Source organism: Dermacentor andersoni, chromosome 5, assembly GCF_023375885.2.
Source record: "Dermacentor andersoni chromosome 5, qqDerAnde1_hic_scaffold, whole genome shotgun sequence".
NCBI lineage: Eukaryota > Metazoa > Arthropoda > Arachnida > Ixodida > Ixodidae > Dermacentor > Dermacentor andersoni.
Window position 1 is genome coordinate 50,976,016 of NC_092818.1, and position 72,089 is coordinate 51,048,104.

The 72,089-nt window shown below is 45.9% G+C and overlaps 1 long non-coding RNA gene across 2 annotated transcripts; it reads right to left on the bottom strand.

Moving 5' to 3' along the window:
- Window positions 1-20,548: 20,548 nt before the first annotated feature.
- Window positions 20,549-52,090, bottom strand: LOC140218464 (uncharacterized). 2 transcript variants are annotated; one of them, XR_011894731.1, is made up of 5 exons: window positions 51,966-52,090; window positions 40,957-41,071; window positions 36,367-36,500; window positions 36,145-36,290; window positions 20,549-20,678 (listed from the first exon to the last, which is right to left on the bottom strand). It is a non-coding gene; the product is annotated as an uncharacterized lncRNA (long non-coding RNA). The 2 variants fall into 2 exon arrangements; XR_011894730.1 differs by lacking the exon at window positions 36,145-36,290 and having other exon boundaries at window positions 51,966-52,084.
- Window positions 52,091-72,089: the final 19,999 nt, after the last annotated feature.

The window sequence follows — 72,089 nt, forward strand, 5'->3', positions numbered from 1 at the left end:
CATTGTGTAAGTTTTTCAGCATTTCGTACATGATTCTGTCAGATCCTATCCGATCCGATCAGATTCTGTCAGATTCTGTCAATCTTGCATGCGCTCAAGGCAGCTCTCAACTCTGCAATACTAAAGGGGCGGTTGTACGGTTCATTCTGCCGATACTTTCTTATGAGTGGCTTGCGTTCTTCTATTTGTTTATATTTGAGAAAGGGTTTTGAATAATTGTTGGAACTTGACACGCTCTGAAAGTGCTCCCCAAGTCAGTCTGCTTGTTCAAGCAGGGTATCGCCTTGAGTGTTTACCAGGGGGAGTGAATAAGTTTGTCGTCCTTTTATCCTGTTAACCCTGTTCCAGACTTTCCCCTCCTCTGTATAAGAGTTGATACCCGATAAAAACTTCTGCCAACTCTCTCTTCTGGCCTGTCGGCGCGTTCTCCTTCCTTCGGATTTTGCTTTTTTAAAATTAATAAGATTCTCCGCAGTGGGAGAGGCGCGTAGCAACCCCCACGCTTTGTTTTGTTTCTTACGGGCGGTCCTACATTGGTCGTTCCACCACGGGACGCGCCGTTTGCATGAGAAACCGCTTACTTCAGATATGCATTTAGATGCGGCATCTATAATGAAGGCTGTAAGATACTGAACGGCAGCACCAATTTCTAAAGAGGACATGTCATTCCATGAGATCCTGGTGAGAGTTCGGAATTTCTCCCAGTCGGCTGTATCGATTTTCCACCTGGTAGCCTGCCGTAGACATTCGTTTTCTTTATATGTTCTTAGTAGTATAGGGAAGTGGTCGCTCCCGTAAGGATTGTCGTTAACTTCCCATTCAACTTCAGACAGTAGTGACGGGGAGATGAGGCTAAGATCTATTGAAGAAAATGTTCTGTTTGCAAGAGAATAGTATGTCGCTTCCTTCTTATTCAGAAGACAAGCACCAGAAGAGAAAAGGAACTGTTCGATAAGACGTCCTCGCGCATCTATACGAGGGTCGCCCCACAGGTAGTTGTGTGCATTGAAGTCGCCAAGAGCAACATAGGGTTCTGGCAATTCATCTATAAAGGACTGAAATTCATGTTTAGTTAACTTGTAATGTGGGGGTATATAAAGCGAGCAAACAGTGATGAGTTTGTTTAGCAGAACAACTCGCACCGCCACTGCTTCAAGGGGCGTTCGAAGCTGTAAAGGTTGACATGCTATACTTTTATGAGTGAGAATCGCAACACCGCCCGACGATGCGACGGCATCATCGCGATCTTTGCGAAACGTAACATACGTACGGAGAAAGTTTGTGTGTCTGGATTTTAAATGTGTTTCCTGTAAACACAGCACTTTTGGATTATGTTTGTGGATGAGTTCTTGCAAATCATCAAGGTTTGTAAGGAGACCTCTAATGTTCCATTTAATAATTTGTGTATCCATATTTAATGTAAATAAGTGCTGTGTGTACGGAAAGGGAGGTGATGCCTTAGGTTACAGGGCTCTTTCGAGGCCCTGTAACGGGGGTTCTGCCCTTTCTGGAGCGTTCGAGGGAGCCTCGCCGCTCCTTAGGCGCTTGGTGCGCCTTGAGAATAGGTGTAGTGTCCATTGCCTCTTGTGAGGCGCCGGACACGTGCTCTTGCGAGCGAGATGTTTCCCGAGAGAGTCCCGCCTTGGAGGGCAAGACCCCTGCGCCCACCAGCCCGGAGGTCGATGGGGCTCCCTGAGGGATTTGGCTGCGCCGGCTGTTGCCAGCGCTGGAAGGGGCCGGGGAGCTTGAGGCAGCCTCGGCTGCGCCCACCTTCGGGGTCGATGGCCCCGTCTGCTGTGTTGGCGTAGCAGCGTCAGCTGCAGCCGCCGGGGGTGCGGATGGCGTCACTGGCGCCTCACTGGATGTGGGTCGGACAGCCGCCAGAGACCGTTGTGGCGCTGCCCCCTGACGCGCCACATCGGCAAAGGTGTGCTTTGGCAGGAAGAATACCCGCCTGCGTGCTTCTTTGAAACTTATGTTTTCTTTTACTTTGATCGTTACAATCTCTTTCTCTTTTTTCCAAGATGGGCACGACCGCGAGTACGCGGCGTGCTCCCCATCACAGTTCACACAGTGCAGAGTGTTTTCACACGATTCAGCGGAGTGCTCATGAGCGCTGCATTTTGCACAGGTTAGGCGGCCGCGGCAGTTCGATGAGCTGTGGCCAAATCGCTGGCATTTAAAACATCTCAGAGGGTTTGGGACATATGGTCTGACCCGGAGCTTCACATATCCCGTCTCAATACTCTCAGGGAGTACACTTGAACCAAAGGTGAGAATTAGATGTTTTATTTTGATCTCTTTTCCATCGCGCCTTAGCAGAATTCTCTTAACATTGATTACGTTTTCATCGCTCCAGCCTTCTAATAGTTCAGCGTCCGTAAGTTCCATCAGGTCATCATCCGAAACTACACCACGGGTGGTGTTCATCGTGCGGTGCGGGGTAACTGTGACTGGGACATCTCCAAATGATAGAAGGTTAGGCAGTTTCTCGTGTTGTTGTTTTTTTGTCGCGGAGCTCCAAAAGGAGATCACCGCTAGCCATCTTTGATGCTTTATATCCTGGTCCAAATGCCTGAGTTAGAGATTTTGAGACAACAAAAGGTGAGATTGTTCGAGCTTGTTTTCCTTGTTTTTCAGTATGGATTACATGGAATCGCGGGAAAGTTTCTTTTTGGCGTCCTAAAAAATTCAAAGATTTCTTCGGTGCGCCCCCTTTTCAGGGAGCGATCAGATAGTGGAGGGAAAGAACTAGCCATAAGTGGGAGTGTATTTTTCGACAGTAGCGCCAGCCACCCACCATGGAGCCCAACAAGGGGACGCTGCAGGGCCTGTAAAACAGGGCCTACAAGCGCCAGCTGTACGCTACCGCTATAACCAAATATGATATAACCAAGGTTGGCTACTCACACAAGGTTAACCCTTGCTGCCAGGAAGGTCGAAAGTAATAAAGAAATGAGAAGAAGACAGGAAAGGTGGAAAGTAAGGAGAAGACGAAGGTTGTAGGGAGAGAGAGACAGGAAAAGGCAACTACCGATTTCCCCCGGGTGGGTCAGCCCGGGGGTGCCGTCTATGCGAAGCAGAGGCCAAAGGGGTGTGTTGCCTCCGCCGGGGGGCCTTAAAGGTCCAAACACCCAGCATCAGCTCAACCCCCAGGATCCTCCTTTCCCCAGACACGGCTAAGCCGCGCACGGCTACACGCGGGAGGGTCCAACCCTCGTGTGCTCGGGTACGTGGTTGCACCGATGCATCGTTTCGGCGGAGATTAACTACGCCATGGCGAACGCCAGCATGCTCTCCGAAGCCATGGAATCTTCGCCGAGTTTGGAAAGCCTCACACTTTTCGGTATCGCAAGCGATCAGCCAAAGCTATTCGAGGAGTTGGCCCGGTTGGCCGCCAAACCCTGCTCTCTGGAATGCAGGGGCGTATTCGAGTTCCCACAAGGCTACGTGCACTCCTTGGACAGCATGAAGATCCCCGTCCGCTTGCTGGAACAATGGGGTGCCCGACTGACGTCGCTAGACGTAGCGGAGCTGGAAATGAGCCCGCTTACGTCGAGCAAGCTCGTCGAAGCTCTCATTGCGAACCACACCATCACGGACGTCGCCGTCGGAGACTGCGTCTTCGATTCCGGTCCGTTGGACTGGTGGTCGCCGTCGTTCGAGGACTATCTGCTAAAGGAAAACGCAACGCTCAAGAAGCTCACTCTGAGAGGGCGCCACTTCGATGACGAATCCGCCTGGTCGGAGGATCTAGCCGAAGCCATCTCGGATATGACAAGGCTGCAAGAACTAGACGGACCTTTCCGGAGGACGTTGCTGCGACTGCCGGCACCAACCAGTCGTCGTGCCCCGCTTGTGTGTGGGGCGCCTGCCTCCCCGTGTACGCCGCGGGGGCACTGCGCTGCACTCGCCGCCGCAGTACCCGTGTAATGCTCGGCCTGGTCTGCACCACCTCCGGGTTCGGCCCGCCATTCCTTTCCGGAGGTCGCCGCTGTGTACTGTGAACCACGCCGTGCGTACTGCGGCGCACACACCGTGGAAACGACTCGGCAACACCGTGCAGCTATGTGTTTGTGTACTTACGTGTACTGTGTTTTTTTTTTTCTCCTCTATTGTCCCTCTCGTCCCCTCTACGACTTTGTTTTCTCCTGTTCCGGCCCAACGGACGGTTTGCTTTCCTGTTGTTTGTTTCTTTATTTATTTATTCATTTCTTGCTTTGTTTTCATATTTTATTTTATTCTCTCTTTTTTTTATCATCTTCATGGGCGTGCCCATGCCATCACGTCTCCGCCTCATTTATTCATTAAAACATAGCCCTGTGCGAGGGTTTCTGCCCTCCTTGAGACGCCTTCGGACACACATGTGTTACCTACGCCCACACTTTTATTTTTCCAATTGGCTTTTCTTCAAAACATGCGCTTTGGGTCTTACTTCAAAACCCCTATTCATTTATTTTAAATTGGCTTTAAACCTGGTATGCTTTTCTGCAGGTACAGGCTTTCCCCACCTTTTATTTTTGCTTTGCTTTCAGGAATGACGGGGAAGTAGTCGGCCGGGGTCGGGGGTGGTAGGAGGTGGTAAATTTATGCTGTATTGAGCAGGCACACATGATATCGTTGATTACATGGGCCAAAAACGTACGGCCACGGTCTGTTAGCAATTGACGCGGAGCACCATGAATCAAAATGATATCATGCAAGAGGAAGTTCACAACATCAATTGCGCAACTGGTCGGAAGAGCGTGGGTTACGGCGTAGCGGGTCGCGTAATCCGCCGCGACTGCAACCCACTTGTTTCCTGATGTAGATTCTGGAAATGGCCGAGAAGGTCTAAGCCAACACGGTGGAAGGGCTCGGCAGGTATGTCGAGCAGCTGCAGGTAACCAGCGGGGAGCTGGGAAGGCTTCTTGTGTCGTTGGCAAAGTTTACAAGCGGCGACGTAACGTCGTACGAAACGGGCAAGGCCCGGCCAGAAAAAAAGACGACGTACACGGTCATAGGTTCGAGATACACCGAGGTGTCCTGCTGTTGGTGCGCCGTGAAGCTCTTCTAGAACGGTGGAGCGGAGGTGTTTAGGTATTACAATTAGGAACTCAGAGCCGTCCGGATGGAGGTTACGACGGTACAGAGTACCGTCGCGGAGGATGAAGAGGCGTATAGCAGCATTGGCCGGAGAGTGTTAAAAACGGCCGATGAGGGCTTTGATGCAGGCGTCACGGCGTTGCTCGTGGGCGAAATGAAGCAGTTCTGATACAGAGAATACGCAAGAAGCACTGGCAATTTTGGAGTCAGAGTCGTTAACAGGGTAATGCGACAAGCTGTCAGCGTCTTGGTGCAGGCGGCCAGACTTGTACAACACGAAATATGAATATTCTTGCACCCTCAAAGCCCATCGACCAAGCCGGCTTGTAGGATCATTTAGCGATGAGAGCCAGCACAGTGCATGACGGTCAGTGACTACGGAAAAAGGGCGACCGTAAAGGTAAGGACGGAACTTCGCAGCCGCCCACACAACAGCAAGGCATTCTCATTCTGTAATGGAATAGTTGCGTTCTGATACGGTGCTAGGAGGGTGCTCGCATAAGCAATAGAGTGTTTTAGTTGAGCGTCCTTACGGTACGCTCCGCTCCGGGTGGCCCCGCTAAGCCAAAGCCGAGCGGCGGGCGATTTTCACGTTTTAGTCGTTTAGCGTAGCGGAGCGCACGGATGGATGGATGGAAGGTAGCAGCGTCCCCTTTGAAACGGGGCGATGGCAGTTGCCATCATGCTCAGATTTTTATTTTGCCTTTTATTTTTATCTGTGTTGTGTGTTATTGAATTTCTCGATTTTCTTTAAATACGTCTTCCTACCCTTTTAACCTTATGTCACCTCTCTGCCCTTGAGCCACCAATCCTCCAATCGCCTTTTGCTAATTTCCACCGCACATTTATTTACATGACTATCATTATCTCTGAACCCTAGGGCCTCAGGATGGGTGACTGTGGCCGCATCGACATCGGGATTGATACCATCAAATTCTAGTATGGGGTGTTCCATCGTTTCTACATATTTACCACACACAGTACATGTGTCTTCTTCTTCGTTAAATTTCTTTTTGTAGCTCCGCGTTCTAAGACATCCTGATCTAGCTTCAAAGAGTAGGGCACTGCCTCTTGAGTTATCATAAAAACGCTTCCTTCCTGATCTGCTGTTTCCAGTATCGATATAGTTCTACACTATGCTTCTTTTCCATTGAATTTATCCAATTTTTACCTTCCACATTTTCAACCTGTCGTTTAATGCTCTGTCCTTTTTCGTCCTCGTGTCTGGCATACTTACTGGTTAGCTTCCTAGTTCTTTTCCGCCATTGTGAGTCAACGCTCTTTCTGTATAGGTATTTAAATACCTTAGCTGCCCACCTGTTATCATCCAATTTCCTCAGACGTTTTTTGTATAGGATTTTACTCTGAGCTTCCCGTGCTTCGAATGATGCCCAGCCCATATCTCCCTGTAATGCTTCGTTTGTGGTTTTCCCGTGGGCACCTAGTGCTAACCTTCCCACAGCTCTCTGATTTACTTCTAGTCTCGACTGAACCTCTGCCCTTAAACACAGGACCGCATTCCCGAAAGTAAGCCCCGGCACCATTACTCCCTTCCAAATGCCTCTCAGTACCTCATACCTGTTGTAACCCCACAATGCCTTATGTTTCATTATTCCGGCATCTCTTCGCCCTTTTGCTATTAGAGACTGTTCGTACTTTTCCGTGTACATCTGCCCTTTGTTTATCCATAGCCCGAGATACTTGTATTCGGCCACTCGGAGTATTTCGTGGCCTTGTATTGTAAGCTCCTGATCAGTTGTATCGTTGAAAAACATCCCACCGGACTTAGCTGCACTAAAACTGAAACCTAAACTGTCTCCTTCGTCCCCACAGTAAATAACCAGAGTTTGCAAATCTTCCTGGCTATCTGCTAACAGTACAATATCGTCCGCATACATTAAACCCGGTAGTCGTTGCTCAACAACCTTTTCGCCTAATCTGTACGACAGATTATACCCTTAATTGCTTCGTTGTAACCTTCTTTCCATGCTTATCATATAAAGCATGAACAGCAGCGGTGATAGAGGACAACCTTGCCTTAATCCTACCTCGACAGTTGTCGTACTGTTGATTCCTTCCCATGTTATTTCAACATTATTTTCTCGATATAGTTCCTGTAGAAAATCAATTACCTCATTACCGATACCTTCAGCTTTTAATATGTTCCACAGGAGTTCCCTGTTCACATTGTCGTATGCACCACTTATGTCCAGGAAGGCTAAATGCAGAGGTCTATTTTCCGCCTTAGCTATATCTATGCACTGGGTAAGCACGAACAGGCTATCATCTAAGCGCCTACCACTTCTGAACCCGTTTTGAAGTTCTCCAAGTATTCTATTACTTTCTACCCACGACTGATTTTTAATTTCACCGCCTGCATCGCCAGCCTATATATAACTGATGTTATCGTAATTGGTCGGAAAGATTTTATGTTCTTCTTATCACCTTTCCCTTTATAAATCAAATTCATTTTACTCTGTTTCCAGCTGTGCGGAATTTGCTTATTTGTTATGACTGCCTCCAATGCTTTTATCAGCGTTTCCTTGCTTCTTGGGCCAAGTTCATTAATTAACTTGATTGGAATTTCGTCTATCCCCGCGGACGTGCATTTTGGAACATTTGCTTCCGCCTTTTTCCAGTTAAGATTGGTCAATTCTAAGCTCTTTTCTATTATGCTATTCTGTGTTGCTCCCTCACTTGCGGCGATTACCCTATCGTCTTTCCTAAATGACTCTGCTATAACTGAACCAATGTAGTTCACAGCGTCATCTCCCTCTAAACAATTTCCTTCGGCATCGTGAATCTGTTCCTCTTTTCTGTGATTAGCTTTACCCAGCCAGCTTATATGGTTTCAGAATTTTCTTGACCCCCCTTTAGTTGCATCGCGAACTTCAGCCAGCCAGCGATCAGAGGGCTGCTTTATTTTAGCCTGGACGAGGACCTGCACTTGTTGTTTCTTTTGTCGATAATATTCCCATTTTTGGCCTATTTCCTCTTCAGATAACTGCGCCCTCTTTGCTTCTCTGTGTTCCCGAGATACCCACCGTTGTTGTTCGATGGCCTCTCTAATTTCCTTATTCCACCAACTTCGTGGCTTCCCCTTTCCTCTCCAGCGGTTTACTCCTTCTGCCTCTTTTATTTTTGTACTAATGAGTAGTTCTAACTGATTATAATCCCACCTTTCCATGGGATGTTTCTTTATTGCTTCCTCTATGCCAGCTGCTATTTGCGCTATTTGCGCGTCATTTAATTTTGCGTACTCTTTTTGGCTTCCCTGCATTTCTCTTTTGAGTAGGGCTCCCAACTGTAGACTAATACGCTTATGATCACTTCCGAGGCTGTACTTCCCCTCTTCATCTATTTCCATTATTGCGAGCTTGCTATACAACCCCTGCGACATTAAGCAGTAGTCAATGGTCGTTTGTCTGTTACGGGACTCCCACGTGATTTGTCCCTCGCACTTAGTTTCTCTATTTACTATAACTAGGTTGTGTCGCTCACAGAAGTCTAGCATCAACTTCCCATTACAATCTCTGTGTCCATCCAGATCCTCGATGTGGCCATTCATGTCACCCAGCAGACAAATATCGGCACCTTCTCCAAACTGCTTTATATCGTCATCGAGACACTTCACTAGATCTTTGTTCTCTTGCCTGCATTTGTCCCCTGTCCCTAAATAAACTACTCCTAGCCATGCCTTTTTACCGGCAATTGTACCTGATACCCAGACATGTTCTTTGCAAGTTAACTTTATTCTTTGCCAGTTTGTTCTTTGGTGTATGAGCATACCTCCTCCTCCTCCTCCTCCTCCCTTCCTCTCCGTTTTTCTATTGCTCCCTCCCCAGACGTAGCCTTCAATAAATGGTGGGTCTTCTAGATCCCTGAGATGTGTTTCGCATAGCGCGTATACACCTACTTCTTCGTCCTTTAACTGCTGTTCTATTTCTAACCACCTCGCTCTCTTTCTACAGCCTTGCATGTTTATGTACCTGATCCTGCTGCATGGTGTTAAATTTCTTTGTAGTTTTCTTCCTGGACCTCCTAGTGGCCATTTTATTGGCGTCAGCCTCTATTGTTGCACTTTCTACACTGTTTCTACCTACCCCTGCGCCCTGAGGCGCAGTGGACCCCCTAAAAAAGCTACTGCCCGACCTGCCAGGCGCCAGCCGATCGCGGCTCCTAGCCTTCCATTTAAGTGGATGCCATCTCGTGTAAAGCCTCCGCCAAAGCCTGCTCTATGCACTTCTCTGTTTATGTCTGCCACTTCAAATCCTTTCTCCTAGCTTAGCTTTCTTATTTCACAATTAACAGCCACAACGTCCTTTGCAATTGCTCCGTTCCTCCCTTGCACCTCCGGCACTGTGCATACCACAATCTGAACTTGCTGTGCTATCGCCCTTAAATCGTCAACTCCCTCCGCTAATCTTTCCACTACTTTTGCAGCTTCACCATTCAACACATCATTTAGCCCCGCCGCTACCACTACCAAATTGCGTTCTGCAACGTTCTCAGAAAGCTCGCTTTTTTGTTTCTCTCAGTACTGCGTCCATTGCCCTGCCTGGGAACGTCCCGACTGCTATCCGCTTATCACCCTTTGCGCGCTCCATTATAGCTCTTTTGCACCTCCTCATATTTGAATCACCACCGATAAGTACTAGGGCATTCTTTCCCTCCCTCCTAACTTCCAAGTTATGCTTATCATTGGCTATGAGCTCGTTCCTTGGGGTTAGCTTGTTCCCCTCCTCTCCTCGCACTCGCTGGCGCCCCTGTAGCTGCAGCGTCGCCTCCCTCGGGGCGTGTTGCGCTGCTTCGCTATAACTACGCCGATTCACCGGCGGCGAGCCGACTATACCGCTTGCTCTGCCGCCCTGCCCCCCACTTCGCATGTAGTGTCTACCCTACCCTGTGCTTTTGCCACCGGCTTGGTGTCCCGACCCATCATTCTTCGCTGCGCGCATCTCAAGCGCATCGAGCCGCCTATGCAGTTCTGCTCTCCTTTGCCTTTCTTTTCCAAGCTCGGCCACGGTTCTTACTAAGTGCGCGGCCTGCACCGCTTCCACCTTGACCAACTCGGCGACTTTCCCCTGCAAAGCTACCCGCTTATCCCGCTCCTCCCTCAGGTCTGCTTTCAGCTCTTCGAACTTGGCTGTCCAATTTCCTTCCAGTTTTTGGACTGCTTCCCTGACCCCTTCGCACAGCCTGCACGTAAAGCTAGACTCCTCCGCGTCTGCTAAGCTCTGGAAACTGGTCTCGTCGAGGGAGCACCAGCGCCGGGACTCGTCGCACTGCACTTCCTCCGCGTCCCCCGCGCCCTTCCCTTTCTTTGGTTTCATCGCTAGGCCTACGTTCTTAGGCTCCACGAGCACGTCCGCCAAATCACTTCGAAGAGCTAGCTGAGATAGTTAAATAGACCTATCAAATAGGTCCCGCCTAGCACCTAGGCCTAACGAGGGAAACCGCCAGACCTAGACAAAGCCGGTACGTTTACCACGCTTACCACGAATTCAAAATTTGCGCTTCTGCTCCATGCAAAATAAAACACTTCAAAAACATCAGCTAATAAGAAGAAAAAAGAGTACTTAGCTACGAACGAAGTCGCTGAAGCCTCGACACAGGAGCGTCCGCGGCATCCACCCAAACATAGAGTTTCCTACAAAAATTGTAGGAAACTCTATAGACGAGCGCACGCCAAGTTTCATCCTTTATTTTCATCCTAGACGCCAGCGCTCGTTTCTCCCCTGGCGGAACGATTTCATCTCCAACGGGTGTAGGTTTCCGCCGCCGCCAGCGTTCAGTTCGCGCTGCGCGCGAAACGTGTCTTGTTTGCGACGGCGCCTCTTCGGATGACCGGAAATTATTATTGTGCTGTTAACTGTCACGACAGCAATGTAAACAGGAAAGGGTTGATGCCACCAGTGAAATTCTGCCAATTCACAAGAAAATGGTACGAAATAAGCAGACGACACACATGGATTACTGCGGTGCGCCAAGCGAAGTAAACAACTGGAAAACGAAGCGAGCTCGTTCATTGATCACTCCTGAGTGTATGACGGTTTTTATATGTAACCCACATGAATTTAATAATTACTCGGTACATAATCCTTTTATTCAAATAACAACTTTAAGTTGTTAGACGAGCGCTTGTCCTGTCTTCTTTCTCGTGTTTCGTTTATGTGTGCGCTGCCCAAGAATGGAAACCACTTCTGTTCTATGCGCTAGCAGTGGCCGAAGTTCACGCGTGCCGAGAAATTGAATATGTGCACGATGCATTGAACATCACCGGAGTTCATTCCCACTTCACCACTGCACCGATCGATCGAATTGCTGGACGATACACGCCCGCGTCTTGGTCGCGCCGGCATTGCTGAAGCAGGAATGATATTACTAATACTTTCAACTTCCGTCTCTTGAGCACTGTTAAAAAATGGCCAAGCTGTCTACACTGCTGCTTCTATTCCATATTGTAGGGGACGCACTAGTTAAAGTTGTGTTCGCATGTCGTACTTGTGCTATGCAGCGATATATTTTTGAGAGCAGCATTCCGGGCAAGTTGGTAATCCATTACTTAAATGATATTGCGCGACAAAAAACGACACGGACGTGAGAGACGACACACCAAGCGCTTGGTGTGTCGACGACATGCGCTTGGTGTGTCGTCTCTCACGTCCGTGCCGTTTTTTGTCGCGCAATATCATTTAAGTCATCGATATATTTTGTTTATTTCCGCACAGTGTCGATGGAAGACCGTTGTCGCCATCAGAAACAACACGGATTTGTAGCAAACATATTGTGAGAAACTGCAAAAATGACTTTAGCTCGTATGTGCCGTATGTATGTGCCGCATCGTATGTGCTGACGATTTTTCCGGCGATACATACGATGTCGTTTCCAATCACCTGCTCAGCGTCACTTACATGGTTAAGCAGACGCTGCCCTTTCGCCGCATTGCTGCCATAAAAACAATCGTCAAGCGTACCGACCTTCTTAAAGGCAAATAGAAACGTGTACAGTCTGTTTCACACTTAGGGGAAAACTCGGAACGTATTGCATCGCGATGCGGCAAGCAATGGAGTCGTGCGGTGGCAGCAGCTCGAGCAGGCGCAGACGCTCGAGGGGCGGAGTCGTGATCTGCGTCGTCTGCTACGGCGGCGCGCGCTGGCCGCATTGTCGGGAAGCGTTCTACTGTCAGGGGCAGTGCACGTATATTTCTTCACTGTGTGTGCTACCGTAATAAGCAGCGACAAGACGCACTAAGGTGTGCGCGCAACGTGTTCAGTCTTTGTTTGACTCGAAAGGGAAACAAAGCACTCAACAATGATAACTATGGGAGTCGAACACGATGAAACAAACGGATACGATCAAATGAGTGTTTTAGGTTCATACAATGAGCTGGAAATTATTTTTCTCGACAATCATTCGCTACACCAGACAGACTCTGCCCGCCGGCGGGGAATTGGACACGTCACGCTCGGAACTTCAGTTAGTATCTCGTCATGTCCCCAGCGGCAGCGATGACAGCGCTCATCCTGGAAGGCAGTGAAGTGCAGAATGACTTGATCAGGGGTGTGTTCATTCGCAGCACGTCTCAGTCGCTGACGATGGTGGATCGAAGCCTATCCTCGGGCGACTGATAGAGGGGATGGTGCGCCAGCGATACTTTCAACGAGCCCCAGACATTTTAAATGATGTTGGCGCCCGGGGATTGAGGCGGCCACTCCAAGAGAGTGACTGTGCGCTCTTCTAGCAGTTGTTGCACCACACGAGCAGTGTGGATCGGCGACCTATCGCGTTAGAATATATAGTCGCTTTCCAGAAACGGGCTGTCAAGAATGTATGGAATCAGTACGTCGTCTATGACTGCCCTGCAGCGATGAACTTACCTTCGAGGCATATCAGTTGGCGTCGCACAACGCATAGTAAAGAATACCGGCTCATTTCACGCCGTAACGATGAGATCGGCGCCCTGCAACTGATAGTAGAACGTTTAGCGACAATGCGGCCAGCGCGCGCCGCCGTTGCAGACGACGCCGTTCAAAATCCCGCCCCTTGAGCACCTGCGCGAGCTGCTGCCGCCGTCTGACTCAAGCGCTCGCCGCATCGCGATGCAATGCACTCCGAGTTTTCCCCTAAATGTGAAACAGACTGTACACCGCCCTTCACGCGCACACACGTAGGCACACACCGCGCGCGGCGCGAAACGTGCCCAAACACGCGCAGTGAAGGAGGCAATCAAGGCGGCGCGAACGAGAGATGGGAGAGGGGTACCACCCGCTAATAGAATTTTGCTTCGCATGCGGCGCTCTCAACGCCGGCGCAGCAGCGCCGCTCTCGGTGCCATTCTTGTCTATGCACCCAACCACTATCCCACGCGAGAAAGGTGCTAAAAAGCGCCCTCTGTCCTAAAATGGGTCGTACCAAGCTCGGTCGTCTGCTTCGGAAAGCACGTTTACAATATGGACCCGCCACTTTCGGTTGTGTTGTAGCACGTACGTCCTGCTGCGTATATCGGGCGCCGAAGATTTTTTCAGGGGTGGCACGCTGCGTAAAGGCAAGAAATTATGCAGTGCCGCATACGTGTACGCCGTTCAAGAATTAGGCGGCGAAGTTTTAGCACGGTGTCAATCGCAAGTGAAGCGAGTCGCGTACGAAGTGGAACTACAGGTAAGGTTTGCACGCTAGCTGCTAGATTCAGGCGCGCTAACGCGAGGAAATGTGTGCTATAAATGAGTCCACAGCAGCGATAAGCAGACATAATGTGTACGGAACTGCTCGAGCACACGACGGTACGCGCCGCGATGTACGAACTGCTCGAGCGCACGATCGTACGCGCCGCGACGGCAGCGGTCTTTCGACATGCCGCCAAACGGCGGCGGGCCTCCTGCAATCTTTGTTGACTGCATGCCGCTAAACTGATACAATGCATGTGAGCTCGCACGTACGTGCGAATCGCGCTGCAGCGCGAGCTCGTGCGCTGCTCGCTTGATGTAGCTTTTAATGACAGCGCTCGAACATCGATGTGCTGCAATGCTGCGCTGCCTCAACGTGCTGGCTTGAGATCAAGGATGAGCGCATTTAACTCTCTTAACCTGTGCTGCTCGTAGAGTAGTAGTGAATTGTCATCGAATGAGCCCGACCATTTGGGCTCATTTGCACACACTTCACCACTTCGCATCGGTCGAATTGTTAATTGTCGCTGTGGCCGGGTCTTGAATCGTGAATTACCAGCCATGCCTGCTGCTATGTCGGTCTGCTGTCGCCGGGTACTGTAGGTGCAAAAGACCGAAATTTCGAACGCAGATAATCAAGCAAGCTTCAAGACAGGCGAAGCAGTCAGCATGGCACGAAGTTTCGCTTACTCAGCGCGACGAACTGCAGCTATGCAGCGCACCCGACGCTCCACTTCGTGAGGCCTTGAAGGAAAACGGTAGAATCTGATGTTGGGATTCAGACTTTCTTGTTCATGGCAGCCCACGACGCAGAAGTAATGACGGTGACGCCTTTTCGAGGTTGGGCTAGGTCTCTCCGGATCGGCATCACCGATTCCTTCTGCTCCCAGCATTACGTCCCACGGCACACGGAGAGTCCGTTTTCGCTAAACTAGATGCTGCGGCGAGCTCGCAGCGTGGTCGGCGTGGTCTGTGAGAAGTGACGAGCCTTTTCGCACTCGCAACAGGGCATAAAAAAGTGCGAATCGATGCAAAACTCGGCCTAGAAACGCGTATTTTCATCCGCTAGCAGCTACAACGGGGCGTGGCACTATAGGCAAAAGCAGGTCACGTGACTTCCGCTGCTTTGAAAAAAGTCAGCTAAAAGCTAAGTGTACTGTGGCGTATGTATTGTTAAAAGATTTCGTAAATCACAAAAATACTGTACGCGACGCCCCATTGCTGAAATTAACGCCTGTTGTCATGGCAATGGTGGAGACGCTGCGACCTTGCTTATGCGAACTCACTGAACAGCCGCGCATGCTCGTCGGCCTCATTACCGTGCGTCGGACTACACTGGACGAAATGTAAGTACAATTTGCATTATACGTGTGCTGTCTTAGCAAGCATGTTGGCAACGTGGCACTTATGCTTGGCTCTGCAACGATACACCCAGCTCTTCTGAGCGCGGGGCTCTTCGCACCACGAAATAACTACACGCTCCCGTGAAGTTTAACATAATTTTCGCTGGATACTTCTATGGCACAAAGGAGCAGCAAAACAGCGCATCTTTACATTCGACCTGCCCCTGTACTAGCGCCAGGAATAATTGTCCTTTGCTCTATTCATGACCACGCGAGCAGCATCGCTGCACGAAGCATTATTGCTGTACATATTTTTTTCTTTCAAAGCTGCCATAAGGCAAATTTAATATATATATATATATATATATATATATATATATATATATATATATATATATATATATATATATAATCTTCCTTAGAGACATTTAGAATAAAACTTCTGATATTTGGATTCGTGAGATGTTCAAACTTCGTTACGAGATTGACTGGGAAATGCAGTGAATACACACCAGCAGCAAGAAGTATGTTTCAAACTTAAGTTGCCACATTATCTTTAGAAAGACCCCAACATTGTCTCAAATATTCACATTCTTGTAACTGTTTGACAATATGCACCATTTGCAACTTCCAGCAATTTTGCAGAAACAAGTCTACTTGCTATAGCAGTATTATGCAAAAGCTGTTGGTCAGTCCAGTATTAATGAACCTGCATAACTGACAATTTGTCTAATTTGTTCAAAACCACATGTGTAAAGAGAGATGTGCCACAAAGGTGGCGACTTTCTGCTGCTTGATGCTGAATTGGTGAACAACTTAAAAGCCAGGAAGACAGACCATGCCTGACTGCATTATTTAGTACAGTAGAAGAGCATTCAGTGCAACTGAGTTCGTTATCTTGAGTCTCTAATGAAAAGCCCGATGAGCCAACTTTAGAATGTAAAACATACTACTACTACTGCTAAAGCCAAGAAACACTAAAATTTTTCGAAAAATACTAGTTCTTTTATTAGTGAAGACATACAGAAATTATTCTCAAAGAATTACCTGTAGAGACACTTTAAAAAATGCACAAAAAATCAGCATCAGAAATTGGCATCAAAACATTATTTGCATCACTGAAAAACAGAAATGTTCATATTGCTTATTCATGGAATATTCATATAATGAGAGCCAAAATTTCACCTGCCATTTTAGTGGTGGCGCTGCCGCTGGTAGGTCAGAGTCAACGATACATGTTTTTCAACGATACAACTGATGAGGAGCTTACAAGGCCATGAAATACCCCGAGTGGCCAAATAGAAATATCTCGGGGTATTTCAAAGACAGATGTACACGGAAAAGCACGAACAGTCTCGCATAGCAAAAGGGCGAAGAGATGCCGGGATAATGAAACATAGGGCATTGTGGGGGTACAACAGGTATGAGGTACTGAGAGGTATTTGGAAGGGAGTAATGATGCCGGGGCTTATTTTCGGGAATGCGGTCCTGTGTTTAAGGGCAGAGGTTCAGTCAAGAAAAGAAGTAAATCGGAGAGCTGTGGGAAGATTAGCACTAGGTGCCCACGGGAAAACCACAAACGAAGTAGTAAAGGGGGATATGGGCTGGGCATCGTTCGAAGCACGGAAAGCTCAGAGTAAAACCTATACGAAAAACGTCTGAGGAAATTGGACGATAACAAGTGGGCAGCTAAGGTATTTAAATACCGATACAGAAAGAGCGTTGACTCACAATGGCGGAAAAGAACTAGGAAGCTAACCAGTAAGTATGCCAGACACGAGGACGAAGAAAGACAGAGCATTAAATGACAGGTTAAAAACGCTGAAGGTAAAAATTGGATAAATTAAATGGAAAAGAAGCATAGTGTGGAACTATATCGATACTGGAAACATCAGATCAGTAAGGAAGCATTTTATGATAACTCAAGAGACAGTGCCCTACTCTTTAAAGCTAGGTCAGGATGTCTTAGAACGTGGAGCTATAAAAAGAAATTTAACAAAGAAGACACATGTACTGTGTGTGGTAAATATGTATAAACAATGGAACACCTCATACTAAAATGTGATGGTATCAAGCCCGATGTCGATGCGGCCACAGTCACGCTTGCCGAGGCCTAGGGTTCAGAGATAACAATAGTCATGTAAATAAATATGCGGTGGAAATTAGCAAAAGGCGATTGGAGGATTGGTGGCTCAAAAGCAGAGGTGACGTAAGGTTAAAAGGGTAGGAAGACGTATTTAAAGAAAATCACGAATTTAATAACATACAACACAGGTAAACAAAAATAGAAGGCAAAATAAAAACCTGAGCATGGTGGCGACTGCCATCACCCTGTTTCAAAGGGGATTCTCCTACCTTCCGTCCATCCAGAATAGTGTAGTGGGTACAAATAGTAACTCTCTGAAAAAACATCTTGATGACTATATATTTGCATTCTGCTGAAATCAGTTCAGCCATAAGTAGGAAGCAAATGAAAAGTTGTTTATGATTGTCGTATGTACGGCAGTAATTTTACGTGGTCTATGAATCGGACATCTTGCCATAAAATCGTAAGAGTTGGCAGATACACAAAGCCTATCAGGCGGTAGTAGTAACAACCGACTTAAAGGCTCTGTGCTGTCTTCAGTTCCCAAGAGAATATATGCTGTTTACATTCTATTTTGATTATAATTGACTAATCGCGGTAGTGAAAGTTATTTCGCTCCCCTGCATTTTGCAAAATGTGACAAATGTTCCATTACATGAGTGCCTTGTTCTCTCTGGTCTTAAGCTGGACTAATTCTGCACTCGTTACAGATGCTGCTCAAGAATGCACATGGACTTCGGAGGTCTTCTTCAGAATATTGGAGTAAAGCCAGCAATTTTAATGGAGTCAATCCGTCCATATGACCACTTGGTGCAAGCTTCATTTTTGTGTTACACATTGACTCATTACAATAACTGTAATAAAAGATTTGGAAAATACATTTCTCAAGTCCTCCATTGCCCAAGAAAAGAAGCATGTGATTGCAGGGAATTCAGAAAATAAAGCCTATTTGCACCCTTCATAGCATGAAACACAGTTTGAAGCAGGTGTACGTAGCATCTGCAACATAAAAAAACGTGAAATGCAATTAAAACTTGCCACATAATGGCAACTACAGAAATATAGAATGCCACACAAATCTAAAGGAAATTTATTTCAGCATAAATATGAAGTTCAAAGGCATAAAGTTTCCTTATTATATGCTGATGGAGTTCTCAAAATAATTTTTTTAGCATGCTATATATCATCCTTGCCACAGGTAACATTTCAAGACTCAATTTTCACTTCAGCATTCGTTTTTATAGAGCTCGCCGCTCTGGCATACAAGTGACTCGTCAAGAAACCTTTGTACCGCAGACAAATTCCTCCCAAATTGGGTAAGATGAAGTGCCAGTAAAAAAGGCCCTGAAAACAAAAGAGGAATGGCAGACATTTTTTGTTACCACAGCAATCAGTCTGCTGCCGAGCTTAATTCTACCCTCGGATACACAAGAACCTCGCACAGTGCTGTGCTTAGTGATGATCTCAGCACTTTCTATTTCAGTAATATTTAATAATATTTGGGGTTTTACGTGCCAAAACCACTTTCTGATATGAGGCACGCCGTAGTGGAAGACTCCGGAAATTTTGACCCCCTGGGGTTCTTTAACGTGCACCTAAATCTAAGCACACGGGTGTTTTCACATTTCGCATTTCAGTAATATTTGACTTGGTTGTTCCCAGCATACTGTTCAATATTGTATTGCTTTCTGTCTGGGCAGGGACTACACAGGAAATGTAGCATTTTGAAATGCACTCAAGTAAACACTGTCTTGCAAATTAAAGTGAAATTCAGAGGAAAATAGTATCAGCAGCCCCCATGACTTCCTGTCCTATGCTGGTAAAAGGCACCAGGAGAAAGAGTGGACAGGGTACGGGTGAGACTTTTGAAGTCATCCTTTAAGGTTTGTGTGGCTCCTAAAGAAGTACGGTGAACTACCTAAAATATTCCACACACTTGAGGATTGGCCTACTGACCCAAGTCTAGTTACTAAACAGGACTCTTATAGGCTTAATGTCTCGGCTGTATAGATTTTTCTAAACAGTGCTAATTTTTGCCTTTGAGTGTGTTTCTTTTATGGCATCGTTCTTTTTACTGTCACTTTACGAAGTGTGCCATTAACTTAAATGCTATGCAATCCTTTCCCAGAGCAGTCAAGAATTTTACATGGAAACACATGCGGCGGAGAGAATTCGGTTAATTTGCACCACTTGTATCAAAATTTTCATTCTGGCATTTCTTGTGCCAAAACCATGATTTTATTATGAGGCACATCATAGTGAGGGACTCCAGGTTAATTTGGAACATCTAGGGTTCTTTAATGTGCTCCCGATGCATGGTATATGGGCGTTCTTTAATTTCACCCTTATCGAAATGCAGCAAGCGCGGCCGGGATTCATTGAGATGGTGTTGCTGTGGTGGAACGTACAAGCCATGCCTGAATACTTAAGAGTGTTTGGAATACGTTGTTGCAATACTGGAATTGATGACATCGCTAAAGGGCATCAAAGTATAGTGCTGTTTGAGGTTAGCGATCGCCTGCTCACTTATATGCTTGCATTTCTTCTTTATGAAGCAAGCATATAAGTGGGGTGCCAAAGTCTCGAGACACTTATAAGTTGCCACTTCAATTGTACCAGCAACTTTGGCTAACCATTTTAGAATGGATATCAGACATCAGTTCATCAAAACACTGCAGTGGCGCCTTTGCTAGCACGATAGTGGCGAGCACGCCAAAAAGCCATGTTCTTCGCAATGTCACTGAGCCCCCCTACGCCCTAAATATGACATGCACTGTAACTAAAGCAATGGCATGTCAGTAATCCATACTGAACTGATGTGGCAAACAGAGGATGAAGATGGACAAGGCTGATTTCCAAAAAAATTGAAACAAGGTGTGAATATATATACAAACCATTCCAGCTTGTGCATCTGTCCTGGTCAACCATCTCAGAACACATAGCAAATGAAAACATATTCACACCTTATTTCGATAAATTTTTTTTGGAGTTGGCACTTAATTTTGTCTCGTCCACAGTCCTGTCTTTGTGTTGTTCCATTAAAAAAGAAGTCCCTGCATTATTTTACTCTAAGGATTGCTTCAATTAGTACCAATTTTTCTGTCAATCACGACAAAGGTTTCTAGAGGCAGACCACAATGCACACATCAGTGTTTTTGTAGTTCGTAGAGATTTCAAATTATTACTTAGACATGAATCTCCTACTCAGCCAATGCAGCTCAACACATGTCAAGTCATTTCAGCGTAGCACAACATGGCAGTGAACGTTTTCACTGCACAATAACTGTATCTGTCATGATTTTAATTCCATTGCAACAAAGCAGATGAAGTGTGTCCTTGAAGAAAAATAAATAGCACCATAAGCAAAATAAAGATCTTGCTCAAAAGCTATTTATTGCAATATAGATAAAAAAAGCAGGAAGAACATTCTGTCAGCGACACTTGCAGAAGGTCATTTGTTGGCAAAACTTGACGCAGCAGCACCACCATCACATGCGCCTGTAAAAAAAAAAAGCAATCCATATTCATCTGCATTGCTACCACACAAAGAAACCCACGGCTTTGCTGTTGTGCCAACACATTCCACAACTCGGCCCATGCATGTTATGCATTACTGGTAAAAGAATAGGGATCCTAAGCATGCTAAGAAAGTATCAGCAATGGTGCAGAGAGCTATTTCAAGAACAGATTTAAAGTTATAGAAATAGAGTTATAGAGTTATAATAGAGTTATAGAAATAAGTACACCTTTGCAAAATGTGCTCTTTCTGCAACATAATGTAGAAGAACTGCCTGCGACAGATTTGGAGCAGTAGCGAAACATCACACCACATTGTGCAACCTCTGATGCCCTACCACTTATTTTGATGCTTTTTTTGCACTTGCCACTAAATTAACGGCACAAATGGCACATACGTTCACTATACTCCATTCCATACGTAGCAGCCAACACTGTGGAAGGTACGCAAGAAGTTCGGTCAAGAAAAGTTATCACTCCGTGTGTTCCATCTATCCTTCGCTCACACGAGCATGTACGCAAGGCTGCTCGACGGGTTGAAAATAAAAAAATTTGAGAACAAAAAAAAATGATCTAAAACAACGATTAGCCACCGTATACCACAATACGTTTGTTTGTAAGGATTAAAATTTGTTTCGTTCAATACTGAGCCTATATATAAAACAGTTGTGCACAATTGTGGTCAGAAAGCATCAAACTAGCTCGAAGTGCAAATGAAGCCACTGCAAGAAGTCTCTTTAGCCTCCACAATGTTGACTGCTATGTATGGAATTGAGTATATGCAGTTACGAAAGGTAACATCATTTCAATGTTCTAAAAGTTGAAGATAAAACATTCACAGAGCTGAAAAGAAGAGAAGTGTGAGCATGTTCCTGCTCCACTAGGAAGACAATCCTGGCTATGAAGGGTACATACTTGGGCGTGTTGGCAGTTCATGTTTAAAAAAAAGAACTGCACGAGAGACAAGCCCAAACAGGTTGGAAGTCAGCACTGAGTGTGTCCCTGTTTCTCATGTTGTTCTTATTTCGAGCTAATCCACTGGCATTGGTGGCGGTGTAGGCCCACCGACACAACTGAAGTAGGAGTGTTCAAATCAAAATTTATTTGATAAGAGTGGAGGAAACTGCTTTTAAAAATGAAAAGTTTCTACAGGAGCTACATTTCATTTTTTATTTTCTTCATCATTGGCTCAGCCACTGGCACACTACGCTGTTGCTGTTATCAGCTGCCAAACACAATGAATGATAAGAAAATTTAAACATTATACTACCAAGTTTAAATTATCTGCTATTGCCCTGGCAGTCAACAATGATAACCATGCACCAGGATAGCACTTCACTGTCAGCAAAATAATGATTTGTGACTTGCAGATAACTTCAGAAAGTACAAGCTCCATAAAGGGCAAAAAGGTCCTGAACAAGGGTAAAAAGGCAGAATGGCCGGAAATGGGAGCTCATCATTGATCATAGGTTGCAGTGCAATGGGCTGAAGGCAGGGGAATCAACAGTGCAGTTGCATCTGAACACAGGGACATTGGTGAAATATATGAATGCTGATAGTTTTGTCAGTAGACCAGCGTGGTTCATGTCTTCAACATTCACGAGGCACGACTTGGCGATTCGAGTTTGCACAATCATGTGCCAAAAGCTGCCAGGCAACTGAGCAGCAGCTGCAGAACTTCAAGGAATAATTTAAGAACGAATTGACAATCTTAATGTTTGCCCTAGTCACATCATCAAGAAGGACAAAGTCCCTTTGCAGGACCCCACTTCACTACCATCAATGTCTCTGATGTGGACAGAATGAAGCTGCCACTATATTTAAAAAATGATACTGAAACGGCAATTGGCTACTGGCGTTCAAGACACCTAAGCCTACTTCACCATTCATACCCTGAAAAACACAGCAAATAATGCCCATTCTGTGCCAATTATGCCAACGGAACCCCACAATACCTCCTATCCCTCACCAATCCCAATGGGAGGCTGTGCTGCTCAGCTCCAGCCTGAAAGACCAGCGTGAGCTGGTGGCCCGTGCCTGCTTAGCGGTCAAAAGAACCTTTGAATAAGGGCCCCTCCCCTGGTAGAAAGTTGGTTCACTAAAGCTTATTCTCTCTCTCTGTCAATTTTAGAAAATACCTTCTATTGAGGTACAGTATAAGGGCGCGTCACAGCTGCAACTCCGAAATCAAATAAGGCAACAAACTGAACATCCATCGTTATTATCAGTGGAAAGGCAAAAATGCTGTAGCCACTTGATACTGCTGCTACCACACAGCTCTATGTCCGCTTTGAAGCGCCAGTGGGATTTACAAATGACAGATGCTGAGCACAGCTACAGATTCTCTTGGCGCATGAAGGCCACTTCATTTGACAAAGTGGCCAAATCGGTCCACAAAGCCTGGGCCACAGTGCCTGGGCCACTACAGGCTTCAGGAAAGCTGGCCTAATTGCATTTCCACCTGAGTGCAACAATGAAGTGGAACCCAGCCGCAATCCAGAGGCCAATGACTGGGACAGTGGCAGTTGAAATGTTTGACATTGCATCACAGGAGAAGAACATTGAATGAAGTGTAATAAAGTTAAGAGTGCTGCTTCTTGGGCAAGTTGAAATTGAATCCTGTGGTGAGGTACGTTTTTAACTCAGGGACAGAGTAAGGCACATAGCTAAACGTTGTCTGCTCTTGTTTGTTGATCTGTGCCTTACTCTGTCCCTGTCCTAAAAGCACACCTCGTCACAGTTTGCAATAATGTTGCCTTCCTGTACCCAAGAGGAGCATTTGTTGAACATTTTTAAAGTTTTCTTGTCCACCATCCTGTGTTCTGGGGTGGATTGATCAGTTGCTGGCTGGGTTCTCCCTGAGTAGACACTTCCTAAAAAAGTTAAGCACATCCAAGACACATGCTGTGAAGCTTTGGCGATACCTATCTGATGCTGTATAAGGACTGGTTTGGTTTGATGAGAGCTAGCCCCAGTCACATGAGCATGTCAAAGGTCCTTTGAAGTTAAGGAGCATCGAGCTTTCAAAGGCACATTAGTTCAAGGGATATGTCTCGGTGCTACACGGTCTCCAGATGGTCTCCGTTTAAGCTTTTAACAGGAACTGCAACGTATCCTTAGCGCTGCCATCACCTCGATAGTAATAAAAAAATATGGCCCAAATGCGTCTTATAATAAATTTGTCATATTCCTTTTCAGCAATATTTATTTTTCCTAATACATAGAAACATCAAAACAAAATCCACGCATAGTAAAGGCATTACTTTACCAAATACAGATGTATTTATTGCAATGATGTCCACCATGTGTACCGCTTCGTACACCGCATGTTGGCGTCGATTATTCAGTGTTGCCCTTGCTTCAGCCGCTTTGTTTCATTCCCTGTGGCTAGGCAGCGGTAGGTAAGCGTAAACGCGGTAAAATAAAGAACTACAAAACAAAAGTGACAAGGGAAGAAGATGCGCAGAAAAAAGCCAAGGAGACTGGGATGCCTAGCAACTGCTAACCAAAGAACCAAATCGCACATGGCACTATTAACTCTATGCATGGCACACGTGTTGCGTCGATGTTGCTGCTGACGACAGGCCGGGCCGGCGCTGCTGTACCGGCGCGTTCATAATGATTGCGGGTGTCCCGAAAGTGTTTAGTACTTTAGCAATAGTATTCAGTACTTAAAAGCTTGTTCTGAAGAGGTAAAAATTGAACTTTCATATTTTAGATACTTTTTTTCTGCTGTTGGACGCCCTCTAGGCTCGAGAGTATTCCCTTGAGCTTTCCAATGACAAATGCGCACTCCTTTACTAAAAGCTCCCTTCCAGTAGGGCTCCTTTGCTGTGCCTGTGTGACAGTGCGCAGTCTCCCTTGAAGTAAAGGATCTTTGGTTCGAAGGACTTTGAAACTGCCCATATGACTGTGTATAAGCTATGTAAAGAAAATCGGCTAAATTAAAGAATCCATTAAACATACTTCACCATTCCATTAAGGGATCGAGGTTCTTTAGAGATGCCCGTGAGCTGACATTGTATGTTGAAGCTTTACGCAGGAAGTTATTTTTGGGTATGCAGACAATTTTTGTGGGCATGCTTGGTGAACATTCAAGGGCTATATAAGCCACTTTGCAGGTACTTCCCGATAACCGTCGTACTTAAATTCACAAATATATCCGACGAAGTAACAAATAACCCAACAGCTAGGCAGGCACACCAGACCCAGGAAAGCAGGCAAGGGAAGCATCACTTAAAAAGAAATGCATCTGGCTATTAATTTCAAACAAGTAATAGCCTGATCTTCTACCCATTTGGTTACAGCTGTAAGTGCAAAAAGCGCGCATTACATGTAGTGGCAGGCTCACCTGTAGAGCAATAACTCTATGTGTATGGAAGGGTGGCATCACCTAGCAATACAATTATTAGCTTACTGATGATGATTATTATCAGCATCCCCTTTGAAATGGAGCGGTGAGAAATAGCCACCTAGCCTGCTTTATATTAATTAGGTACGCTGTACATGTTTTTCTTTCTAGCATTGTTGCGTACATTTCCTGAAGCTTTCTTCTCCTCCTCAAAACTGCTCTATCTACCTTGTGTGGCTACCTGTGCCTGTAACACATCTGGTTCTATCAATCTCTTCCCTGCTTTTTTTCCACCAATACTTTAAATGTCTTGCTTATCTCTTGCTAAATTCAAGCGCTTCTGGACTATGTACATTACCTATGGGTCCCACTGGGTGAATCCCTCCACATTCCATCAGGATGTGCAAAGTTGTCTCCGGATTTTTTCTGCAGCGCACACATGCCTCATTCTGCTGAGAATACTTGTTTTGGTATGTACACGGTCCTGAATATTTGGCTGTGTGTGGTCAATAAAAAAAAAAAAGACTTTGCACTCACCACTGCATTGTTCTTGCTCAAATTTTGCAGAACGATCGCATTTTGGCATTGACTTCATTTAGTATAACACTTGGCAGGACTAGTCGCCTGTTTTTTAAGGGGGGTATAGTAGCGCGATTCAAAGACGGGACAAAAGAAGACACAAAGGGACACACACAGCGCTAACTTCCAACACTCGAAGATGAAGAAGAAGATGCATTACCAACAAGCCCACATTGCAACCGTCGTGAACTGTTTTTTAAGACAAATTAGAAACTCTTGTCGTCTATGGGAAAAATTGTCTGAAAAGCAGCCCTGGCAGTGTAGCCACCTGTCGTCATCTGCAGAAAGCAGCGTTTCAGGGAGGGCTGCCACGTGTTGCCCGCTCCTGGAGCAGGCCACTGTTTATGCTTTATGCTTGCATCGTCCTGGCAGCAGTTCATATGCCCATAAGCGGAGACAAATTTGCACTTTTTTTCTTGGAAACCAGGCAATTAACTGTGCCCAATATTATACTAAACAAAGTCGACTCCAAAATGCAATCCTTCTGCAAAATTTGAACAAGACCAGTGCACCGATGAGAGCAAGATCTTTTTTTGAACACGCGCAGCCATGTAATCAGGACCCTGAATTTGTACTTGGGCAAACAGCTCTAGCCTCAAATAGCAACGCACTGCCCTTTGTGTTATCGCGCTGATTTTCCCTTCCAATTTTTTTCTTCCCATTTTTGTAAATATCCATGGCTTTTTCTTTTTTGTTTCCATTCTCTGCATCCCATTCGCTGTCTCTGTTTCTCTCACTTTCTTTCTGAGGAGTTCTGGTTGTGTATTTACACTTTCAATCACCGTGTACTTGGTTGCTTTCTTAACCTCTTCCTCTATTCTGTGTCCACGCTTTTCAGGTACAGGTACTTATGCACATTAGCCGCCAATTCATTTTGATCCATGTTCCCAAGTCTTCAAAACTAATTTTGCTCTGCGCTTCTGACTCCAAAATAGGCCCAATCCATGGCCCCCTTCACTGCCTCACTTTCAACCCTGACAAGAACAATTACCTGGGTGGCGTCACCTTGTGGCAGCCGAAAAATAGCAGCACAAAAGGTGCTAGTATACGTGATGGCATCTTGACCCATTCCAAAAACACACGAAAGGGCAGTGCAAGCTGGCAGTGGAGCTGGGTGGGTTCTGCATCACCTGGCTTGAGTCGCCTGGCACTGGACGAAAAATGATCGCATCAACAAGGTCTAAAACCAACTCAAATTCCTTTGTTTAGTGAAGCTTTCAGGTTGATGGTCGGTGAAGGTGATGTGCTTTGTTTCTGCAATTCCGCCATTGTTTCCAAAGATACGAAATGCATTCATCGCCAAAATCCACTGCTCAGTCATTACCAAGATGTGCAGTTATGCCTTAGCACCATATGCTGATTCTTGCAATGCTTGGGATTCACGTTTTTTTTTTCCGCTACCATTTGCAGCTCGTAAAAATTTGTTTATGGAACTGCAACGCACTGAAATAGGAAAGTATGGTATTCCACGATCACACGAATTGAGTTAAAGTGGGTGCATCTTATCACAGACGAGAGGTATATACCATTTTTTTATTATACATATCTACATCACTCACAAAGCATTATTGTTGGGGAGATTCATACAACATTACACTGGCATATTATTAAATTGCAGTACAAAACTAGAGAAAAGCAGGACGTGCAACTTAATACTGGAAAATCACTGTTCCCTTTCAAATTTAACATATGTGAAAGCCTCATGTAAATAAGCGAGACCGACTCCATGGATGCTAAGATTAATATACATTACAATAATTTGTGTGCTGGACATGGCTATTCTTTATTTTCAGTGGAAGCTAAGTTAAGTTATTATCTGCTCATGAAACCAAATGGGTTATGAATTAATTCCGAGCTGCATAGCACAGTAAGACATGTGCAGAACTTCTGTCTTTATTGTTCTAGTTTATTGCCACAGAAAGTTGTCCACAAGCTTTATATGTCTTACTAATACATAATTTGGAACAGAAGCATGCAGATTTTTAGTGTGCCAAATTTCATATAGCACTGTTGAAGAAATTTCGATCATGCAAAGTTAGTACTCAGCATACTTGCCACTTTATTTTGATTTCATTTGTATTGAGACACACATTACTGTCGCGAAAGAAGTATGCAGCGTTTTCTTCAAATCGTGGGTATTCCTCAATGCGGCGCTGTCAGGCAGAGAGCGGTGTCTGAGACGTGTAAACACGACAACGAGCGGCGCGGGTGACTGATGTTCACGCTTCTGCGTGGGAATGACCGCGACAGCGCCTCGGCCACTTGCTATCACCCAGCCGATGCAGTCATACCTGCCGTTCAAAGAACTTCTGCACACAGCCGACCTCGAAGGCATCCCGAAACGTGTCGAGATGAGCCTGTGCACGTGCCGCGGTCGGTTCACGCCTACCCATCAGTCATGACTAGTTTCGTTTCCTGAGCAACTCCTCCTCTAGCCCAGCCGCCAGGAGCGCTGGTATGAAATACGAAGGCGATCTCACCTGTTTGGCGTCTGCGGCCGTCTATATGGGCGTCTTGCACTGGAGTTTGAGGTATTAGCCCCGAGAACGAACTACAGGGGTGCTGCGAGCGCCGCTCGCGTGACGTCAGGGCAAGGACTCGCGCCTGTCTGCTACAGTTCGGGCGTTGTCTGGGCGCTTTCTGCGGTATTTTCGTTTGCCCTCGTTCTCTCTGCTTGCATACTTATGGTGGTCGTCTCAAATATATTTTTACAACGTCTCACTTTGCGAACATTTATTCAAAGAGCTAATTCCTTAGACAACAATGCAGCTCTCAAAGGCAATGCTACAGTGCCAGCCGAAGGAACGCAGACCAGCCCATTGCGGGTTTTTTATTCGGTGATGGACAATCGCAAAAACATAGCATATAAGAATCCAGTTATGATACCATACCTGCTGCGGTACAACATGTCACAAATGCTGGCTATCTATGACTTCTACAAGAGTTACGTTGATTTTAATCCGCTAAAACAGGTTTGCTCACGACGAGTAGTTCATGATATAATATGGAATTTTTGCATTTCTTCACAGAAACGCTCGGCAGTAACACGGGGACTTAACTAATACTGCAGTTTAGATTCTACAAGCACCACTTGCTTCTTTAACTGCTTGTCAACATTAGGCGGTTCTTCGCGTGTTTATTTTAAGCGGTGGAAATTTGAAGTAAAGTTAATGAAGGCTTATAGCTATCTACAGACTGCAAATAGGAATGTACCAATATATATTCCCTCAACTCACTTGAGAAATTTACTGGTGCTTGTTGCTTGAGGAATATACATGAGGAATCTTTTTGGCGAACTGACACAGGCTGTTCGGTCCAAATTTTTTAGTGAAATATGCCTGTTGGACCGCATGGCTGCAGCTAGAAAGAAGTCGAAGCGTCAATCATTAGTAGTATGGGACATATTGAAGATATCAAAATTGTCCAGTGGAGGGTCAGAAATCAAGTGAAAGTATATGCAAGGCTTGTAGTGCTTTCTTTATGAATGTTTGCGATTGGATTGGAGAAAACTATTTCTCCTGCAATTGGACAAGGTTCTCTTTTATGTACCGACGAAGTGAATAGTTATCCGTTTGTATAATTAAACACTGGATCGAGACATGGTGAGACAGAAGGTGCTTGAATTTTCCTTTTCTAGGCAATTTAAACTGCGCTGTAGTAGCTCGAGAATACTATAGCCATTCCAGTTGGCGCTGTAAAAAAAATGCTTTATGGTTTGAATTCGAAGTTGTAGTGAACTGATGGGTTTCGCGAACATAGCATGCCTCGCCATACCAGCAGTCGGTTGCTACCGCTACGTGATCAGGGATGTGCCATATTGTCGATAAAGGCTACTGAGGGCCACTATCAAACATTTTATCACTTGCAATTGATTGGCTCTCAATCTTAATAACGAAACTTTTCTCTCAGGTGATTGCTACTATGGTGCTTGTGAAATAACTATGTAAATAGTCTACATGACGCGCCGTCGTGTTAGCAGCCATGAGCAATTCGTTTTTTAGAGGCCTGTTTCAGAGGGGGATGAATGTAGCAGCAAACATTCTCATAAGAAATGCGCGCCTAACTATCTTTTACGCATTAATGAATGGCCATATTTGAATAGAACAACACACCAAAGTAATAGGAATCATGATGACAGCTTTGCTGGGCAGTGTCTTTCTAGCACGGATAACATGCTGACGCCAATTATGAAGATTTTTCTTCTATGTAAAATGCAGTGTCTCTCATAGCTAAATAATAAGGGAATGTTAAATGTTTAGCCAGGCATCATACACAACTTCGCGTGTTGAATTTGCAGACATTCCTTTTACGCAAAGTTTATGGGCAGGCACGGCTCATATATCCATTGCAATGCCAGTAGACTCCTTCAACGCTACGTATAGCTTGCGATATCCAGGCCGCAAATTTTATTGAATCATGCGCTTTAGGAGAAGGAACTGTGGTTCAGTCATGGCAGCAGAAAGAAGCCGACATATCGTTCAATAAGCACGGCTCGACCCACTCATACCCCAAGCATACACGAAGGGAACGAGCGCGCGCGGCAGCCGAGCGAGACGAGCGAGCGGCGTCCTGGCCGTGCCGTCACTCGCGAGAGGGCGCCACTCCTAATTCTCGCCGCTAATAGTAGCGGCGCCTGGTGGTGGCGAGAAACATTATCTGGGTAGTACAAGCTTGGGTAGTATTGATCCCTGGCTGTGGCGATCACACGTTTCTAGCCCAAGTTTTGCGTCGATTCGCACTTTTTTTCTGCTCTGTTGCGAGTGCGGAAAGACTGGTCACTTCTTACAAACCACGCCGACCACGATGAGAGCTGGCCGCAGCCTATAGTTTAACGAAAACGGACTCTCCGTGCGCCGTGGGACGTAATGCTGAAAGCAGAAGGAATCGGCGACGTCGATCCGGAGAGACCTAGCTCAGCCTCGAAAAAGCGTCACCGTCGTTACTGCTGCGTCGTGGGCTGCCATCACAAGGCCTGAATCCCAAGATCAGATTCTACCGTTTTCCTTCAAGGCCTCACGAAGCCGAGCGTCGGGCACGCTGGATAACTGCAGTTCGTGGCACTGGGTAAGCGAAACTTCGCGCCATGCTGACTGCATCGCCTGTCTTGAAGCTTACTTGATTATCTGCGTTGCTAAAATTCGGTCTTTTTCATCTACAGTCCCGATGGCAAACCGTGGGAACCAGCGCCGAACATCAGAACCGCGCAGCGCACGAGCGCACGAGCTCGCGCTGCAGCGCGATTCGCACGTACGTTACTGCGATCTCATATGCATTGCATCAGTTATTTATCAGTTGCTAAAGGAACAGATGACCGCTACTACAGCGCAGGCATAACTACTTGTCTAGCGGCATGCAGTCAACAGATTGCAGGAGGCCCGTCGTTCCGCGGCATGTCGAAAGACCGCTGCCGTCGCGGTGCGTACGATCGTGCGCTCGAGCAGTTCCTTGCACACGATGTCTGCTCATCGCTGCTGTGAATGCATTTATAGCATGCATTTCCTCGCGTTTGTGCGCCTGAATTTAGCAGCGTGCAAACCTTAACTGAAGTTCAACTTCGTACGCGACTCTCTTCACTTGCGTTTGACACCGCGCTGAAACTTTGCCGCCTATTTCTTGAACGGCGGACACGTATTCGGTGTTGCATAATTTCTTGCCTTTACGCAGCGTGCGACCCCTGAAAAAAATCTTCGGCGCGCGATATTCGCTGGAAGCCGTGGTACAACACAACCGAAAGTGGCGGATCCATATTGTAAACGTGCTTTCCGAAGCAGACGACCGAGCTTGGTACTGCTCAGTTCAGGACAGAAGATGCTTTGAAGAACCGTTTTCGCAGCGCCCCCTGGGTAAAGCAGGAGTCCCATCAGCCGTACCTTTGCAACCTGCGCTCGCTACCCACTCCACACGTTTTGCTTTTCATTATAGTAGACGACACCAATGAGCCGCGGTTGACGCGAACACGGTGCTGTTACAGCTGATAACACCGAGGTTTCTTGCCACCGCAAAAATGTGCGACGCCGACGTTCCTGAGTGTGTTGAAGACACTGAATTGTCCACGCTGGAAACGAAGGTGCTCCGCTGCAACTTGAGTAATGCAGCAGAAGCAGAACAGTGGGTGCGCAACTACAGCGCCGAAACCAACACATCGTGGATTGTGGACTTCGTTGCCACAAAATGCACAAGGTAAGCTATTTTGTCAAAATAGTGGATATTCAAAATGCATAGTGTAACAATGGCCGCGTCCGCCATCTTCTCTGGGGCATAGTTGCGAAGCGCCTGCATGCAGAGCGGATCGGCGATCGTCGCTGTGTGGCAACAGTCGCCTTTATCGTCAAGCGTTTAATTAGTAATTAACTTCACTGTGCCCCCAACTATCCAATAAAGCCATGTCCGCTGGTATTTGCACCCTTGGATATCCGTACTGACGGCATTCTCAAGAAGCGTACTGCTTTGAAATCGAAACCTTCGCCGAGCGAGCATCTCGCGGCGATCTACCCTGCTTATACCCTCTCGAATTTCCTACCGAAACCTCCAAAACAACCTTGCATTGCATTGTAATCCTACAGATTCATTGCGTTCGCAAGAAAAGACGTCTCATGTGAAAAAATCTTTGCTGCAAATCGAAGCTCCGCGGTAACAGTGTTGTTCGTCGGGGCGGATAAATCTTAATAAACTGTGATTGCTCCGTTTGCGTTGGAACTGAAATTGTGCGAGTCAGATCGCATATGCAAGTCCCGTGAAAACGAAGGACAAACATGATCTGCGAGTTGGCAGTCGCAACTAACTTGTTCCGTGGCCTGTTTTCTGCCGTTCTCCGCTGCAAGTATCAGATTTTCGCAGGATAGGGCGCTGTGCATGTTCTCTCTGACTCGTGTTCAGCATTGCCTTTGTGCTGCAGGCGTCCGCAAATATTGTGGACTTAGCTATTTACAGGCACTCCGGTTTCAAGCACGTCACAAGCAAGCGACAAATTAAGCAGCCCGGCAAATGCGCGGTTGGGCGCACTAATAGCGCGGCGTCACGCTGCCAGAGCCGAAAACGAAAGAAACGCAAAGTAACTAAATGTCTAATGCAAATACGGAAATCTAACGCACGTGCGATTACACAGCGCGCTGCGTAGCGAAGCTTGAGGACAATACGTGCGGGCCTTCTCTATACCGTTGATGAACTTCTGCGAAAATGTGTAGGGCGATGTGCAACTCCATCTTACCCGCCCTTCAATTTTTTTCTCGAATGGAAGGGCGGGAAGGGCGGTTTTTTTCTTGCTTTGATGGCCTTTTCTGAGCGTACCAAATGCGACCATTACCACTTTTCTATGGCTACCACGCTTTTGATGTGTGGCAGAGCTGTTATGTATAGAAGCCATTCGAATATGATTTACAAAAGTGAAACAAATTCTTTATCTGTATTCACATTTGTTACAGAATGATCTTCCGCAAGGTGTGGCGGTGTCAACACCACAAACGAAACAAAATTACTGCACGGCGCAACACTGACTGCCCAGCAAAACTCGATATAAAAATTAAGAAAGTGAACCCTGACACCCAAAGAAATGATAAGTATTTGTGCAGAAGCACTCCCCTCCCAGCTGTCATCAAATTGGCCGCAACACATAATCACAGCACAGAATGTGCTGACTCACTGAAGTTACTGCGTGCCAGCCCAGAAACAAGGGCCGCATTCGATGCATATTTCGAGGCTGGTTTCACGCCTGCAGCTGCCATTCGGCACCACGAGGAGGCACTGGCAATGCAAGACAACAGCCACATTCTGCTTGCCAACGGTATGGTGAACCCACAACAAAGGAGTGTTTATCACTGGCACCAACAATGGAGGCAAGCAAAGTATGGTTCCATAGGAAACCCTCTTCCAAAACTCCAAGAAAAGTTGGCCGACTATGGAGCACAAGGTAAGATGTCATACCAGCTGTCGAACTGAACATGAATTGAGAACAGTACCAAACCAATAATTTTGAAGAGCATCTAAATCAAGAACAAAACCTGAGCAAAAAAAGTAACGGCTACTGGTTTGGAACTAAATGGATGAAGCATCTTCAGTAACATGGGTAAAGAAACGCATTATGCAAAACAAAACAGCTTCCCTTGCACAATCCATGTAAACCACGCAATATCGGCAATTTTTTTATGCCTTTAAAATTGGCCAATTTTCACTGCTTTTGAAATTTCAGCATTTTTTAAAATTTTATCACGAAATAAATACATAATGCAGTTGCACATTTTTTGCATTAATTTGCAAGAAACTATTTGAAGGTTTGTCCTAAAATCTTTCTGCTTCATCACGTTAGCTACAATGGTCCCAAAAAGCCACCTATCTTGGGGTCACTGATGCGCTTGCTCAAAAAGCAAAGTTTAGCAATTTAAAAAAAATACTCTAGGCGATATAGATCCAACTTTCCTTGGGCCACTAGTTCTAACATCATAAGATTACCAAAAATGTTTGGTGGTGTACAATGTTTTAGTTTTGGAGTGACAAGTCTTCAAACTTGTAATATGTGTATTGAATAAATGCTCTTTTCCACCTTTAGTAAATCAGAATGTTTTTCAAGGAAACTTATGCTATGTTTAGCAAAACAAAGGTTGAGTCTATTCTAGAGAGATATTTGCCCCCCACCTCATACAAAATTATCACTTTAAAAAAAAAAAAGTTGGGACCCCCCCATGTCCTTTCCTGATCATACCCTAGTCCGTGATTTTGTGTGCTGAATGTATATTCCCTTTACTTTAACTTTTAATAACTTTTTTGTTGCGGTATCTCTAAGAGATTGTGTAATTTTGTACCAGATTTCAGAGTTTTGCATTTCAGTGTACTTTTCTCATGAGGCATAAAAAAGATGACTATTTAAATTGACCGGTATATGTAGAAAACAGGCAAAGATTAACAAAGTGACAATGACTTCACTTTTCAGGGAGGGCAATTTCAATTTTAGAAAAGTCATGTGCAAGCAATACACTACAACAGCCGGCACACTATAAAAATTTGGTGCAAGATGTAGCAAATGTGCCGAACTAAATACGTTTCACATAAAAAGTGGCATTGTTCTATACAAAAAATGTGTCAACCAACACAACTGTTATGACATGCAAGTTCAAACTGTTTTTTTAAATATCAGTGTACTGTTTTTTAAATGGTTTACAATGGTCATCAACACTTGGCTTTGTGCTGTCTTGTTTCTCAGGCTGCTTTTAATTTTCTAACACCTAAAAAGCTTCTTGGCAGTTTACTCGGTGATCCCCTCTTAAAGCCACAGTGATGCGGACAAAGCATTGACACAAATGAATGTTCCTCCTCAAAGCCAGGCTTGCTTAGTCGTAGCTGGGAAGTAAGATTGCATCACTTGGCAAGTAGAATTGAAGCAGCATTGCGTCTGTTTACAAAGTGGTACATGAGTGCACTCGCACAATGTCAGCAAAGAATGCATACTTTTCTGAGTATGTGAGACATAAGACGACAATTTATTGTGCGTGTATGTGGCTGTGTGTGAATTTCTTAGTGAGTGCCTTAGGCTTTATCTATGTAATTGTGCTGCATAAGAAGTGAAGTATGTCTTTATTTTTGCATAAATAGTCCACACTGTTTTTCTTACCTATTAACAGCATGTCTCGCTCAGCACTAAAATGGGTGGTGCTACCTTTATGTTTACTTTATCATTTAATTAGACCCAAGACAATGATTTTACATTAGTGACCAACTACTGTGTAGCGAGATATGTGACCTCAGTGCATAAAGTTCATGGTGCACCGAGAATGTACCATGGAGAAAAAAAAAACACTCTGCAAAATACGGCGTAATATTGGCTCATTTTGTCTATGTTGGATTTCATGCAATTTTGCATTCCTCTTGAGAACAATACAAACAGCCATGCCTGTATTTTTTCTTTCTTGAAGTTAAAAAAGCTAGAAAGCTGCCCTTGGATCTCCATGTGCACAGTTGTGGGGCCACTATTTTCTTGCGCGCCAAAAGCATTTGGGTCCTTAATTATGAACCTATGATTTGCAGTGGTGAACATTAGGATCTGTCGGAGGCCAGTAATTACCAATTTAAATCCCACTATTAACACACTCGAGGAAAACACTAAAGGGCACGTTCCTATCACAAAATTAGTCCATCCAGAGCACAAGGCAACACTTCGTAAAAATTGAGACTAGCAATAGTATTCAGCCATTCAAAATGCATTGGTATTATGCTATTTTAGCACCTTATGCACCACTTCACCATTGCCTACATTTTGTTGCTGCAAAGTGTAAAGAATGAATGAAATTACTTTTGTCCTCTTTTTACATTTATATATATCTGTTGAAAACAGTTGAATTTCTTATGTATTCACTTGTGCGTTTAGTCAAGTTTCCCAATATGACGTAGAAGCGGCTCTGAATAATGTACAGTAACAATAACAGCTGTTAAAGAAATTTTAGTAAACAGTGCAATAAAAGCAATTGAAAAGCTCTTCGCGTAACAATGTATTAAATTTATGTAACATGTCATAGAAGCTTTTCAATTCACCGATTCTCTTGCTTGACATTGTGAAGTTCACTTGATGACCGTATGCTCGCATTATGCAGGGACGTGCATCTACACAGCTGGCACACCAGACTGCTGGGCGGTGCTTGTGGTCACTCCTATCATGCAGCGAGCTCAGTCTCTGGATGCTGCTCAGGAGATAATATTTGTTGATTCAACCTCCTCGTGTGATGTGACAAGAAGCACAGTGACAATCATGCTTACCGCCACAAAAGCAGGTGCCGTGCCTATTGCTGTGTTGCTGCACAGCTCTCAAACCACGGAGGGCTACAGCCTTGCCTTCCAACTTCTCAAGGATAGCTGCCCATCATGCTTCGGCAACAGACAGGTACAGGTTCCTGTTAATGAAAAATTCAATCTTGCAGCTATCCACATTAAGTTGCACTAGCCACTAGGAAACATAAATACCCAAGAAAGTGGATGGGGAAACGGTGCCGCTGTAGCTCAATTGGCAGAGCATCACACGTGAAATGCGTGGGGGATCGTTCCCCACCTAAGGCAAGTTGTTTTTTCGTCCACTTTCATTTACGTTAATTTATCGCTTCTTTATTTCATTTATTAAGCACAACTAATTTCCCCTATGTCATCCTTGGTGTCAGTGTTCGTTGACTTCTTAAATATCAGTAGCTATACATATAATTTATTGAGGCATCCTGAATAAGATTTGTTATTGGTCAGTGTTGGCCATGGCAAATATCATGATCTCAGTGCTCCTTCTGAGCAACAGTGGTGTTTCAAACAGAAGACTGTTTCTTGCATTGTAAAAGGGCTATTGAGTGGGCAAGTAGTGTTTTAGGCTAGCAGGGCAACCACTAGAGACAATTAGAAGATAGGCTCATACATGCCCGTTTTCGCTGCATAGATTAAAACTATTGACAAGTGTTGTCTACAGGCGAAATATTTGGAAAAAAATTTCTTGCTCAGTTTCGGTATTGTGCAGAAAGCTTCTGGCTAAATGTATTTTATCAACACTAAATGACAGGCAGCAATCGTCGTTTGTTCGTTTAGAGCTGGAACACTGGACAAGGAGGAATTTTGGCAAGTGACTCGCTGTCTTTTGAAAGCACGGTGAGAGGAGACAGACTGACGCAACATCTCCGGCTGCAGTGTTGTCACGCACGTGGCGTAAAGCAAATGGTTCACCCATGGTTCACATATTACAAGCGCTGTCTGTGCATATAAGTGCCTTGGGATGAAGCCCACTTCCAGTTTTCTGCCTCGTGTTCCTCCCCTGTTTCTCAAAAAGCTTCTGTGAAATATTTTTCTTTTTGTTCATAACGCTTATTCTCAACGTGTCCTGCACACTTGGACAGAAAATAATAGGCTCTGTAGAACACTGTGTTCCTAGTGTCCATAACATATAAATGTGGCAGCTCTAGTAAAAAAATACAAAGAAGAACACTACCAGGAAAGTAAGCAAGGCTGAATAGGTAGCTTAGTGGCTATGGCATTGCGCTGCTGAATGCAAGGCTGCGAGTTCAATCCCTACCATGGCAGCCACAAACAAGCCCATATACTTAGATTTAGGCATGCGTTAAAGAATCCCACATGGTCAAAATTAATCCAGCGTCCCCTGCGAAGGATCTCATAATCAGATAGTGGTTTTGCCACGCATACCACCAGAATTTATTTCACTGAAGAAAGCAATGAGTTGACTTTGAATAATTACGACAGATACAAATGTTAGTTCAATAAAAAAAATACAGTTGTTAATGCTCCAGTATTCACTGTGGCGATGTGTGGCCAAGTCATGGACCTTGCAGAATTTTGAAATAAACTTTTTTTTTTAGCTCTGGTGCTGCCGCAGAGTTGAGAACTTTAGGGACTGCCAGACACTCTAACAAATAAACTGCAAATGAACATAGTTACCTTGGCCAGACTCTAGAAGAAAGCGATGTTGTGATAGCTGAATTTTTGGTTCTGCTTAAGCCTCATAGAGGAGCTACTTTCCTAAAAATAATACTGGTTAGGATCACCATTGCATGCATTACTGTTGTGTAGTATTATGTACAGGCACCTAAATCTGATATCGCACAAGCACCAACGGCACTGTGAACGAGCGACTTCTGGTGGTGCGATTTAAGTAAATGAGGATAAGTACATGCATGAAAGTGCACACTAACTGCCACATTCTCTAACGAGCCTTGACTTGAAGCTGCCCCACTGAACTAGGTTCTTCATGTGAGCTGGTTAGTACGGTGACATGTTAAGGCAGGTAAAGAACAAATAAAACACTGACAGTGGAAAAAATGAGGACATTGAAGCTGCCCCTCGATTTCGAAGTGGAGCGCGGTGCTTTCCATAAAGCAAACAATGCACTGCAGTCCAATAAAGCTCTTCAGTGATTACTGCAACTGGAAGTTGCTTGAGAAATGCATCTCCACTCCATCGTATTAAACTAGATTCCGAGGGCACCTAGTTACAAAATTATGGTGTCCCCCACTTTTCATTTTGCACTCTTCATTTTTATAACGGTTTAAATTTGTCAAGTTCTATAAATGATAGGAAAAATAAAACTCTCTGGGAATTAGAGCAAGCTTTTTGGTTTTAGGTTCCAATTGTGTGGCATAAAAAACGATGGGCAAGGCATGAAGCAAGTGTTAACAACATTGTTCTAGTGTTGTCAGCAGTTGCTACTGCATATAGTTTCAAAAGATTGGTGAAGTTTCTTTTCCAATAATTTGATTTATTCACAATTTGCATCAGCAGTTAGCATCAGAAATAGCCACTACAATAATGTTTCGACCATAGTTTTACTGACACATGTCCATTAAGTTCGGTGCCAGCTGCATTATAGCATTTGGTATGAACAAATGGATTCATAGCAGTGAAGGTAATAGCCTAGCAGGTGGAGCTCAAACTTGTTGCTACTCTAACTGCAATTGGTTATTGTCATTTGGGTGGCTAATTCATTCAATGTATGGCAGTGAGTGTTCTTGTAATGGTGTTGTATTTAACAAACATTAGAGCCCAGACAGCAAACTTGGTGTTATAAATGCATTGAAAAAGCAAATTTTCAAAATGTTATAAATTCTGTACAAGCACAGGCACAACATATAGATTCAACATCATTCTTATACCATTCATTCAGTATTTTAGTTTAATGAAATAGGGTTATGGAGGAAAGTTAGCAATGAATAGGCAGCAGAAAGCCTACTTAGATATCTACATCCAGATGTTAGAATATATTTGCAATCTATGCAATCCTTATTGCAGGCTCCCTTAGTACTGATGTCGGACAATTCCCGTCCCGAAAAGGATGCTTTGAAAAAGGCATGGCCCGCAGCAGAACAGCTCCTATGCCAGTTTCATGTGCTGCAAGCAGAATGGCGCTGGCTGACTGCAGCGGGTAACAAAGTCCCCAAGGAAGACCGACGTCAACTGATGGCTGCCTTCCAAAAGGTACAGAAATGAACACTTAAAAATTGCATGATGAAGTGACTGTCGTACATACCAAGAGGTGTTGAAATGAGGTAAAGTGCAATGGAAATGAACTTTTTTTTATGACATCCTAGTAAAAAAAATTTATGTGGCATACATCATGACACTCATCAAGGAAGCACAAATTACTTTTACTTGTGACATACAGTCCACTACCAATAAAAATAAAGCAGTGGCTGCCCTTGAGGTATTCAGGCATACAGGCCTCAAGACTTAATTAAAAGCTATCCTGTGTTGACAGTGAGACTGCATGTGTTTTCTTTAGAAAAAAAAAAAAACCTTACATCTTTGGGGCATGTGTATATTTGCAATGGTAGCTGCCACAGGCTTTCTTGCATTTCAGTAAGCTTGATTGTATGTTGAACATGAAAAAGTGCATAATGCAACTATTATTGCCGAGCCTAAAAGGAGGGAAAAATATTCTAAAATAAGCCTGCATAAACAGCACTCACCATGAGAACTTGGTATAACATGTCCATCTGCTCATACTAATGACTATAATTAGCAGTGCCATTGCAAATATCCCAGCTCTAATGGGAGAGTAAGAAATCAAATACAAGAAGGAAAAGGGGACCTACTAATTGTGAGCAGTATTGCTTGTTTCTAGAAGCAAAAGAAAAGTCACTTATATATTTCTATAAAATCAGCTTTTTTCTTGTTTTCAATGATTCAATGCTTCTAAGCCCATCTGCAGACTGCAAAAAATGAAGGGCTGCTGGTTATATTTGTCCATTAGTGTAACAAATGAACTCATTGGCTACCTTTGAAACGTTTATGCCATTAGGTCTGACAGCTTGTTAGACCACAGCTGATCATATCTTCTTTTCTAATTTACTAAGTTGCTAGATTTCTTGACTTTCTTACCTGACAAGGCATGTTTTACTAAAATACTATCTTACCAAGCATAAAGTGATTGTTTTATTTAATATTTGGTCAATCAGATTTCTTTCTTCCTCACTACTGAAAAAGATTTGTATTAGTACTTCTACTCCCAACTGAACAAGCCTTTGGGAAACTTGGTTTTGTCTACCATTTTTATTTTAATCTTAATTCCCTTTATTTCCTATTTTGCAGGAAGGTAAGCCCACTGTATGATCAGCCCCTGCTAGCATGTTTGAATCTGCTTTTGTTTTCTTCAGCCCTGCTTGCAAATAACAGCAGGACCCATACCTGTCGTTTTTCTATATCAGCTAAACACCATCCCCTTTTCTATTTATCCTCCCTCACCCTTTCTTTAAGCAATAACTTCCACTTGCTAGGTGCACCTTCTTATTGTCTTCCTCATCCCCACTCAGGGTGGGGTATGTGAAGTATGTATATAACCGTGAATGTCCTGAGCGAGATCCTACTTGCCTTGTAATTTGCAGATACTGTATGCAAAGGACAAGAGCCAGCTGGAAGCAGCAAAAGAGCACCTCCGCACTGTTGGCCATGAAGGCTATGTCCACCGAGTCGAGGCATTTCTTTGCTGCGAAAAAGAATGGGCACAGATGTACCGAACAAATCTTGCAACAAGGGGGCACAACACAAATAACTATTCAGAAGCCTCAATAAGAATTCTCAAAGATGTTGTCCTTTGCCGTACAAAGGCATACAATGCAGTTGCCTTGGTCGAGATAATAGTCTCGACTTGGGAGAAGTATTTTGAGACCAGGCTTCTGCGGCATGCGCACCACCGAGAGGCATCACATCGCCTCACGTTTGAACACCTGCTGCAAGACCTTCCAGAGCTGCCCGCAGGGAGTGTTACCAAATCTGGCGAAACATACTATGTGCCCAGTTCCTCCAGCAACGCAACATATCAGGTACAAGCTGATGTGGGCGTTCACCTGTTGGGTAGGCAGCCAAGGTGCCTTCTGTAAGCACCAGGCTGCAGTGCAGAGGGCCTTCGGAGGGTGCTTCCCTAATAGCCCTAAGCTTACACCAGCAGACTGTAAGCAGCTTGGGCAGCTTGCATTAGGTGAGCGATGCCCCCCGCTGGATTTCTTTTTACCAATGAGGCCAGCACAACAAGGCGATGCCCCAATGAGCTAATAGAAGATGAAGCCCTCAACATGGCGGAAAGTGCCTCAGGCGCGCCATCGCAACAACAGCCATGGCAAAGAATTGCTCCCAACTCCTGTCCACAGCCAGGACCAAGCACCACTCCCGACTTCTGTCCTCAGCCAGGACCAAGCACTGCTCCCGACTTCTGTCCTCAGCCAGGACCAAGCACTGCTCCCGACTTCTGTCCTCAGCCAGGGCCAAGCACTGCTCCCGACTTCTGTGCACAACCGGAGGTATTCTGACTCTTTCCATATGAAGTCATTTCGAGGTGTGAATGACAGTGTGCAGTGCTTTATATCCAAGATTGAGTTGTGCCCCATGCGTAGAAGAGTAATAATAGTAGTCGAAAATGTACAACTGCAGCTGACATAATTGTGGCTGATTGTGTACAATGGCAGCTGCGAACACAAAAGTCTTCTTAACATATTGCTCCACGCATATTTGAAACCGCATGGGTACTTCAAGGCCACAAAGTGTGTTTATGTCATCCAAGCCTATTTGAGGGTGACTTATTTCTCACAACCTTTGCTACTTGCCAACCTTGCCAGCCATATGCAGACAGCATATGGCTGGCAGTAATGTTCGGTATTAAAAGGACACAACGAACAGACAACCAAAGCATGTGCAAGAACATTGCATAATGTGACAACGCCAAATCAATAAGAATACAGGTTCGTCTACGCAAAGACAGAACAAAGTTTGCCCATAATGCAAATAACCTATAGGCATGTGATGTAACTAAAGATTACAGACTTCACGATGGAACTGCTTACAATAGTTAACATTATGTGAAGCTGCATGTCTGACTCTGCTTGATGTTTGAGCTTTTGTGCTGTTTCCCTGTGTGAACAGAATGGTGCAATATGATGTAAAATAATTTTGCAGGACACTGAAGAAAGCTACACTGCATTGGAGAGGGCATTCAGGAGAATGCACAAGCTTGCAGAAGGGAACCCCGGCTATGGAGTGTTGCTGAGGAGCTTTACTGCTGCAATAGGAAAAGTTTCCAGCAGCAGTGGAGCATACAGCATGCTCCTGAGGCTAAATGCTGCTGCTCGAGCGCACAGACACCATGGTAAAAAAAATGCGGGTCCAGCCAACAGCTTCGGCAAGGCGCCGAAGCGGAGTAACCAGAAAGTCCGGTCGAATTCCTTCTGGTCGGCCAGCCAAAGCTGGCAATACAAGGAAACCAAAACGCGGGCACAAATTAAGTGACTCAGTCCAAGCGAATGTGCCGGCAGCTAAGAGCCACTAAAACTGGTTAGGAGGAACTCTTGTTATCTTTAATATGTCAGGGTATGTGCCTCGGCTTATACAGTTATTAATTATTTTAGTGAGTACTGGCACAAGAATATCCATATTGTCTTTCAATGCTTTTACGGTAATGCCATCGTGGCCAGTAGCTTTGTAGCAAGACATGCCTGATATTATTGAGGTTATGGCATGCTCGTCCACTTGATCCAAGGAAAAACATGCATGGATGATGGGGCAATCGACATTGCTTTCAGTAACTGGAATACGCTCCGCTAGCTTTGGGCCAATGCTAGTAAAATATGCATTAAAAGTGTCGGCGCACTTGGCATCAACATGTTCAAGAGTGATCGGTTTTTTTTATTTGGTTTATCAATTACTGCTTTTATAATTTCCCACATTTTTTTGGTATTGCCTTGTGCTTGTTTTATTAAGAATGCATTGTATTCTTTTTTCCGCCCCCGGATAACAGCTACTACATGGTTACAAGATATTCGATAATTTTGCAAATAATAGGCGTTATCTCTATGTTTTTTCCATTTTTGGTACCACCAGTCTTTTCCTTTTATTGCTGCAACTATGGCGTTATTCATCCACGGGCACAAAGGTTCCTCGTATTTGTTTTGTTTATATGTGGTACACTGAGATATGATGTGGGCTAATGCATTTGTAAAGTTTGCGCATTCGATATGAGCGTCACTGCTAAATTCATCTTGAAATTCCTTTTCCTTAATTTTTTGCCGCAGTATTTTGTAATTTATCCTGCGATTTGCCAAGATGGTCTTTTTTGCAATGGTATTATTTGCACTGTGTAATAACACAAAATATGGCAGTGGTCAGTGAGACTCGTATCGTATACGCCAGAATGTATGTTATCACTGTTACACAATACATGGTCTATAGTTGTAGATGCACTTGGTGACAATCTAGTAGGTTCTTAGATTGTATTCTTAAAGTTGTATGACTCCAGTAGGTGTGTGTATTCACAATTTGTGTCTTTGCTGATATCAATGTTAAAGTCGCCAACAATAGTGATGGTACCATAGCTCTTACTGCTTAGGGTGGAAAGGATAGATTCCAACGATTGATAAAAAACGGGCAGACTCGAGTTTGGTGGCCGGTATATCGCACCAACAACTGAACATCAATCTAAAAGAACAAAGAGAGATTCAACCGTACTGTTACTAATCTCAGTATCGGTGATAATCCTAAACGGTACCGTCTGCTTGATTAGTAGAGCCACGCCACCACCGCGCGATACAGCATTCCTGGGATTGCTTACAAGACTGTATCCCGGAATGGAGATGTGCTCACCTTCTTTTAACCAAGTTTCCGTTAAGCCAATTACATCAAAGGTAAGATTATGCTGTGCCAAAAAGGAACACAATGCATCTTTGTTTCTTCCAAAACTTCGAATGTTACAGTGAAGTATCGATATACCCTGGGTTTTGTGGAATTCCCGTTCAACATCACGGATTGAGAATGCCATGATTGGTGTGGCAAACAAGACTTAGCTCTAGAGGCTCTAAACTACCTTTTCCAGGTCGTCTTCAGAAATGATGTGCAATACACGAGAATTCTCGGTTTTCCGCATTAGAATTTTGGTCTGCGATTCCCATACATACTTCCAATTTTTCTCTCTTCTCGCTTGGCGAGCTTTTGCGAGAAGAATCTTATTCTCTTGGCAGAGGTGTTCATTAATGAATATGGGCTCATTCTTTTGGAAGCCAAGGGCCTATGTAGACAATCTCTCTTTCTTGGTATTCTTTATCATTTTGTCTCGGACTGCAATGGAGGTAAACCTTACCAAAATATTCTGTTGAGCCTTGTTTTTGGTCGGAACTCGATGCACTACATCGATATCTTCGGTACGAAGTTCCATCTTCAAACAAGTCACTATGTTTTGCATCATGTCTGGCAGCGATTCGTCTGCCGACAATGAAACATTTCTTATTTCAAAGTTGTTCCGACGACTGTATTGCTTAAGCTCGATTATTTCCTGTCGCATTTCTCTCACTTCCCCCTGCAACTGGCACACATCGCCAATAATGCTAGCCTGCTGGTGTTTCACTTCTGATAGTTCGCGGTGCACGTTGTGCACGTCAGTCCTTAGTTGCTCAAATGTCCTATTCATGACATCCATGGATGTCTTGATGTCCTGCATGTCCCTCTGGGACTGTTTGTTGTCTGCTACTAAGCTTTTTATGTCAACTCTGATGCTTGTTGTGATACTTTCCAGCTTTGAGGTTATGTCAACCAAGACTTTGGCTAGTTCTTTAGTGGTACCCGGCGGTTTGTCCGCAAGAACCTGTCCAAATGATTTCAGCGGATTTTCACCCATTACAATTTTCCTACAACAGAGCAACAATTCAACAATTCAGAGCAATCCAGCAGCTATACTTTGAACTCGAGATGAACGTTTGAACGCTTACGTACCTGCAAAGATGCAAGGTCCGGATTTAGTACATGGCAGGTGCTACTTGCTGCCTGGATCGCTCTGAAGTGATGCTGGCTCCATCCAGACAGGGCTCTTATAGCAAAGCCAAGGTGCGTCGTTTGCCAGAATAGCCGCTGCGCGCACCAGCTGCTGTGGTGACAGCGCGATCAGCCACTTCTTTTTTAGGAAGTGTAAAAACTGTAAATATCCCATCACTTGAAAACCAAGTTTATTTTTTGTGTTGTCGCCATATGTACAATACCTGATATTTTCATTCTGTTAGCAGAAACTTAATTTACGTGAGAATTTACGGTAATCTTCAGGACGAAAAATAAACTGGTTCCTCCTCACAAAAGTATCCTATTTAACTCCAAACAAATAGAAATAGTTGACCACTTTAAATGTCTTGGTGTAGTATTTTCTTCAACTATGTCATGGACAGCACATGTGGACCAAGTTGTCAAGCAATTAGCTAGAATAACTGGTGCAATTGGCTGCATTAGATACATTCTTCCTAAACCAATTAAACTGCTTCTCTACAACTCATTATATTATTCTCACATTAACTATTGCGAGCTGGTATGGGGCACTGCAACACCGTCCTGCCTACAGAAAATTTATATTTTGCAAAAAAAGTTTCTTCGCAATGTCTTTAATGCAAATTACGGAGCAACCACCAAACACTTTTTTCTTGAAACTGGTATAATCAAAATTTTTAATTTGTATCAGTATCGGCTCAGCGTTCATTCTAAAATAGAAACAAGAAATAATATAAGTAACATTCGGCACCTAGCCAACTTACAAGAAAATAAAAAGAGTTACCCTTTCAGACACCCCGAAAACTGGTTGGTGCCAACAGCACGCATCAATACCGGGAAAGAGCGCCTTCAACACACACTTCCTTCCCTACTCAACGCGTACGAATCTGCTAACATCAACTTGTTTACCTGTACCCAACGAGATATACGTGCCATATGCAATTCATATGCACACGAATGTGCCACTGAATAATCACTAGGTATAATTAATGCTTAATATAGGATGTTTTCTTTGTTCTATATTTATTGTCTCCATTATTCTTTGTCATTTGTGCTGTTATTTGATGTTATTTGACGATTATGTTAAAGTGTAATCCTGCTTGTGACGAAGCAACTTGGTTTCTGCACATGTAAGTGCAGATAAGATTTTGTTTAGTCTTCGTATGTTCTTGCTATGTTGTTGTTTTTGTTTCTTTTTTCTTTATCATGAAGCCACCATGTCAGCGATGTGATTGCCTGTCGCTGCTGCTTTGTATTTCGGGGCTGCGGCCAAGTCAAGCTGTTTACGACAGCTTTTTCTGCAGCTCCCCCTGTCTGTATTTTTTGAGGCAGAAATAAATTATTATTATTTTTGGTGAAGTACCTCGTCCTGTTTCTGAAAATTTCATTCTAGAAACGACCTTGAAAGCAGAGCAGCTTTTTGCAAAGGAGAATAAATTTAAAGATAGCGGAACATGCAACTTTTAGGAGGGTAGTGATTAGTCAAAGGCCCTTGCTCCATAAGTTGGGCCCCGTTCAACATGACACTGCTCGGTGACACTCACTTCAAGTTGTCTTTTTTTTTTTCAACCTTAGAGTTGTCAAGCACCCTTGTCTGCGCTTGTGAATTGCTCCCCTTAGTTGCTTGTTGGACGTGCTTCGTTGTATAACTCCAAAATCCAGCTCCAGCTCATTGAGCACGCTCTTGATGCCGCATGCTGACAGTGAAAACAAGTGTTGGTTCGTTTAAGATAACAAAACTGTTACAGCACCTCATATGCACAGTCAACGTCAAGTTGAGGAACTTCTTGATTAAATGTTGCAGCATTTTGTGGCCGTAGGCAGTAAAAGTGAAAAACAGTGAAAACAAGTGTTGGTTCGTTTAAAATGATGACAAAACTGCATTACTTGAATGATTACATGCTGGAAAAACAAGTGCTGTGAAACAAGTGACAGTGAAAACAAGTGACAGTGAACAAGTGACAGTAAAAAAGTGACAGTACAAAAGTGACAGTGAAAACAAGTGTTGGTTCGTTTAAAATGATGACAAAACTGTTACAGCATCTCATATGCACAGTCAACGTCAAGTTGAGGAACTCCTTGATTAAAAAAAACATTAAATGTTGCAGCATTTTGTGGCCGTAGGCAGTAAAAGTGAAAAACAGTGAAAACAAGTGTTGGCTCATTTAAAATGATGACAAAACTGCATTACTTGAATGATTACATGCTGGGAAAACAGGTGTTGTGAAACAAGTGACAGTTAACAAGTGACAGTGAAAACAAGTGTTGGTTCGTTTAAAATGATGACAATTGAGCACTCTCTTGATGCCGCATGCTGACAGTGAAAACAAGTGTTGGTTCGTTTAAGATGATAACAAAACTGTTACAGCATCTCGTATGCACAGTCAACGTCAAGTTGAGGAACTCCTTGATTAAAAAAAACTTTAAATGTTGCAGCATTTTGTGGCCGTAGGCAGTAAAAGCGAAAACAAGTGTTGGTTCGTTTAAAATGATGACAAAACTGCATTACTTGAATGATTACATGCTGGAAAAACAAGTGTTGTGAAACAAGTGACAGTGAAAACAAGTGACAGTGAACAAGTGACAGTAAACAAGTGACAGTGAAAACAAGTGTTGGTTTGTTTAAAATGATGACGATTGAGCACTCTCTTGATGCTGCATGCTGACAGTGAAAACAAGTGTTGGTTCGTTTAAAATTACATGCTGGAAAAACAAGTGTTGGTTCGTTTAAGATGATAACAAAATTGTTACAGCATCTCATATGCACAGTCAACGTCAAGTTGAGGAACTTCTTGATTAAATGTTGCAGCATTTTGTGGCCGTAGGCAGTAAAAGCGAAAAACAGTGAAAACAAGTGTTGGTTCGTTTAAAATGATGACAAAACTGCATTACTTCAATGATTACATACTGGAAAAACAAGTGTTTTGAAACAAGTGACAGTGAAAACAAGTGTTGGTTCGTTTAAAATGATGACAATTGAGCACTCTCTTGATGCCGCATGCTGACAGTGAAAACAAGTGTTGGTTCGTTTAAAATTACATGTTGGAAAAACAAGTGTTGGTTCGTTTAAGATGGTAACAAAACTGTTACAGCATCTCATATGTACAGTCAACGTCAAGTTGAGGAACTTCTTGATTAAAAAAAACTTTAAATGTTGCAGCATTTTGTGGCCGTAGGCAGTAAAAGCGAAAAACAGTGAAAACAAGTGTTGGTTCATTTAAAATGATGACAAAACTGCATTACTTGAATGATTACATGCTGGAAAAACAAGTGTTGTGAAACAAGTGACAGTGAAAACAAGTGACAGTGAACAAGTGACAGTAAAAAAGTGACAGTACAAAAGTGACAGTGAAAACAAGTGTTGGTTCGTTTAAAATGATGACAAAACTGCATTACTTGAATGATTACATGCTGGAAAAACAAGTGTTGGTTCGTTTAAGATGATAACAAAACTGTACTACAGCATCTCATATGCACAGTCAACGTCAAGTTGACGAACTTCTTGATTAAAAAAAACTTTAAATGTTGCAGCATTTTGCGGCCGTAGGCAGTAAAAGCGTACAATACTATTCCTTGCATGTACTACCCAGGTATAGCGAAGTAAATCTAATTTTTTAAAAATCTTTCTCATTGCATTCCATGTATACACACGTATGCTTATAATGAAATACTCATACAAAATATAATGTAGGTATTTTCATGTTGGGTGCGACTCCGTTGCGAGATTACACTGTGCAGACTTAGCCTGAATACCAGTCTGAAAATTTCACTCTAGAAACGACCTTGAAAGCAGAGCAGCTTTTTGCAAAGGAGAATAAATTTAAAAATAGTGGAACATGCAACTTTTAGGAGGGTAGTGATTAGTCAAAGGCCCTTGCTCCATAAGTTGGGCCCCATTCAACATGACACTGCTCGGTGACACTCACTTCAAGTTGTCTTTTTTTTTTTTTCAACTTTTGAGTTGTCAAGCACCCTTGTCTGCGCTTGTGAATTGCTCCCCTTAGTTGCTTGCTGGACGTGCTTCGTTGTACAACTCCAATATCCAGCTCCAGCTCATTGAGCACTCTCTTGATGCCGCATGCTGACAGTGAAAACAAGTGTTGGCTCGTTTAAAATGATGACACAACTGCATTACTTGAATGATTACATGGTGGAAAAAGACGTGTTGGTTCGTTTAAGATGATAACAAAACTGTATTACTTGAATGATTACATGGTGGAAAAAGACGTGTTGGTTCGTTTAAGATGATAACAAAACTGTATTACTTGAATGATTACATGCTAGAATTTCACTTATATAGTTTGTTATTCGGGTTGCTCGCTGGATGAGACCTATGCTGTCTGTGCTTCAGAGCTCTTCTGTTTCTCCCGCTCCACTCATCGTCTGACCCTTGCATCATTGAATGTGCTGCGATCAACTGAGCCTGTGAGATCCGCGGGTTGTCTTTCAAAGATGTTTGTTGGAGGCACATGACATAAACATAGGGAACGGTGTCGGTAGACAGCTGCCTTGTCATATTGTACACGGAGTGCCTGTGCTTATACTGGCACACCCTCGTTGAGCTCTAGCACAGATCATGCTCCAATGCTGCTGCAGTGTCTACTGTTCTCAGGAATGCAAGCTCCATCTTTGGGCACCTCATCCACATTAATGCATTCAGTGATTGATTTGCATTCTGCATCTGCATCCTCAAACATTGTGCATGGAGATCTAGCTTACTTTGCTGTTTGCATAGATGCACTAGCCTTGTTGCAATGCCTCTACTCAACTTGGACCTCTGTAATAAGAAGAAATGCCTGACCAACAATGGAATCGAACCTCTGCCTTTGAGCACAGCAGCCAAATGCTCTAACCACTAGGCTATGATCGGACGGAGACTCCTAATGTGCCGAAGCCCACTAGCCCTTTGAGTTGTGTGGCGAGTGTGTCATGCGGTAGTTTCTCGGGAGCTCGTGCTTTGAGGCACTGTCTTTGGGATTGGCTCAAATTCGCTTGTACTTTTCTCGTACCAGCTATCATTATATAGAAACTGTAGGACATTGTACCACCTTCAAGATCAACCTTGGTTGACCATGCTGTAACATTTATTTGCTGCAGTACTAATGCCGTCAATGTTTTAACATAGACTGCGTTTCACATGTCTCTTCATTTCCTTCACAGAGGCCCTTGCTTGAGGCGGTCAAAACATCTCCCAGCTTTGTTGAGCAGTCTTCTTTTTATTGTTTCGCTTGATGCACTAGGTTCAGCAGAGTCGCAAAAAGAAGAGGGTGCATCTGCCTATACTGAGCTTTTAAAGGTGGCTGTTTTTTGTGAAATGGAGCACTTTTTTTAATGTCAATGGCTTAACACTGTTCTGAGCAACATGCACCTTGGTCTCACCGAGAGCCTACCTGCACCAAAAGTTGTGTGCTGAAGAACATCAGAAGAGACTGCAGATTTCGTTGAGGCAGACTCATTGATTCCTTTGAGAATCCTTGCTGCTTGCTCATGATGAATAATTTGTTTCATGAAATCGAAGGACTACATTCGTTTGCAGAATTTGAACACGGCACAACATCAAGCAGTATGTGGCGAGACTTGTAACAATGGCTTTTAACCTTCTGATGTGCCACACAGGCGATACATATAAGCCAAAGGGTACACTGGCAGTAAAGCCTGCTATTCAAGCAGGCTTCACAGCTGATCTTGCTCATTTAGCTGGCTGTCAGCAAATCTTTTCCGTAGAAGCATAATTGTGTCTTTAACATCCTTTCATATTTCTTGGAACTCTAAAACAGCCAATGCAGCTGACTGAGTAACAAGTCACCTGAAGTAATTAAACTTGTCAGTGTTATTGTGAATGGCATGATCGAAGTTAATTCAGAGTATCTTTATGCAGCAAATAAAGATTGCCTCTGTAACCGAGGGTTTCTCGTTTTCTTTTTGAAGTATCCACCGAAGCTGCAATAAGCATGATGCGGATAACGCAGAAAGGCGGTAACAGAAAGCGTCACCATAAAAGTTTTGTTTAAGGTTCATTCGAATAGTTCGTAATGTTGCATGCATGTGTCCCATTATCCGCGTTTTGTCCTCTTTGCACACTCGAAAAGCGCGAACAGAAAAGTGCAACACTTTCCCAGCATTCTACTTGCACTTTCCCACGGTTAAGAGAGAGCGACTATCTAAATAAGCAGCTGCATACATTGACTCTCTCTAGTTATTATTGTTATGATAAACACTGCATCTTCATTTCCTGGACCTCACGCGCTCGCAGCGACCAACAATTCCAACTCGTGCTGAAGCGTACCTGGCGTCAACACAGCAAATGCTACGAACGCGGCATAAGTAACATACCAACAAGCCCACTCGTCACGCTTTCTAGTAGCACAGTCGAGCGCACCGACTGAGACAGCACAGACAATTCCAACTCGTGCTGAAGCGTACCTGGCGTCAACACAGCAAATGCTACGAACGCGACATAAGTAACATACCAACAAGCTACGAACGCGACATAAGTAACATACCAACAAGCCCACTCGTCACGCTTTCTAGTAGCACAGTCGAGCGCACCGATTGAGACAGCACAGCTAATGATGTAAAAGTTTACTCACATTTCGCTTTCTGCAGGCTGGGGCGCTCCACCGACGCTCGGTAGCTCGATCAGCAGTACTCATCCTAGGGCGTCGCCATTTGCCAGGGCGAAGTTGGCGGTGCCGTAAATGTCGTAGCTTCCAACAGGCGTTAATTTCAGCAATGGGCGTCGCGTACAGTATTTTTGTGATTTACAAAATCTTCTGACAATACATACGCCACAGTACACTTAGCTGTTTAGCTGACTTTTTTCAAAGCAGCGGAAGTCACGTGACCTGCTTTGGCCTATAGTGCCACGCCCCGTTGTAGCTGCTAGCGGATGAAAATACGCAAGCTGGCGTGACCCAGATGTCGTTTCTCGCACCGCCACCAGGGGCCGCTACTATACCTCAAACGCATCATCTTGAAAATGGGATATGTAGTTGGGAAAGAGAGCAACGAAAGCAAAATGGCCAGTCCAAATTTGAACGCTGAACAAATAGCAAATATAGTCACTAGAGTGGAGGAAGAAATTGGCAAGTCGCCAAGTAAGGGGTGGGAATATGGTGAGCTTCTAAGTGTAGTAACGACAGAAATACGGAAAGAGAAACAACATGTTCATTGGAAAGGAAAAAGGAAACCGAAAAGCTGGTGGAACAAGGAGATACGAGAAGCCATCGCCGAACGACAGAAAGCATCTCGAGAGCACAGGCAGGCAAAGAAGGCGCAGTTGCCACAGGATGAAGTAACCAGTAAATGGGAAATATACCGGGAGAAAAAGTCTATGGTTCAAATACTGGTGCAAGCAAAATTAAAAGGTGAAAGTGAACGTTGGTTGTCAGAAATACGTGAGAAAAAGAAGGCCGCACCTAGAATATTTTGGGATCACATCAAATTATTAGGCAGGAAGGCAACAACAATACAACAACATATCCTAGACGAAGATGAAAACAGACTGGAAGGAGAAGCAGCAATAAATTACATCCAAAAGTAACAGCCGAATCTTTCCAAGGCAAGGACAAGGTTGTATTTGAAGGAAAAAAGAGCATGAAAGAGACCCAAGGGGGAAAGGAGCTAGTGCTTACAAATTTAAACTGGAAGAAAGCGGAAGAGAAAATTCCTAAGCGCACAGCCACAGGGCTAGACGAGGTTCCCGTTAGGCTGATAAATGAACTGGGACCAAAAAGTAAGGAAGCTCTCGTGAAAGCAGTTGAAAAAAACTTTAAAAGATAGACGAATACCAGACAGTTGGCGACAAAGTAGAATGAATTTAATTTATAAAGGTAAGGGGGAGAAAGACAGAATTCACTCGTATAGACCGTTGACCATTACATCGGTAATATACAGGCTAGCAATGCAGGCAATCAAATTAAAGCTTCAAGCATGGGCAGAAAATAATGGCATTTTGGGAGAGCTTCAGAACGGCTTTAGAATAGGTAGGCGTTTGGATGATAACTTGTTTGTTCTTACTCAGTGTATTGAAATATCAAAAGCAGAAAGCAGACCGTTGTATGTGGCCTTTTTGGACATTACAGGAGCATACGACAACGTAGACCGCAGCATTTTGTGGGATATTCTGGAAGGGGAAGGCTTAGGTAACGATTGTATACAGCTTTTGAGAGAGATTTACCTAGAAAATACTGTTTGCGTTGAATGGGAAGGGATGAGGAGCGCGGAGAAAGTTCATATCAACAAGGGACTGAGGCAGGGGTGCCCTTTATCCCCGCTGCTGTTTATGATGTGCATGGTGAGGATGGAGAGGGCGTTAGAAGGAAGTAATATCGGGTTTAATCTCGCATACAAGCAGGCAGGTACAGTAATAGAGCAGCAACTCCCAGGTTTATTTTATGCGGACGACATTGTGTTGCTCGCAAACAAGCAAAGTGATTTGCAACGTCTGGCTAATATCTGTGGACAGGAAGGCAACAAGTTAGGTTTGAAATTTAGTGTTAGAAAATCAGGTGTTATTGTATTCAATGAAAACAGTGAACAGACAGTGGAGATACAGGGCCAAGAAATACCTCGGGTAACAGAATATAAATACCTTGGTATATGGATAAACGAAGGCAACGGATATATGGAAACACAGGAAAAAACCATAACAGTCAAGGGGAAGAGAAATGCAGCCATAATGAAGCACAGAGCGCTATGGGGATACAATAGGTACGAGGTCCTCCGAGGTATGTGGAAAGGGGTAATGGTTCCAGGACTTACTTTTGGAAATGCGGTTGTTTGCTTTAAATCAGGGGTACAATCAGGACTCGACGGGAACCAAAGGTCAGTGGGTCGCCTCGCATTGGGCGCTCACGGGAAGACTACAAATGAAGCTGTGCAAGGGGATATGGGCTGGACTAGTTTTGAAGTGAGGGAAGCCCGCAGTAAAATTGAGTATGAAGAACGACTGAGGAGTATGCAAGAAAGTAAATGGGCTGGGAGAGTGTTGAAGTATCTGTACAGGAAAAACATTAATTCACAGTGGAGGAAAAGAACTAGGAAGCTTACCAGCAAGTATGCGGCCTGTAGGGTGGGCCACACAGCAATAAAGAACGTCAAGCGGAAAGTCAGAGAGGCTGAATTAATCTCATGGGTGGCGGCAATGGAAAAGAAACCTGCCATGAGTAACTACTTAAGGGGAAAAAACGAAATTAGGAAAGAAACCATTTATGATAACTCAAAGGGAAGCTCATTACTTTTCGAAGCGAGATCGGGATGCCTTAGAACACGCACCTATAAAGCGAGATATAAGAAGGAAGAAGAAACATGTGCTTGCTGCGGTAAAACTAGGGAAACGACGGAGCATATTTTATTAGAATGTGAAGACGTCTACCCAGCGGTCGATTTAGGCACCACTGGCCTCCTTGAAGCCCTTGGGTTCAACGGGAGCAGTGGTAAAGCAAACAGGTCCGCAATAGACATCAGTAAGAGGCGATTGGAGGATTGGTGGAAGAAAAGTAGGGAAACGACAAAAGACGGAGACGTACAAAAGCACAGTTCGCAATAGGGTATCAGAAAATTTGGACGTGGTAGTTCATAGCGGTTTTTTTTTTCATTGGTGAACCTAGGTAGGATATTAGGCAGCATAGTAGTAAGAGCTTGGTGGCGCAAGCCACCGCCCCGTTCCAAAGGGGACGCTCATAACATCCATCCATCCATCCATCCTCCAGGGCAAGACGCCCATAAGCTGGTACTTCATTCTATCAGGCCCCGCACACTCTCAAGTTCAACAAATGGCCACAGAGGGCGAAAAATCAATCGAGGCGTGTTTCAGCGTAAGCGCGCAAGTGGAGCTACTGTAATTTGGTCGAATACTTTAATTTGTAACCTCCCTGTCTTTCCTCCTCTTTGTCTCTCTCTCTCTCTTGTGCTTTTTCTGCTAGGGGCGCTGTACATGCTAATTTTTTTTACTTTACACAAACCATTGACATAAACAATCGAGGTGTCTAAGGACGTTTTGTTACCTCAGGCAAATAGGCAGTTGATTTTTTTTTAATTTGATTGTTGAAGCTGCTTTTTAGTTATAGCGTCAAGGTTTTTGTACTTGATTAACCACCGACAGCCAACAGCCTATTGGTATCGATTTGTTGCCTATTGGTATCGATGTGTTTCCTGGCCGTTGGCGTTCGAATACTACGGCGGTAAAACATTTTCGAAAGCATGCTGGTTTCGTCTGCGAGTCATTACATGGACTTGCTGTAAAGAGGTCTACTCTTGGCAAAAAATAGTGCCTCATTTTGTTTAGGCGTTGATTATCATAATGAATGCGGCGGAGCTTGAGGGAGTACGCTTGAAGGTACGTTTTTATGCCGTTGATCTCCATAATTCCGTTGATGCCGTTGATCTCCATGCCGTTGATCTCCATTGTTCTAGAAAAACTGGCCACCCTGTATACGCAATGCCTCGAGCGTACCGGAATCTTGGAAGAACGCTAACATAATCCTAATCCATAAGAAAGGGGACGCCAAAGACTTGAAAAATTATAGACCGATCAGCTTACTGTCCGTTGCCTACAAAGTATTTACTAAGGTAATTGCAAATAGAATCAGAAACACCTTAAACTTCCGTCAACCAAAGGACCAGGCAGGATTCCGTAAAGGCTACTCAACAATAGATCATATTCACACTATCGATCAGGTGATAGAGAAATGTGCGGAATATAACCAACCATTATATGTAGCTTTCATTGATTATGAGAAAGCGTTTGATTCAGTCGAAACCTCAGCAGTCATGGAGGCATTGCGGAATCAGGGTGTAGACGAGCCGTACGTAAAAATACTGAAAGATATCTATAGCGGCTCCACAGCCACTGTAGTCCTCCATAAAGAAAGCAACAAAATCCCTATAAAGAAAGGCGTATGGCAGGGAGATACGATCTCTCCAATCCTATTCACAGCATGTTTACAGGAGGTATTCAGAGACCTGGATTGGGAAGAATTGCGGATAAGAGTAAATGGAGAATACCTTAGTAACTTGCGCTTCGCTGATGATATTGCCTTGCTTAGTAACTCAGGGGACCAACTGCAATGCTTGCTCACTGACCTGGATAGGCAGAGCAGAAGGGTGGGACTAAAAATTAATCTGCAGAAAACTAAAGTAATGTTTAACAGTCTCGGAAGGGAACAGCAGTTTACAATAGGTAGTGAGGCACTGGAAGTGGTAAGGGAATACATCTACTTAGGACAGGTAGTGACTGCTGATCCGGATCATGAGAGTGAAATAATCAGAAGAATAAGAATGGGCTGGGGTGCGTTTGGCAGGCATTCTGAGATCATGAACAGCAGGTTTCCATTATCCCTCAAGAGAAAAGTTTATAACAGCTGTGTCTTACCAGTACTCACGTACGGGGCAGAAACCTGGAGGCTTACGAAAAGGGTTCTACTTAAATTGAGGACGACGCAACGAGCTATGGAAAGAAGAATGATAGGTGTAACATTAAGGGATAAGAAAAGAGCAGATTGGGTGAGGAAACAAACGCGTGTTAATGACATCTTAGTTGAAATCAAGAAAAAGAAATGGGCATGGGCAGGACATGTAATGAGGAGGGAAGATAACCGATGGTCATTAAGTGTTACGGACTGGATTCCGAGGGAAGGGAAGCGTAGCAGGGGGCGACAAAAAGTTAGGTGGGCAGATGAGATTAGGAAGTTTGGAGGGTCAACATGGCCACAATTAGCACATGACCGGGGCAGTTGGAGAAGTATGGGAGAGGCCTTTGCCCTGCAGTGGGCGTAACCAGGCTCATGATGATGATGATGATCTCCATAACACCGTAAGTACGCAAACCGATGTCACAGAACACCCGATGCATCATTGTGTGTTCTCCGTCATCGCTTGTTTGCTGTACGCCTACTAATTCTTCATTTCTTCAAGTGTTGTATCCTCCTTTTGTCCTTTTTCTCTTGTGCTTCACTTACAGTATGTCGTTGCGTCAGCTGTAATGCGCAAAACCAATACGTTTGATAAGACGCAGTTGTTATCATAATTTTACTACACATGTATTAAGCTGGCACATATGGTTCAGATACAGATGCCTGTATGCGGACTTGCACGACGTTGATGCGGAGATTAGGATAATTATGACACCCGTAAGGAAGAGGCAGCTGACGGCCGTAAGCTGTTGCCTTCTTTCCGCCAAACTACCCGGCCTCGTAGTGCTGTAAAGATGCTGTAAAGATGCTGTATAAAAGTGACACGCGGTGACAGGGAAATTATTATACTTAGCAGCCGACCGTACGCTTTGTAGCTTAGGTCTTCTTTCTTGTGCGTTGGTGCTACCCTTATTAATGAGCCATTTCTTGACTGTGTTCTTGACTATGTAACCGCGTTTGTGTGGATGCGTAGACGTGTGCTTTTTGTTGTACTTGTAAAATGCAAATAAAATATTTTCAGGCTTACTCAATCTTTGGTGTCGTGTGCGTTTATTCCAGTCGAGGCCATCGTGCCACCTGGAAACCGCATTCTGTCAGTAGCCCAACACGAAATGCAACAGCTGGAGCGCGGCGGCACAACTCGGCGTAACGGCGGCGTAATAAACGAAAAACCGCTCGGGATGTCCTTAAAAGTCAGTTCAGAGTGTGCCTTAACTCGATATGACTCAGCGCTACATGTATTCTGCTGCGCCTCGATCGTGCTCCCGCCAGTTTGGTTGCTGTGTGGCAAACGTAGCGCCTACATAATGTAGGCGCTACGTTTGGCACACAGCAACTAAACTGGCGGGAGCACGATCGAGGCGCAGCATCCAGAAACCCAGTAAAGCCACAGAACACCTGGTAAAGCGTGTGCAAAACCCCGTTTCCGGATGGATATTATGAGCGTCCCCTTTGGAACGGGGCGGTGGGTTGCGCCACCAAGCTCTTGCTACTATACTGCGTAATATTCTACCTAGGTTAAACAATGAAAAAGACACACAAAAAAACACTATCAACTACCACGCCCAAATTTTCTGTTCCCCTATTGCGAACTGTGCTTTTGTACGTCACCGTCTTTTGTCGTTTCCCTACTTTTCTTCCACCAATCCTCCAGTCGCCTCTTACTAATGTCTACTGCGGACATGTTTGCTTTACCACTGCTCCCTCTGAATTAAGGAGGCCAGTGGTGCCTAAATCGACCGCTGGGTAGACGTCTTCACATTCTAATAAAGCATGCTCCGTAGTTTCCCTAGCTTTACCACATCAAGCACATGCTTCTTCTTCCTTCTTATATCTCGCTGTATAGGTGCGTGTTCTAAGGCATCCTGATCTCGCTTCGAAAAGTAATGAGCTTCCCTTTGAGTTATCATAAATGGTTTCTTTCCTGATTTCGTTTTTTTCCTCTTAAGTAGTTACTCATGGCAGGTTTCTTTTCCATTGCCGCCACCCATGAGAGTAATTCAGCTTCTCTGATTTTCCGCTTGACCTTTGTTGTTGTGTTGTCCACCCTACAGGCCGCATACTTGCTGGTAAGCTTCCTAGTTCTTTTCCTCCACTGTGAATCAATGTTTTTTCTGTACAGATACCTGAACACTCTCCCAGCCCATTAACTTTCTTCCATATTCCTCAGCCGTTCTTCATACTCAATTTTACTGCGAGCTTCCCTCACTTCAAAACTAGTCCAGCCCATGTCACCCTTTGCCCATATCACCCGTTTCCTGTTGTACAGCGCCACCTGTGGTCGCATACTTTAGTTCACGACGCCACCGCTACGCTTATTTCCGTAGCACTGTGGAAGGTACAGTTTCCCTTCTCTAAGTTTGTATAGGTGTTCTGTGATTCTATGACGCAAACTTCGACGCTCGTCGCAATGGGCCCTGACACCGACAGATTGGCTCGCGATGGTGGGCTCAACTTCAGCGATTTGAGCACCGACGAGCGCGACCTGCTGCTAACGGCTCGCACTGCCGGCATCGTTGCGTACTACGACGGCGGCTCACCGGAGCGGGAAAGCAACTAGGGCTTCCCACGACATCACATGGACGTGGCATTCTCGCTGCTTGTTCCAAATAAAAGTTTCGCGAGCCAGCAGAACCCTCACAGCACGACACGATAACGAAACTGCTGAAACTCCAAAGCGTGCGCGGCGCAGAGTTGAGCGCGCAGAGTCGAGCGAAAACGAAACCTTTCGAACACCCATATTACTAAAGGCTAACGTCAAATGTTATTTTTTCTTAGAATCGAATAGACGTAGACAAGTAGCATTTTTTTCGTCTTATAATCGAATGAAATGATATTTTTAATACGAGTAGTTGAGTATTAGTAACACAAATTATGAGGAGTGCTTTCGTCATCGGGCTAGTACCGGAATGTCGCTGGGGGTCTCAAATCGTGTCATGCATTTACCTCAATTTCTCGGTTACTAAAGCTCTGTTCGCGATTATATTGACGCCTTAGACGTTCTAGAACATTGCTCTACCACTTTAACTTGAGTTTCTGGTAACCTTTAGTGTCCCTTCAAGCCACTTCGTCCTCGCTCCGAACCAGTTTTTAGCGGTGGCGCTCCACTCGCTGTGGCTCGCTCTGGCCTTGCGCGCGCTGCAGAGCACGAGCAGAGCAGAGCACGAGCAGCATCAGGCGACCTGCTGCCACGGAGCGGCAGCGCAGGCCGGGCCCAAAATCTCTGTGAGTACATACATGCTTCCTCTCGTCCGCCGACACTTTTGTGACTAGGACTGAGCCCACGCACGATGCCTTTGCCCGTGCGGGGAGCGCGTACCTCGTGTTGAGCCTATCCCGACGCTAAGCCTAAGAACGGGTGCCTAGTGCTCGCGCGAGGTCGTACCACGCCGAGCCGCAGTTATCGGAGGCCCAAGCCGAAGGAGATTGCCCGAGCTCTCGCGAGTTGGCCCATTGGTTATCGCGAGAGCAAGTAGCATAGCCGCCGGGACTTTTCCTAGCGGCGTGCCCCAGCTTGAGCCTGTGCTCTCGCATCGACGTGCTACAGGCGCCCCTAATTGTATTTTTCGCCCTTGGTGCGGGACGCCTTTGGTTCCCCGCCGTCCCGGGACCGGGCGTTTGTGCAGTGTAGGGGACGCAAGGCGTTGGGGCCCCTAGCGCTTGGGTGCGTTTGCGTAAGCAAGCAGAAACACGTTATAGGTTAGCGGCCCCAAACGCAAGCCGCAGTGAGGTCGCATGCGCTCGCAGCGCCATCAACGTCTGACCTTTGCTGCGTTATCATTCTTTAAAACATGAAATCAAGCATATGAAGTAAAGCACATAAAACTATTCTTATTAAAAGCAGTTAATATAGAGGTATAGAGTGTCCGGTATTCGGGTAAACGCAGGCTGGGGCGTGAACGGGACTTCATTAAAACTTCTTTCTGGGCGAGTTGGTGCATACTTGAGATAAAAATTTTTACAGCGCAATCACATGCAACCACAAAGTATGAAGGACGGGACACAAGCGCTGATGTCTCAGCGCTTGTGTCCCAGCGCTTGTGTCCCGTCCTTCGTACTTTGTGGTTGCATGTGATTGCGCTGTAACAATTTTTGTCAACCATGAACGGGAGCGACCTGCATGGTGCAGCCACCTGGTGGCGCAAAACTCAGACAAAAACAGCTAATATTGCAGTAACCAAGTGTATTTTACTTTGCTGAGGGTATAAATTTTTGGCAGCAACACAATTACGCCAGTGCCGAAAATTTGCACCAGCAGCGAAGTAGAATATACTTGGTTACAGCAATATTAGCTGCTTTTGTCCGTTTGAGCTTTGCGCCGCCAGGTGGATGCACCATGCAGGCCGCTCCCGTTTATGGCTCCGCCCCAACGCCCCAACTACCCCAACTGCGTTTATCCGAATACCGCACACACTAATGGTATCTTCGACTGGTCGCCTGTATGCCCCGAAGCAGAGTCGGGTAGATCGGTCGTTTCCCGAGCTCAAAGGAAGGGGACAAGCGCGCAAACATAACGTGCGACTCACTCTCGGAGGAGGAAATTGCTGATGCGAAACCGCCTGACTACTGCCAACGTCCGATGTTTCGCCTATCAAAAGCTCCCGGCGCTGCCCAAAAAGCCGGCGGACGTGCCGGCGGGACGAACGTTCGTCGAGACGCCAGCATGCAGTGGCCTAGGTTGCCAAGGTTACGGTGGGCCGTCGCCAACAGCAGCGACGCGGCGCTGCGATGACGTTTCAATCTCGATGACTGCTCCGACGACAGGGCTCGGAGCGCCTCAGAGCGATCCAAGATAGAGGAGAGCAATCGAGAAGAACCAGCCGAACGCAGGGCGCGCACCCTCTTTCAACCAGTCGAAGACAACGCCGCTCGCGAGAGCACTCCAGAGTGCTCAGAAACGACCAGCCGAAGATAGCATAAATAACCCCTTCCGCGCCGATCGCTCCCGTACCGGTTTTTGCGGCAGCTGCCGCCGGATTGCCTCGCCGCCGCGCGGCGCTGACCAATCGGGGAGCGCGAAAGAGAACTTCCAAAGATAGCGGCCGAGTCTCACGTCATGTCGCAGTCATCAAAGCCCACCGCGACAAGTACTCCACGTCGCGATTTCGCAGGAGGGGTAGCAGTTGCGTGGCGTGACCAAGCTGTTAGCGCTCTTGCAGAACTGGGCGAACCCACCAACGCCGCTGCCGCCGTCTCTTCGGCGAATGCTTCTGCGCGTCATCCATCGCCTGAAAGGTGCTTGCCAACAGGCCGAGTAGGCTCTTCTTGCTCGGGGTTCATCATTGTCTTTCCAAGCAATGGGGGAGACGCGCAACATAAACACACGAACTCGACGCGAGCGGAGACAACTGCGCAATTTCGAGCCGCGCGAACATCCGGGATATATCGCGCTTGATTGGAGGTTAGCACTTTATGGGGCAGATGGCGCTGTATGTCTTTCCGGCGGCGCGGTCCGCAAGCAGTGTGATCTAAGCGATTTTCATCGGCAGGAGAATTCCATTCACTGTAGACGCCGGATTCCTCAGTGTGAACGTACCATTAAAAACGGCGTCTGTCGACACTTGGCGAAATATTTATTAGATTATCTACCCGCTGGCTACTCGTAAGTTGTCCTACACCGCGAGAATCACGTGGGTAACGTGACCACTTAGGGGCAGCGATGTTTTCGGTCGGCCAAACAACCCAAGGACGCAAGTAGACGTAGCGGTCTGCGCGTGCGCAGTACCGTCGCCCCTAGTTCTTGCGTGCGCAAGCCGCTTGCGTCCCCTAAGCTAAAACTCTCTATTAAACGGTTTCCGTCAACTTAGGGCAATACTGTGTTCTTGCGTGCGTCGCTCGGTAGCCCCTTGCGGCCTGCGCTTGCGCGCAGCGGCGCTAGAGGCTGACGGCTGACGCGGCCCTGTGGCTCGCTAAGCTCGAACCCGCGGTGGTCGGTACTCCTGTGAGACCCTTAAGACCCCATCATCATCATCATCAGCCTGGTTACGCCCACTGGAGGGCAAAGGCCTCTCCCATACTTCTCCAACCCATACTGGCGCCCAACTCCCCCATACTGGCGCCCAACGCGGATTCAGGGACTCATTAAGCCTTTGTCTGTGCTTAGCCGAGTTAGTACGCCTTAGCATATTATACTCGCGGCGTTATGTCGGCTAGACCTAGTGACCTTTGTTAGGTGACTTTTGCCCCTTGTTACCGCGAGCAGACGCCACGTTGCTCGATAACGTGGTGTTACGTTTCGCCTACGACGCGCGGTATAGCCGGCGCGGATGCAACGGACGCCGGGGCTTCGTTCAAAGCGGCGGACATTTTGGCCCGTTCAGCGCCGCCGATACGCCTCCCCGCCAAGCGCGTCCAGGCGTGTTTCAGTGCCACGTGTCTTCGTGTGTGCGTGTGTGTGTGTGTGCCACGCTTGTCAAAGCGCAGCAGCCGGGGAGAGGAGCTCCCCAAGTGTGAAGCGAGGAGGTCTGATCGGCGCCGGTTCGGCGATGCGTCACTACACTCGTCTCAACATGTCTCTCAGCCTGTCCGGGCCCAGAGTCACGTGGTCTCACCCCGCGACGTTCCTTCTTGCCCTCAACTCTGAGAGTATAAGAGCAGCTGCCCCCGGACGCCGAGAGAGAGGCTCCGCTTTCTTCTGTTGAGTAACGTGCTCTCCCGTCTCTCCACTTCGGTCGACCTGACCGGCCGCTCTTTTGCGATGTTAGAATAAACAAGTTGTTCTGTTACCAGTTGACTCATGCTTTGCCGGGACCTTCGGATGCTTCCAGTGCCCCAGGCCGCCAGGCCAACGCTACCTTTGGGGCTTGCGACCCATTTGCAACAACAGGCGTCAGCACTGAGGTTCCAACAACTCGTGCCAGCGGTGCGATTACAACAGTGGCCAGTGCTCCCCTTTTGCAGCGAACTTATGCGCCCTCACCGGTCGCAGCCCCCTGTGGGGACTACAGCACGAGGCGCTACGTACCAGCTCCCATTGGAGCAGTAGCGTTGTTTGGGAACGGTTCCCTTTGGAACAGGCGCACCGACGCTGTTGCAAAACGCCGCCGAAATGATTCAGTCACTCTCGGGGGCAGTTAAGGCGCTTTCGGCTGTCCCGAAATGCGCGCACCCCGCTGTACGGTTGGCAGTCCCGACTTACAGCGGATACGGTGACCTGCTCAATGCCAGGGATTACTGCGACTCCCTGGTACGCTACCAGATGGCTAATCGTTTGTAGGATCAGGAGGTGCTTGAACGCGTCATTCCCGTAGCACTTACTGACACGGCGGCTAGGTGGTACCGGCTTTGCGGATACCGTGCAACAACTTTCGAGGAGTTCCGCGTGGCATTCGTGCGCGAATTCCTACCCGCTGACTACCAGAGTAGGATGCGGCGAGAGCTTGAGCTACGTACACAAGCTCCTGACGAGTCGCTTCAGGAGTACGTACGCGCGATGCAAGACCTTTTCGTAGTCGCCGAGCCCAAAGCTTCGAACGAGGAACGCGTCGAGCGGGTGATCAGGCAGGCACATCCGACATTGTCGGCGTACCTGCGCGGCGGCCGCTTCCGAGATTTAGAAGAATTGGCCGCCGAGGCAAATCGCATTCAAGGCGACATTCTCGCCGCGCGACCCTATCGCCCACCGCCGCCCGCCAGCGAGGCCCTTGAGCCACGCGGTGCGTGGGGAGGGCATGTGCCCCTTCCCCAATGGCGACAACCCGGTCAAGCTGCCTTTGCGGCTACAAGCGGGTGTGCCTGGGAGCTGAGCGCGTGCGCTCTAGATCGCTACACGTACGGGAGGCGGGCAGCCTGTGCTGCACCACCGCCCGAAACGCATGCGCAGGGACGCACTTCGACCCAACGCATCGCAGAGGCGGACGCTCGTGATAACAGGCCCTTTGGTAAAGCAGCGAGTCGACCCCGGCAGGTAGCTGAGGCCGCTCCGCCTCGGGGAAGGTACCGCGGCGGAGTGCGCTGTTTTCGCTGCCAACAACGAGGGCACATTGCAAGGGACTGCACCGCGCCCAGGTCTCCTGCGAGGTCGGGAAACGGGAGCGTGGGTCGCTCGTGAAGGCACGAGTGACCGAAACCTTGCTTGTCCCTTCGGCGTATCGAGCAGGTTGTGTTGCTGGGGCGCACGCGCCCTTTATTCCGGTGACCATTGTCGGCCGCGAATTCTCTGCGCTGCTGGACACGGGCGCAAGCGCTTCGTTGTTCGGCGAACAGGTGTTATCCTACTTGCAGAAGCACTCAGTGCGCTTGCGGGATTGCCGAACGACATTCAATCTTGCGAAAGGCGTGGCCCATTCGGCGGGCGCCGCAAGGCTGACTGTCAGGTGGGGAGAGCGAATGAGACGCACGCGTTTCGTTCATCTCCCCGGGCTCAGTGTTCCTGTGATTCTCGGAAGGGACTTTCTCCTTAAAACAGGAATCGTTGTGGACATTGCGAATGGCGGCTATCGCGAAGGACCATTCACGTTGCGAAAGCCGTTCATCAGCCCGCCGGCGTCCGATCTTGCCTGTGCAGATGGGGCGTCGAAAACGTGCCGCGCGCCGAGTTCGGGGGCGAGCCCTCGAGCTGTGCGCTCGCCTGCTAAGACTCCCCTTTGGGAACGAGAGGCACGGCACGAACCGCCTCGCGCGCAGAATTCGGGGGCAGGCCCCTGCGCTATGCGCTTGTCGACTCAAAGTCCCCATAGGGATCGAGCGACACGGCACGAAGGGGCACCACATCCTCTGGCCGCCTGTGCGGTTCATTTGGATGATAGACAGAAGACTCGCTTGTCGGCACTGTTATGCCAGCACGAAGAGCTCTTCACCGGTCAACCTGGCTGTGCCGATTTGGCCTTTGCGTCGCGGTCGGCCGCGAAACGTGCACTACGTCATCAGGCGTCGGACTTGAGGATGCATCAAACTGAAGCGGGGAAATTTCGTACTTTACGTCGTTAACTTGACGTTGGACTTCATAAGGCCCTGTGTAGTGAGAGAGAAGCTTCTGAGAGAGACCAACCCGACGACATGGTGACCAAAGGAGCACCCAAACACCTGGCGCGAACTTAACATTGCGATGACACCGGTCATAACACTCTTTTTGTATATGCTGCGAGGCTCACAAACGAGATCGAGCGACTTGACATGCCATGTGAGCGCGATCGATGTCTTCACGAGCGTACTCAGTTGCAACACGTGGCACAAAATGGAGGATGGTGTCAAACGGCAATGTGGGGTCGCGACGATGCAAGAGATAAAAGGGTGAATATGCTTTGGTGTCATGTCGGGACGAGTTATACGCGAACGTCACGTAGGTCAGCGTGGCGTCCCAGTCGCGGTGATCGTTGGACCTACATAGACAGCATCTCTGTGATTTTTCGGTTGAGGCATTCCGTAAGACCGTTTGGTTGTGGGTGGTAGGCGATGGACAGCTTGTGCTCAGTGGCACAAAAGCGGAGGAGGTCGCCCACAACTCGAGACAAGAATGAGCGGCCACGGTCTGTATGTAACTGTCGAGGTGCACCGTGGTGGAGAATGGCGTCGTGGAGGAGAAAATCGGCGACGTCTGTTGCGCGGCTAGTCGGCAACGCCTTTGTTATTGTGTAGCGTGTCGTGTAATCAACAGCGACGGGGATCGACTTGTTCCCTCTAGGCGTCGTCGGAAAAGTGCCAAGCAGGTTAAGCCTACGCGAAAAAACGGTTCAGAGGGAACTTCAATTGGATGGAGTCATCCGACAGGTGGCAGGGGAGGATTCTTCTTGCGCTGACACAATTCGCAAGTTGCGACATAACGGCTCACGAAGCGGTAGAGAACCGGCCAGAAGAACCGGCGTCGTATGCGGTCGTATGTACGCAAAACTCCAAGGTGCCCCGCCGTCGGTGCATGGTGAAGTTGTTCGAGAGCGACGGATTGCAGATGACGAGGAAGGACAAGGAGCAACTCAGGTCTGTCAGCGTTGATATTGCGGCAGTAGAGGATGCCGTAGTGCAGCACGAACATGCGGCATGTGCCGTCGCTGCTGATGGCACTCCAGTGATGATGGACTGTAAGGGCTCGCCGCGTTGTTGTTCGGCTCTCATGTCAGTCAAATCAGTGAAAGCCATCACGTAGGTCACTGGATCATGCGCAGCTGGATCAGGTGGATCCATCGGGTGACGAGAGAGGCAGTAAGCGTCCTTGTGGAGACGTCCAGTCATGTAATTGACAATAAATGAAAATTCTTGGAGCCGCAAAGCCCAGCGACCAAGCTGCTCTGTCGGATTCCGGAGGGAAGACACCCAACAGAGTTCGTGGTGGTCTGTAACGACCGAAAGCGTGGGGTCGCACAAATATGACCGGAATTTTGGCAACCGCCCAAACTAAAGACAAGTACTGCCGCTCGGTGATGGGGTCATTTCTCTCGGCAGGTGACAGTAGGCGGCTGGCATAAGTTATCACGCACTCGGTACAATCAATGTCATGGCCCCTTGCGTCAGTGTGGACTTTGGTCGGTGCATATGGATCAAAGTGGGCAAGTATGGTATGGGTGGCCAGAAACGCGATGAGAGCGGCGAACGCGTGAGCCTGCTCGGGGCCCCATGAGAATGGCATGTTCTTTTTTAGATCTGTCAAAGGCCGAGCAATGTGTGCAAAGTTTTTGACGAAACGGCGAAAGCACGAACACAGGCCGACGAAGCAGCGCACGTCAGAAGCAGAATGTGGCACAGTGAAACTGCGCACTGCGCGAACTTTTTCCGGATCTGGTTGGAGACCGGAGGCGTCAATTAGGTGTCCCAACACTGTAATCTGACGGCGCCCGAATCGACACTCACAAAATATGTGATCTAAAATTTAGCATAACGTTCTTTTCCCTCTATTCTTCGTGCCGATCGACAATGTGTTATGAAAACAATGTGACATTGCAACTCGAGCTTAGCTTAGTACATGTTTGCTGAGCACTTCTTAGGTTTCTTTTTTTAATCTAGCTGAAATTGTCGAATACAGACAACATACGCATAGTATGTAACACGTAAAACAGCACTGTATGCAAGACAAGTACTAGTGTAGGCGAGCACAATATCGGTGTCCTTGCTTTAGCGGCACTACGAACGCGATGAGAAAACTTCGCTCGAATTCAGCTTTCAATTCCGTTAAATAGATTACTATCTGCGTTCCTGTATGTTATAAACTCAGTAAATGACAGCATTAGCTCCACCTGACCTGTACTAAAATTGTGATCATGCACTGCTTCATTCACGATTGACAATAAACAATTAGGCTTACTTGTCTGGCGTGTCTTTCTTTTTGCCAGTTGAGGCCTCTCGGTCACCTGGCAATATAATAAAGGTATCGATAGTCATTTTAGAGTATCGTACACACAAACCCCGCTCCAAAAGCGGTAGCAAAACACCCAAAACTAGCGAGCGAGCAGGACAACGCACCCAACCAGCCGCTACCGTAGCGGCCATATTGCTCACTACGTAATGATGATGATTATCCACCGCTACTCTTATTTCCGTTGCACTGTGGAAGGTACAGTTTCCCTTCCCTAAGTTTTTATAGGTGTTCTGTTCGGAAATCGCGTTGCCGCAAGCGCATTTGAAAGCTATCAGCGAGAATTGCTCGGCGACGTGTGTGGTAGAACGATTTTTTTTGCCCCAATCACGCCATGTGAAACAGCCTTAAGCAGTTTCCATAAGATGGCGTGCTTGTGTTGGGGCTATCAGCAAGGGTCATCAGCAAACGAGCAGGGCGAAAGATGAAAGAGCAAACGAGGAGTGGGAGGATCAAAGGACACGAGCCCTGAACGGCGGAGACCAATGAGTGGCTCCTTCAGTAACGTGCGCACGGGAAACTGCTGTCATGCCGACCCGCCCGACTGCTCGTTTCATACTATCGTCTGCTCACATCTGCTCTGGCTCGTGCTTGTTTGGTTTGGTTGGTTTGGTCTTGCACTCGTTTGTTTCGATTGTCATGGTTAAAAGAACTGGTGAACAGGTTCACAAAACGGTTCATACTACGAAAAACTGCAAAAGCAACACCCGTATACTAGCACAATGTACAGAAGTGTTCACAACTGCATGCGACGAACGCAAACGATGTGGAAGCGACGCCCCTCAACGCATGACCGAAACACATGCAAGTTGCTGGCGTGCCCTCATCACAACGAGGCCCTGCCAATCATAAAACTCTGATAACAATCTTATACCTCGCTGAACACTTCGCTTTTGTTTGAGTTTTGCAACTACTGAGTTAATCTTCGTATCCTGTGAAGCAGACTTGAAGTGAGCGCCTTCAGTTTAAACATCGCATTTGTGAACATATGATTCACCTGTCCTTTGTTTTTTTGTGCAGGAGCGGCTCAACCAGGCAACCACGAGGATGATCACCATGAGTGTGAGGTACGGTGGCGTTCTCACAGGGTGACTGCCGAAAGCAGTCATCTATTGTTAGAACGAATACTTGCTTGGTGAAAACGTGCGATGTGTGCTTTGTCGTCGTTGTCCTTCGTGACTTCTTGCGCGTGCAGAAAGTGAATGACCAATGATTTTGTTGAAACATCAGAGTCAAACTTTGGCATTTAAACAAATGTGAAGCAAGTAGAATAGTAATCGCATGTGCTCTGTGCCGCAACGCTCAAACCGCACCGTAAACGGCATTGCAAGCCGCCATAGTTTTCCTTTGGACAATCGATAAAAGAAAGCAATGGGTGATGAAATGGCGCATCAGAAAGCCCCTTTTGGCTCATAAAGCCCCGAATTAACCTTATTCGATCACCCGTTAGACAGTCTAGCACTCACATACTTGTAACACCGGTATTGCGAAAGTAGAATGTTCGCATTCTTCGTTTGTACAATTCAGGCTCTTTACGGTCACTGTTAAAAACCAGTCGTGATTGAATAATTCTGTACCGATCGATCTCAATCGCGATGGGAAGCGTCCCATTTGATCGCTGTGGTACGGGCACTTCAATCGCGATCAAGCCCAGTTGAGATAAAATTCGTCGATCCCGACTGGCTAGTTTGCGAAAGCTATAGAACGACACCATATGGGATATAAAGTAGATCCAAGTTGTGGGGCTTCGGGCTAACGTGCCCGGACCCGGCTAGCTCAGGTCTAAGGAGACACGTAGCTCGTCCCCACTCCTCAGCGCACGCAAAGGGGCGCCGCGGCGGGTTCGCTGACTCACCGGCAAGGCGTAGAGACGACTCCAGCCGTGGCACCAACGAATGGGGGTTTATTCCCTGCTACGTACAAAATGCGTGTACAATACAGGAATACGGCACTGGGGTGGCAGTCGCAGACTACGGGTGAAAGCTCCCGGGAAGTCTGCTCCGCCACGCTGGCTCTTCCGAGCAGGTTCGCCACACAAAAGGGGGCCGCCCTGCTCAGTGGGGCGCGGGACCAAGAGGGTCCGACAGCCAAGAGCACCGAAAGTCAATCTACGCGAATACGCGTCCGGGCGAAAGCGCCCGCGCACCTCTGATGCTGAAGGAGAGAGAAACCGAAGAGAGGGCGAGAGAGGCCCGCTCCTCAGGCACTGTTCTTACGCGCGGCGTAACGTGAGCCGCGCGCGCAAGCAGCAGGCTCCGCGTCGCGCCGGTGCCAGCGGCCGCGGGGAATGTACGCTATCCAAAATAAGGCTTGGAACTGCGTGTCCCCAGCGATCGCGCGGGCGAATGGCCCAAGTCGCGCGTGAACAGGAGGTAGGGGTCCCAAAAGGGGTCCCCACAAAGTCGGGCTCGATGGCGATTGAAAATGAACAAGTGCGTGGCTGAATTTGTCATTGATATTTCTTGATATATTGATTATGAGGCAGCGCATTGGTGACCCTGTGGTGGCTGATAAGTGTGACATTATGCACTGAACCGTGAACTGCTTTCTGAATGGGAAGTGCAATGCCATGCAAAATGATTTTACTGTCAGTAAGCGATGGCAACCAGCGGCCAAAACAACACAGCCACCACGCAGGTGATCATCTAATCGACAACCATATTGGATAAGTGGTGGCACTCTCTATAGCCGATGAAAGTTACGAATACATAAAATAGACAAACGAATGCAAATGTGTGACTAAAAATCGGCAGCTTGCGTCAGCTAAAAAATTGTCCCTTTTAAACGCAGAACCGATTAGCTCCATTATCATCAATGGTTCTGGCCCGTGGTAACGTTACCAGCTGTATGGAACTTCGGAAATCTACAAAGTTTAGTCAAAGGCAGAGCGACCCATCAGATTCCTGCAAGTTGCTTGACAATGATAAAATCAGAAAACTTTAATATAAAGTTTTATTTTTTGAACGAGCTTTTGAAGCCGCGTTTGCGTCTCACCGTGCAGTCAGGAACACACGGTGATCTTGGCCAAATGGCAATTAGTACCAGTGGCAAATAGTACTCACCTAATGAGTGCATGCAATCCGCAAGAGCTTGAAGACAACGAAAATGTTACATTTTTCTATCATGACACAAGCTTCTCTATTTTCTTGTTTCAGTGATCTCGTGGTGATCATCTTCTGCGCCATTCTCGCGGTTGGTAAGACATATTTCGTCATATGCGTTCTCTTGTGTAGTTGAAAGAAAACAATGACGAGTAAATCAGTAACTCTAATGTTAGCAATATTCTGTACAGAGTTGTGAACCAGCAAGGCTTTGGTGTTTAAATTGTACTGGATTTTGCGGGAGGGTATTAGATGTTATACATACATATATATATATATATATATATATATATATATATATATATATATATATATATATATATATATATATATATATATATATATATATTCATAACATGCGAAAAACAAGCAGATATCGAAAACCCGCCGTGGTTGCATTGTGGCTATGGTGTTCGACTCAATGTCACGGGATCAAATGTCAAATACGTAAAATGTCAGATGTCACGGCGACCAAATTTCATTGGGGGCGAAATGCGAACACTCGTGCACTTCGAATTACGTGGACATTTACAAGAACCGCAGGTAGTCCGAATTATTCCAGAATCCCCAGCTACAGCCTGGCTCATGATAAGATTGTGGTCTTCGCACGTAAACACTCATAATTTTTTCCTTTACCAGATATCGAGATTCAAGTATGTGCAGATGTTTGCTTACCTGTCAATTGATCTGGAGCGTATATTTAAAGCTTACAGAACTTAATGCGATCCGTTCAGTTGTGTCAATTTTATCCGGTGCAATGTGTAATCCCATCATTCCCATGTAATGTTTATGTTCATATTTTACACATGTCAGATTATTTGATGGGATTTCAATCTTTGTGCACTTGACCACTCACAAGCTATGCCAAAATCAAAACACCAAATCACACAAAGAAAGAATGTTGTGGTTGATGCA